The sequence below is a fragment of the Pelodiscus sinensis genome, chromosome 2 (assembly GCF_049634645.1).
Source record: "Pelodiscus sinensis isolate JC-2024 chromosome 2, ASM4963464v1, whole genome shotgun sequence".
NCBI classification, from domain to species: domain Eukaryota; kingdom Metazoa; phylum Chordata; order Testudines; family Trionychidae; genus Pelodiscus; species Pelodiscus sinensis.
This window is the reverse complement of record NC_134712.1, coordinates 186,646,759-186,718,847: the sequence shown is the minus strand read 5'-3', so window position 1 is coordinate 186,718,847 and position 72,089 is coordinate 186,646,759. Positions and strand designations below refer to the sequence as shown.

The following is a 72,089-nucleotide window of genomic DNA, read 5'->3' as shown; positions in this document are numbered from 1 at the left end:
GCCAGGTTTCAGGAAGCAACAAATATATTTGCATTCTGCTCACAATTTTCAGTTTGGTTGTTGTTAGAAATTTAAAAGGTGACTGAGATGTGAATCCAAATAATCTCCTTGGACATAACAGATGTACTGTATAACCAATAGTGTTGGAAATGCTAAATGACAGTGCCACATGGACAATTTTTAGCAGGGTACAACAGATGTACTATCAACTCAAAAGATAAACAAACATAGTATGTTTTGTGATTTTCACAGTGATAAAATACCTGACTGAACACAATGATCCCTTTTCCATACACAGCAATATGTTTATATCACCCTTGACCTGCTCGGTACAATATTCTCAATCTAAAAAAAGAGGTTACATGTTGGTTTTGAAGATTGTTAGATGTTATTTTTTCATAACCTAAAAGTCTGAGAGCATAGTAGTGAACAGTAATTAAGAACTCTGCACTTGAATAAATGTAGGCTGACTAAATATTGGGTTGTTACATATTAGACAGTGGAGGTCCTCAGTCCTTCCCTCTTGCTCTTATTTTTCTGATTAATGAAACAAATTGCTGAGGTTTAAGTCCAAACCTGGGACTTGACCCTGCTGAACCATATCTTATGTACTCATCTCCACCACAACAAAGTGAGTGCTACTGCATGAAAAGCCAACTACCTTATCTCACTATGTAAAGTTTCTATTTAAAAAAAAATTCTTTGTCTATACAGAGAATAAATGTAGAATGTCATTATCAGCCGGTTCAGGATCAGGGAGAAAAAAAATCCCCAACACCCTGGGACTGTTCCAAAATGGAGGTGTCATGACCAAGGCAGAAGTGGGTAAGCCTACAGAGTGGTTGAAGCAGCAATCGTGCACCAGAGTCAAGTATCACAGGCTCACAACCAGGGTCAGGATCCAAACCAAAGATTAGGCCTGAAATCTGGAGCCAAGACTCAAGCTGAGGATTGCAGCAAGAATGAAGCTCAGACTGGGGTGGACTGGAGAAGCATAGAAACAGGTAGGCCAGGAGTTATCATATGCAAGCATAAGCACTGAGCAGTTTGCTCCTGCTGCTGAGCTTAAAAGCAGGATTGCTATGCTAGCCCATTTCAGCCTATCAGGCATATTGAGTAATCAGGTTGTCCTACCACAATCCAACTGATCTCAATAAGATGCCTGGAGGCTAGGGTACTATTCCTAAGGCTCAGCTGAAGGAGTTGACTCTTGCCAGAAGAAGTGTGTTTTTTTTCCCACCAACCATCTCCTTCATACAATAAGTTATTAAACCATGGAACTCACTGCCATAGGAAGTCACTGAGGCCAAGAACTTAACAACATTCAAAGTAAGATTGTGTATTTATGGGTATGTCTACACTACCACACTAGTTCGAACTAGGGTGGTTAATGTAGGCAACCGAAGTTGCAAATGAAGCCCGGGATTTAAATATCCCGGGCTTCATTTGCATCTTGCCGGGTGCTGCCATTTTTAAAGCCCCGGTAGTTCGGACTCCGTGCCCGCGGCTACACGCGGCATGGAGTAGGTAGTTCGGATTAGGCTCTCTAATCCGAACTGCCGGTACTTCTCGTGGAACTCCACGTGGAACTCCTCGTGGAACATTGCTCTGGTTTTTCACAAGAAATATGCAAATGAGACTAAGTGTGGAATATCGCTGCACCTCATTTTTGCATAATTAATGAGTTGTCGCTTTTTGCACAAGAGGCTTTTATGAAAAAAGAAGCCATCTACACTGCTCCTTCTTGCACAAAAACCCCTCTTGTGCAAGAGCCGTTCTCCCGCATTTTTTTCAGGGAGAATGGCTCTTGCGCAAGAGGGGGGTTTTGTGCAAGAAGGAGCAGTGTACATAGCTCTTTTTTGCACAAAAGCCTCTTGCACAAAAAGCAGCCACTTATTAATTATGCAAATGAGGCTCAGCGATATTCCACGCTTAGCCTCATTTGCATATTTCTTGCACAAAACCAGTGGGCTACGTCTACATTGGCATGATTTTCCGGAAATGCTTTTAACGGAAAAGTTTTCCGTTAAAAGCATTTTTGGAAAAGAGCATCTAGATTGGCACAGCTGCTTTTCTGCAAAAGCACTTTTTGCGGAAAAGTGTCCATGCCAATCTAGACGCGCTTTTGCGCAAAAAAGCCCCAATCGCCATTTTAGCCATTGGGCCTTTTTTGCGCAAAACAGTACTGTGCTGTCTACACTGGCCCTCTTGCGCAAATGATTTGCGCAAGAGGGCTTTTGCCCGAACGGGAGCAGCACAGTATTTCCGCAAGAACACTGACGATCTTACATGAGATCATCAGTGTTCTTGCGGAAATTCAAGTGGCCAGTGTAGACAGCTGGCAAGTTTTTCCTCAAAAGCAGATGGTTTTGCGAAAAAACTTGCCAGTCTAGACACAGCCGTGCAGTATAGACATACCCATAGTTAGTTTATATCCATTTGTTCTTTGGCCAACACTATCTGTTAGAATAAATTCTCATCTTCCTCCTCGGTGTTGACTCTCAAGATATATTTATAGAGCAATCATATCCTTTCTCAGTCTTCAATCTTCAAGCCTAACCAAGTCTTTTAGACCCTTCTTGTAAGATAGATGCTCCATTCCCTTAATCAATCTAGTAGTCTTTTTCTGCACCTGTTCCAGTTTCTCTTCGCTTGTTTCAGCGGTGCCTCACATTGATGTGTCAGAATTAAAGCCAGTCTCAGTTGCTATTGGAGACGAGGATAAGACATGTGGGGGACACATCTGCCTTCAAACAGGTTCGTTCTGTAAGCATCTAGTACTGGGACATGGCCATTATCAGACAGAGAATACTGGAGTTGGGGTCTGATCATTATGTCAATTCCTATATTGCTTACTACATTTTTTCTTTATTTCTTTTCTTACTCATAGGACTATTTCATTGATTGTTGGGTTTATCCCTATATTACAAAGTAAACCTGTCCTTTTATAATCTAGACCAAACTAGGTAGACTGAGAATAAGTGGTACCAGTGCACTTGCAAACATCCCTTTGCAAGTGGTGGCATCAAATTCACTACAGAATCACAAATATGTTTTATTGCCATTTGTTTTTTATTTTTTCCCACACGGTTGGAACATTTATGTGAAAGCTGCCAGCTATCAGGACATCGATTGTATTGGTGTTATGTGTGATGTAAAGAACCTTCCTCAGATTTATCTGAGGAATTCCAGTTCTGCATTACCCCAGTTTGGTTCACATACATCAACTGCAGAAGGCATACAGCACTGACATTTGTTTTGCTTAATCACTGACATAGGTTGTTAAGTTTTACAACAAAGTGGTGATTTCCGATCCCCATGGATTATGTTCACCTATACCAATCTTATTGTTTCCAATAAATAGACATTCTTCTTTGCTTCTTTAAAAATAATTTTCTGGCTTTCTGAATCCAGGCCTTGTAAACTCTGAGCTGTCAGGCTCCACACTCCAGGCACTTTTACATACAGACCTAGATGTACTGAGATATGGCTCTGATAAAGGTAGTACAAATGTGCAGATCCAGTGTCAGCACCTCAAAGTTTGGTTTGAGAATGCTGGGTGTCATGAATAGAGAAGGCTGTGAGGTATGCAAATGCTTCAGTAATACGAGCCCTATGAGTACCATAGACAGATCACGGGGACAACTTTTACAAATGAGTTTTAATCATGTTTCCTGACTCTGGTAGAGCTGTATCATTCACAAGGAAAGGCCTTACATTTGTAATATAAGAGTCGCTGCATCATGAATGGCTGGTCCCAGACAAGGGCCATTACTAAGGAGGGCAAGCTAATCACCCTATCTGTATAGGCAGGTTGGAATAAGAAGATAACAGAATTGATCTGTGGACAAATGGTGCTGTTTCAAGTGGTTTCCACTAAACCACAGATAAAATACATGGCTGAAACTGATCCTGTGTTCTCATGTTCTCATGTACTTAATGACACATGCTGTGTCACTGCTTCTAAAGGCATGTTTCCAAGAATGATGCATAATCTGGGGTGAGGGAGAGCCCAAAAAACTAAGGACAACAGTCAAGAATGGCATATTAACACCTAGAACAACAGGTAAATCCAGTGCAATGAACAATCTACCAGTTGGCCACATCTAACACTACTTCCTCTGAAGCCTGGTCTACTCTTGAAAGTAATACTGCCACAACTATTTTGATTAACAGTGTGATTTTTAAATTTTTTTTAGATAGCCACACCATAAAAGACCTAGTGTGGATACAGTTAAACCAGTATAGTTGGTGCCTTATACTAGTAGGCTGTGTCTACACTGCACCCCTTTTCCGGAAAAAGGATGCAGATTAGACCAGTCGGAAATGCAAATCCGTGGGGGATATTTAAATCCCCCGGGGGATATTTAAATCCCCCGCAGATTTGCAATTCCGACTGGTCTAATCTGCACCCCTTTTCCGGAAAAGGGGTGCAGTGTAGACACAGCCGTACAGTTATTCCCCCTCCTATATTGGAATAGCAAAATTTGCATACGTTAACATTTATACTAGTATAATTCCACTCAAACTAGGGGAGGAAGGGTCTACTGCTTTAACTATACTGGTATAACATACTATACTTAAACACTGGCATTTTAAGCATTTTGTCATGTAGAACAGTGGTCTCCAATCTTTTTAACCACAAGATCACTTTGGGTATGTCTACACTAGCCCCCTAGTTCAAACTAGGGAGGCTAATGTAGGCATTCGAAGTTGCAAATGAAGCCCGGGATTTAAATATCGAGGGCTTCATTTGCTTCTTCCCAGGCACTGCCATTTTTAAATCCCCTTTAGTCCGAACTCCGTGCCCGCGGCTACACACGGCACGGAGTAGGTAGTTCGAATTAGAATCTCTAATTTGAACTATCAGTACACCTTGTTCCACGAGGAATAACTTTAGTTCAAATTAGAGATCCTAATTCGAACTACCTACTCCGTGCCACGTGTTGCTGCGGGCACGGAGTTCAGACTAAGGGGGATTTAAAAATGGCGGCACCCAGGAAGATGCAAATGAAGCCCAGGATATTTAAATCCCAGGCTTCATTTGCAACTTTGAATGTCTACATTAGCCTCCCTAGTTCGAACTAGGGGGCCAGTGTAGACATACCCTTTTTCAGTTTAAGTGCAATGTAAGATCTATCTCAAACCGAAATACCTTGCTCCACTTTCTTCCCACCCCTTCTTTGAGGCCCTGCCCTGCTCTGCCCCTTCTCCAAGGCCTTATTCTGCTCACTCCATCCCCTTTCCTTCCTTACTTACTTTCACCAACCTGAGATAAGGGGTTGAGGTGCAGGCTCTGGTCTTGGGCCAAGGAGTTTGGAGTGTGGGAGGGGTTCCAGGCTTAGCCCAGGGTAGGGGGTTGGGGCCCAGGAGGGGTTTCAGGGCACAAGCTCTGGGAAGGAGTTTGGGTGCAGGGGCACTCACGTCTGGGGCAGGAGGTTGGGTGTAGGAAGAGGTTCAGGGTTGGGACAGGGGTTCAGGAAGCAGGCTCTGGTTGGCCACTGTTTAACTGGGATGGCTTCTGGGTGGTGGAGCAGTGAGTTAATGCAGGCTTACTCCTGCCCTGGCCTTGCACTACTCCTAAAAGCAGCTGGCACATACAGCTGGAACAGCAATTACCATGGGGATAATTACTCCAGCCACGACAGGTTAGGCATTTTAGAACTCACTACTCAGAATTAAATGTAAGTGTAAGAGAGAAATGAAAATTATGAAATGCACAGACCAGTCAAAAATGAAACATAACACACTTTGGAGGAAGCAAAAGACGTAAAAAAATGAATGTATTGGTTTGGGAGATGACAGTGAAGGACAGTGTGTGTTTGTGAGAATGACAAAGACTCACACAGTGTGTGAGAGTGACAGAGATTTGTATTGCCAAGCTCCCTCAACCCCCTTCTCTCTGTGTGGAGATAGGGTACAGAAGTTGGGAAAGGAGGGATGCTCTGACCTCAGTGTCCCCCTCTTCTCTCTCCCACACCTTGCACAGCAGGTAGGAGGCTCCCGGGAGGGGCTGCTCCAAAGCAGAGGGAAGGAGCAGCATGACAGTGGGTTGAGGAGCAACTGGTAGATCCCAATCTACTGGTTGGTGACTACTGATATAGAAAATTATCCTTGGCTGGAGAAAGGATTTCCAATAATAGAGACCCTGTAATTTAGCAGAGAAAGTCATAAGATGCAGTGGCTGGAAACAGAAGCTAGCTATGTTCAGACTAGAAGTACTGCACAGATTTTTAACAGTGAGGGTAATTAAAAATGGCTACAACTTAGCTGGGGATGTGGTGGATTCTCCATCTTTTAAATCTATTGGATGTGTTTATAAATATATGCTCTGTCAAGCTTAGACAGAAGCTATGGGCTTGATAACAGGTATTTCAGGATAAAATTCTGTGGCTTGTGTTATTCAGGAGGGCAGATTAGATGATCAAAATGGTCCTTCTGGCATTAAATCTACTCATACTTTAAGTTATGTTCTGGAGATGGGCCAGTCATAGAAATGATGATTTAAAAAAAATTGCGAAGAAGCCTAGAGCAGGTGTCGCCATACTGCTCAAATTCACAGATAATGTGTAAGGAGGTCTAGGTTGCATATAATATGTGGGTGTGAAGTCTAACAAGTCTAAGGTGGTTTAACTTACTGTCTTAATAGGCAGCTGAAAAAGGTGTAAATTTCACCACTTAAAATTCGCTTAAATTCACCTAGACTTTCTTTTGAATTTGACTTTTGATGTAGAACTTGACACAAAGCCAAAATGTAATAGGAAACCAAACCAGATAAAGGTGAGAAACAGAGCTGGGGAGGGAACCTGTGTGGGTTGGTTTGGTAGGAGTTTCAAACAACTGGATTTTTGACATATTATCTTGCTAATGCAGCCAAAAGGTTATGAGTAGGTGAAATACTGAGATCAAAGGTTAAGAAAATTAACCAGGTTGACAATAACTTGAAGAAATATATTGCTGTATATTATATAGAATAAAAAATATCACATTATTGTCTGGAGATAAAAAAACAATGGAGAAAGGCACAAGATGATAGCGGAAGGCAGGATGGAGCAAAGAAGTATGGAAATAATTATGTAGATTTTTATTTGTTTTTCCACTTGAGACAAATTACTTTGGACACTGCCTTGATTTCTGTTTCATATAAATACATTCAGTTAGGTTGGCTGTTTCCAGCCTCTCTCACTTCTCTCCTCTGACTCCTGTTCTCATCTCTATCTCCCATAAAGAACTCAACTTTTCTCTTTGAGTTTGTCAGGGCTGTTCCCCACTCTGGCACTCTGAGTGCAGAAGGTGAGGACCCACAAGAGAGTTTTAAAAAACCTTGCCTCTACAGGCACTGATTATAAAAACCTTCCCCCCAGAATCACAATACACAGATTTTGGGGAATCGCTGCCACCATCAAGTGATTTTTATCTCTAAAAAACCAGGGGTGAACACTTGAATCCACCCCCAGGAGTACCCTTTTGTCCTAAAAGAGCTTGAAAAAAGAAATGAAGAAAACAAGCTGCAGTCTCTAGTAGCTGACCTCTCAGTCTGAGGCATGCAGATACACACAGACAGACAGACCTTCCATGACACGAGAATCAAATCATCACCTTAAAAAAGTGATTTTTATTACAAAAGATATACTTAATCAAGCATACCTGTTTGCAGGATGTTACAGAGCAACTAAGGAAAACAAATTAAAATACAGAGGAAACTCTCTGGGAACAATGCTAGATGGTAAATGGGGAGGAGAGGCATAGATTCACACAGAGCAGTTCAAACCAAACCACCAAATAAAGAAAACCCTGAATGCGACTAGATTCACTTTTTGTCCCTTTACTTATTTCCAAATTTCAATTTGTTCAGTCAACTTCTATTCCCCGAATTCCTTGGAGGCATAGTAGTCCTGTCTGGGTTTTAATCATTTTGTGTCTCTCAACTCCTGGTTTAACTCACCTCCCCCCCCAAAGAAAGCAGGCAACTAGTGCATCTAGACCTAAAAACTAGTTCGAATTAGTGTTTTGCTAATTCAAACTAGCATGTTCACATTGAGTGGACCCTGAACCAAGGTTAAGGATGGCCGGAAGCAGTGCCGGCAGGGCATCAGATTAGGACTTAGAGCATGGAGCTGCTGTCTCAGGCTAGCCGAGCGCTGTGCTTAAAGGGTCTCGACCTCCACCCCAGACAGACAGTTCTCAGGGGTTCCCCGCTCGCTTCTCTAACTCGATGAAGGACAGCAAAGCAGTCCTGTCTTGGAGTGCCCTGAATGCCCGAACTCAGCACATCACAGCACTCGGCCATAAGCCCGGCTGCACTTGCCGCAGGCTACCATCCGGGGAGGTGGGTCAATCGGGGGGCTGCAGGAGAGGAGCCCGCAAAGCCACCCCAGTCCTCCCCATCAGGGGCTCGTACCCCATTCCTCCCTCACCTCCTTCCACTTACCCCTCCCTAGCCCCCCTTCCTGATGTACAAAATAAAGGACACGTGTTCAAAAATAGAAACTCTCTTTATTTAAGAAAACTCGGGGAGACTGGGAAAAGGAGGTGGGAGAGGGGAAGAGAGAGGGTGGAAGAGGGGAGGGCAACTAAAATGATCAGAGGTTTGGAACAGGTCCCATATGAAGAGAGGCTAAAGAGAAGTTAGATAAATTAATGGAGGCTGGGTCCATGGAGTGGTATTAGCTAGGGGGTAGGAGTGGTGTCCCTGCCCAAAGTTTGTGGAAGGCTGGAGAGGGATGGCATGAGACAAATGGCTTGGTCACTGTCTTCGGTCCATCCCCTCCAGGGTCCCTAGGGTTGGCTGCTGTCGGCAGACAGGCTACTGGGCTAGATGGACCTTTGGTCTGACCCAGGATGGCCATTGTAAGCTCAGGGCTCAGGGTCGGGGGTCTCAGTGGACCACCTTGATTTTCATGCACACCTGCTCCTGGGTGGCCAGGCTGGCAGCTCTCCTGCCCTAGACAGCCACTTTCCTGTGCCTAGTGCGGAGATCGTGGACGAGGTCCACGATGTCTGCACTAGCCCAGGCGGGTGCCTGCCTCTTGTGGTCCCGGGGAAGCTCCCGGGAGCCGCCAGCCTGGTCCCGGAAAGAGGGAGAGGGCTGGGGGGCATCGGGTGGCTGGCTCGAGCCATGCCAGGTGTAGGGTCTGCTAGCTGGGTGCTGGCAGGCTTGCACCTGGCATGTGCACTGTAGCCAGCCCGTGCCCCTTTAAGGGCTCCGGGGCCAGGAGGGGGGCAATAGAGTTTCCCTGGTGTTGGCCAGAGTGGCCACCAGGGAAAGCTGGGAAGGGCTAGCCTCCCACTAGTTCGAATTAAGGGGCTACACACCCCTTAATTCAAACTAGTAAGTTCGAACTAGGCTTAGTCGTCGTACAATGAGGTTTACCTAGTTCGAACTAAGCGCTCCGCTAGTTCGAATTAAGCTCGAACTAGCGGAGCGCTAGTGTAGCGCCTATCAAAGTTAATTCGAACTAACGTCCGTTAGTTCAAATTAACTTTGTAGTGTAGACATACCCAGGCAAACATACACAGTAATAGCAAATATTTTGCCACTACGACTGAATGGAAGGGGGCTTTGCTATCTGTTGATTTTGCTTCACTGACAAAAATGCATAAGTTTCTTAGGTAATGGCTAAAGAAAAGGTTAAGGAATTAATACAGTGTTCATAAAAGAAACCATACCTTTAGTGGAAGTTTGCAAACTGTAAAGAAGGGGTGGGGAACCTAAAGTCTGGAGATTGGATGTGCCCCCCGGCTTGTCTGGATCTGGCTTCCCCAGGTTCAAGAGTCTCCCTTGGGGAGCCTGTGCTGGTGCTGGTGCCTCTCCCCTGGAGGCTGGAGCACACAAAATTGACTAGCTTGAGCCTCCCCTAGGCTCTGGTGTGCAAGAGGAATGGGGGGTGTGTCTTTCTCAAGGGTGGGCAATAAGTTTTGATGAGGGACCACTCCAAGAATTTGGAAAGTGGTCAAGGACTGCACCCTTCCATGTTAATGCAGAAGGTGCGGGGTCTGGGTTAGAGACTGGGTGCAGAAGTAAACTTGCAGTAAGGGACTGGGGTGCAGGAGAGTGTGTGAGGTCTGGGAGGGTATGTCTACACTACCCCGCTAGTTCGAACTAGCGGGGTAATGTAGGCATACCGCACTTGCAAATGAAGCCCGGGATTTGAATTTCCCGGGCTTCATTTGCATAAGCGGGGCTCCGCCATTTTTAAATCCCCGCTCGTTCGAACCCTGGAATGAGGAGTAACGGTAGTTCGAACTAGGAAGCCTAGTTCAAACTACCTAGTTCGTGCCGCGTGTAGCCGCACGGCACAGGGTTTGAACGAGCGGGGATTTAAAAATGGCGGAGCCCTGCTTATGCATATGAAGCCCGGGAAATTCAAATCCCGGGCTTCATTTGCAAGTGCGGTATGCCTACATTACCCTCCTAGTTCGAACTAGGAGGGTAGTGTAGACATATCCGGAGGGAGTTTGGGTGAAGGAGGCAGTTGTGACCTGGGTTAGGGGATTAGGGTGCAGGAGTTTGGGTTGTGACCTTGGGCAAGAGGGGCTTATGGCCTGGGGAAGGAGACTAGGGTGTAGGAGTGGAGTGGAGGGGTTTGGGCTGTGACCTAGGACAGGAGGGGGTTGTGACTTAGGGAAGTGGTCTGGGGAGCAGAGGTATAGGCTGTGATCTGGGGCAAGAGAATTGGGGTGCAGGATCTGGGAGGGGATATGGGTGCGGGGGGGAGGGAGGCAAAGGGTTTGAGTTGTGACCTGTGACAGGGGATTGGGATGCAGGATAGGGATGTTAGCTGATTAACCAATTAACCAATAAGCAAAAGCTTACAAGTTAATGCTATAGACTACATGCATTCCCCCCACCCTGCCAATAATTTTTTTAGCAGGCTGGCCAGCAGCCAGGCCTAGTCTTGGCTCATGCTGGGTCCAGGACCTAGTCCTGATACATTTAAAGTGTCTTAGGAGCCAGGTGAGCAGGCAGTCTGGCTCAGTTTTGGCTTGTGCCAGGTCTGGGAGCTCAGCCCTGGATAGGGACTGTTACCACCCTGCACTGCTGCCTCTGACACAGGGTTATATGGAAAGGAGGAGACAAAGGGTTGGGATGTCACAGGCTGGCTTTGGTTGGGAGACTTACCTGTTTGACTCCCAGCTAGCAGCCTTCCCAACACACTCCCTGCCTGCCATGCCTCCGCACTGGCTGCAGGGGTCACATGGTTTTTGAACAGCTATGAGATCAGAAGGGAGGGAGGAGAGTGCTTTGCAAACCACCTATTGACAACAGGCAGCTCCCATTGGTGGAAACAGGCAAATGGGATTGTGGAGGGGGCAGGAGCAGTGCACGGACCCTTTCTTCTCTCTCTTGGGGTGACAACTGTTCAAACATCCCCGCAATAGCTGCATTTCTCAGTATTGTGCGGGAGGCAGGCAGAGAGTCAGTGGACCAAATCTGGTGGCTTGGCTGAATTTTTCCCAAACCTGTTTTTTCTGTTCCTCAATCATGGGCCACGGGTTTGTTTGGTTTGGTTTTTTTTGGCTTCCCACTTGTGTGTAGCCCCTGACTGATTTTTGGATAGGTCCCTGACCCAAAAAAGGTTAAAAAGGATCTGCGGCATCTTTCCACATCACTCCCTCCAACACAGATACATGTAACAAAACAAAGAGATTATTAAAAAGCAGACTTAATCTTCTAAGATTAAACATGGAGAGGGCTAAAGGAGTAGCTGGCTCTGGATCTAGAGTAGGGCCAGGCTAGGACTTGGATTCCAGGGTGAAGAATCAGATTACAATTTAGTTGTTTCCAGAAGATTTGAAGTCCAAAGACCAGAAATCTCATTAGATTAATCTTGAATGAGCATTGTGTGATCAGTTTCTCTCATGAAGTACTAGCTCAAGATGGCAGAGACTTCACAAGAACAGTTTTAAAGATTTTGGACTTTTCTGTTCAGACTCACAATTGAAACAACAGCAGTAAGTTTAGATCTAAAGCCTTGTATATACATAACAATTACATGGAAGCAAATTGGTTTAAAAACTGATTGAATTCAAATGATGCTATTTCAGTTTATTAATTTAAATTATTCTAAATCTAAAGGATTCTAAACCACCCTATGATGCTTAGATCTACATTCTGTATAACACAGGCTGAAGATCAACTTCTCCAAAATAATTTCTGTTAGAACAAGAGCATATCTTTTAGAAAAAAAATTCCTGATTTTAAAATTACCAGTGATGGAGAATCCACCACTGCCTTGATACATCATTCCAGTCAATGGTTTATTTCCCTCACTTTAAAATGTATGCCGGTTTGAATGTGTATAGATTCAACTTCCAGCTGTTGGATTATATTTTTGTCTGTTAGTCTGAAAAGCCTACAATCAAACATGTGTTCCTTGTTTATTTTAGCATGTGTCTTTCCTTCATCTGGAAATTACACCTTCACCTTCCTCTTAGACATACCCCATGTGAATAAAACATATGCTAATGGCTGAGGGACTGAGATCTAGCCTTTTTTTGGTGCACTTTATTATTTCTCCCTTTTACCCATTCATATTTCTTCAAATAATAATCAGCCTGGTAAAATTACAGTCTGTGTAGATTTCTAGAAAATCAGAAGAAGTACAATTGTCCACCACTAGGATTTTTATATTCAGATCCGTGCTTAATATGTGTGTGCATGTATGTAGGAGTGTATGGTTTTAGTAAAGAGAATTTATATATATTACATTATGTACATATATGTAAAGTAATAAGATTTAACTCTCCCCCCCCCCCCCCCCCCCCACTGTCTACATAAAGAGGGCATTATCTTGGGATTAGGAGAAATTTTAGTAAACTCGAGTATTCATTTTATGTTAAATTAGATGGAAATTCAGGGAAGTCCCCAAATTATGTTTAGAAAAGAAGGTTGTTTATTTGTTAAGAAAAATTTGGAAAAACCTTAGAACATTTCCCCTTTTTTTAAACTAAACATTGGACTGTGATCTTCTCATTGTTAAGATAAATAGATTGAGTTTGAGTCTATCATTATATAGCACACTCTATAATCTTTTACTCATTCTCATGACTCTTCTCTGAACTCTATTTTTTCAACTTCCTTCTTGGAATGTGGACACCAGAACCAGACAAAGTATTCCAGCAACAGTACTACCACTACCAAATACAAACATAATACAACTTCTCTACTCCAACACAAAATTCCCCTGTTAATATGCTGTAATTTGGATGGGCTATGGTAACTGTAGGCGAGACAGAGGCAAACCAAGATACAGTAAAAGGAATAATTTATAACTTTTAGAACTTCATAAAAAGAAAACATAAAACTTGTACCCCAAGCATAAGGAGAACCAAGTACTTATTACTCATAATAATAAACTACAGATTACCAAGGCTACGTCTACACTGCACAGCTTTTAGTGACAAGGCTGTGTCGACACAGTTCTGTTGCTAAAAATCAGCCTGTGTGAATACTGTTTGTTGGCACTTCTAGTCCAAATTAGTGGCTTTCACTTTGTCAGCAGGAGGGTGTTCCCTCCAAGCTCCAGCTGTCCTTTCAATGACTCTTGCCCAGGACAGTGTCCTACATTTTTGACCATATGCTAGTGTCAGAGCCAAGTTTATGTACTCATAAAGATCTCCTAAACCCCTTTGGCCACTGAGTTGCACTAGAAACTCATTAAGGGCATGTCTACACTAGGAAATTATTTAAAAATAACTTATTTTGAAATAATAACTCCCCACTTATTTCAAAATAGCATGTCCTAACTCCAGGGAAGCCTCAAAATTAGGCTCCCTTAATGTGGATGTGCTACTTCGACTTAGAGTTCCAGGAAGCACTGGAGAGTAATTACTTTGGATGACTTTGGGGAGTAGTTATTTCAAAATAGCAGCAGTGGAACTACTGTCAGTGACCGCTCACAATTTTAATGCTCTGAAACATCTGGGGAAGGCCAGACTTGATATTCTCAATATTTCAATAACATGAAAAATACAACAAGGAAAGATAATTTATGAAAAACAGCTATCAGATCTTTTTATGTGTCTCAAAACAAGACATAAACATAAGCATTTGTGGGTGACCCAAAGAGTAAGATTAACCAACCAAAGAAAACATGTAAGTGCTAAGGCTAGAAAGCAAGATAAAGAAAACTCAGATACCCAATGGGTGTCAAACTTGTTGCTTCCTGTTTGCCCTAAACTAGATTTGAACCAAATTCAACACCTTTTTTTTTTTAACCAGAGGTGGTTGACCTATGTTTGGAGGTGAATTGGTTTGCAGGTCAGTATCTCTATTAAGTTGTTCACACTAAGAAAAAAAGTGAGAACCCCCTTTTACTATAGTACAGCATGCTTACTTTAAATACAGAATAGATGTAATGGCTTTATTTCTTTAGCGAGCCTATGTTTTAAAAACAATGACACTAACAGGGAGAGAGCATTATACTGTTGATCTTATGTAAAACAGCAAAAAACAAGTGAACAAACATAAATCCTAACCCCAAAAGCCATTTTTTTTAAATCCCTACATAAAAAAGAGCAGAGGGCTGAGAAAAGTCACACCTTTTAAATTGGCAGCTTATCAAAAACATTTTTAAAAATAATTGAAGAGGTGCAAACTGCTGAAGGAATTGTGCTGCTTGCAAACTGGAAAGCGTCTCATAGTTCTTTGGTATGTGACATATTTTGACCTTTGACATGTGTCAGCACTATTTTTGTACAAGTCCAGCCTAGTAGCCACTAGTGACTGATAAATAGGGGCTATCTATTACCATATCTTCTTCACATGATACTCTGCAAAGATGCACATATCTTTTTTTTATGCTGTCTAATTATGTAGCTCTAATCTACATGAAAGCACAGCCAAAGAGATGTCATTGCAGGTTTGCGCAGCAGATGTGCCATGCCAGCTGTCTATACAATTTCCTCTCTGTTAGAGGTGAGAAGATGTTGCAGGCTCAGGTTCTGAGGCATCTCCTATTGAGCTGTGTATTGAAATCTTACCACCCCTAACATTACAGAAAGCATTTAGAGGGCGACTACAGGCAGAGGATGAGAATATTAAACAGCAGAACCTGTAAGAGCTCATTTTTTAAGGTTTTTTGAACATGAAATTTTGTTTTCCTTCAGTGCATTTCATCTTCCTTCAACATTATTCTTCTGACAGTGTTACAATAGGAATTCTGGGTATGTCTACACTACCACCCTAGTTCGAACTGGGGTGGTTAATGTAGTCAATCGAAGTTGCAAATGAAGCCCAGGATTTAAATATCCCGGGCTTCATTTGCATCTTGCTTGGCGCCGCCATTTTTAAATCCCCGGTAGTTCGGACTCCATGCCCGCGGCTACACGCGGCACGGAGTAGGTAGTTTGAATTAGGCTTTCCACGAGGTGTAACGGTAGTTCGAATTAGCCTAATTTGAACTACCTACTCTGTGCCATGTGTAGCCGTGGGCACGGAGTCCGAACTACCGGGGATTTAAAAATGGCGGCGCCCGGCAAGATGCAAATGAAGCCCGGGATATTTAAATCCTGGGCTTCATTTGCAACTTCGATTGACTACATTAACCACCCCAGTTCGAACTAGGGTGGTAGTGTAGACATACCCAGAATTCCTATTGTAACACTATGTCTACACTACCACCCTAGTTCGAACTGGGGTGGTTAATGTAGTCAATCGAAGTTGCAAATGAAGCCCAGGATTTAAATATCCCGGGCTTCATTTGCATCTTGCCGGGCGCCGCCATTTTTAAATCCCCGGTAGTTCGGACTCCGTGCCCACGGCTACACACGGCACGGAGTAGGTAGTTCAAATTAGGCTAATTCGAACTACCGTTACACCTCGTGGAAAGCCTAATTCAAACTACCTACTCCGTGCCGCGTGTAGCCGCGGGCATGGAGTCCGAACTACCGGGGATTTAAAAATGGCGGCGCCAAGCAAGATGCAAATGAAGCCCGGGATATTTAAATCCCGGGCTTCATTTGCAACTTCGATTGACTACATTAACCACCCCAGTTCGAACTAGGGTGGTAGTGTAGACATACCCAGAATTCCTATTGTAACACTATGTCTACACTACCACCCTAGTTCGAACTGGGGTGGTTAATGTAGTCAATCGAAGTTGCAAATGAAGCCCAGGATTTAAATATCCCGGGCTTCATTTGCATCTTGCCGGGCGCCGCCATTTTTAAATCCCCGGTAGTTCGGACTCCGTGCCCACGGCTACACACGGCACGGAGTAGGTAGTTCAAATTAGGCTAATTCGAACTACCGTTACACCTCGTGGAAAGCCTAATTCAAACTACCTACTCCGTGCCGCGTGTAGCCGCGGGCATGGAGTCCGAACTACCGGGGATTTAAAAATGGCGGCGCCAAGCAAGATGCAAATGAAGCCCGGGATATTTAAATCCTGGGCTTCATTTGCAACTTCGATTGACTACATTAACCACCCCAGTTCGAACTAGGGTGGTAGTGTAGACATACCCAGAATTCCTATTGTAACACTATGTCTACACTACCACCCTAGTTCGAACTGGGGTGGTTAATGTAGTCAATCGAAGTTGCAAATGAAGCCCAGGATTTAAATATCCCGGGCTTCATTTGCATCTTGCCGGGCGCCGCCATTTTTAAATCCCCGGTAGTTCGGACTCCGTGCCCACGGCTACACACGGCACGGAGTAGGTAGTTCAAATTAGGCTAATTCGAACTACCGTTACACCTCGTGGAAAGCCTAATTCAAACTACCTACTCCGTGCCGCGTGTAGCCGCGGGCATGGAGTCCGAACTACCGGGGATTTAAAAATGGCGGCGCCAAGCAAGATGCAAATGAAGCCCGGGATATTTAAATCCCGGGCTTCATTTGCAACTTCGATTGACTACATTAACCACCCTAGTTCGAACTAGGGTGGTAGTGTAGACATACCCTCTTTTCTTTTCAGAAGCATGGAGTTGTTGTTATTAGCACTAGTCAGGTAATCTGGTTTCTATTCTCAACCCCGCCACAGATTTCCTGAGTGTCCATGGATAAATCATAAAAGCCAACATTTTCAGAAGTAGTCATTGATTTTGGGAGCACACACTAAAACTGTCCTCACCGCAGGGTATTGTGAGTATGCCAATCTCCTGGATATCTGGCAGTGTGGCAGGTGTACCATGCACTGAGGGCATATCTACAAAACAGCTACAGCACTACTATTGTGGCACTGTAGCATAGATACTTAGTACAGTGACAGGAAGTGGTTCCTCTGTCACTGGAGTAAATCTACCACTATACAAGGCAGCAGATAGGTTGAGGGAAGATTTATTCTGTTGATCTAGCACTGTCAACACTGGGTCTTAGATCGACTTAATTACTTCTCTCGGGGATCTCTCAACTCTGGGAGTAGTTCTGTGTTGAAGAGATTATGGAGCCCTTCTGCTAGCTGGATATTGCACTGCACATAAACAGCTTCCAGTAATAAGTTAGCTAGTTCATGAGAATACCTCAAGCTCAATTTTTGGCAATGCTGAGCACTTTTATCTCCCATGGAGGCGCATAGACACTGTGAGTACTCAGCACTTCTGAAAATTTAGGACAAGCTATCTAAGTTAGGCATAAAAACTGGAAGTAGACAAAATTAGAAAGCTCTTTGGAAAATGTGACCATTAAAGTCTCAGAGTATGTCTACACTACAGGCTTCTTGTGCAAGAAGCTTTTTGCAGAACAGATCTTCTGCAAGATCTTCTTGTGAAAGAGAGTATCCAGACTTCATGGACAATCTCTTGAAAGGAAACTCTGCTTGCTATTTACAGAATGGCCACCAGGGCACCTGGGCTTTTTTCAATTGCCTCTCTTTGCGCAAAATCCCCTGTTACTCCTCCACACACACCTTTTTGCGCAAGAGTTCTTGCACAAAAAGGAGTTATTCCTCATAGAAAGAGGAATACCTAAACTAGAAAACCCCCTCTATTCTTTTATTTTACTTGCACAAAAACGTGCTTGAGGTGTGAATGCTCCGTGAGTTTTTGCGCAAAACCAGGCGTATTTGCACAAAAACTCTGTAGTATAGACCCAGCCTCAGTGCCTAGCTTCTTCATCTCTAAATCAGGGATGAAAATACCTACTGCAAATGGGTATTATGAAGCTACAGTAATTTTCTGTATAATACTGATCTTTGGATGGAAGATGTTTTGTAAGAGCAAGGTAACAAACAAATAAATACATACTAGTTTAATTGTAGTTTGATGCCATAAACAAACAGAAAAAAATACTACACGGAGGCATTTTTTCTGAAGCATCTTCTCCCCTGTCCCTTTTTAAAAGGAAAGGCCAATAATATTTGACTTTGTATTAAAGATGTTTACATGTAGAGGATAAACAACAAAATTCTTCTCCCAAATAACTATGAAGTAGTGATGGCCAGACCTAATACATTTCAGAGCTTAATGTTGGTTTGGATAACTATCCAGCCACTTGGTGCTTAGTTGAGGATTTAGCTAAACTTCTTAAACTCCAAAAGAGGGCAGGAAGTCTAGCTCTCATGTGATTTCTGGTACTTTTCTGCTTCCAGCCAGGCAGGAAATACCTATGAGAACAGCCTTTCCTGTGGTGCATCAGAACTTCCACTTCCAGACCTACTGCTAACCCACAACAGAAGTTTGAAAATTAAAAACAACCACTGAATAATAAAGAAGGTAATCAAATTTTTTATATTTTAAATAAGGTTCAGTTAAAGTGTGGTTAACCTATTCTATAAACTGTTCAGACAGGGATTTGGAGTTTTTATTTGACTATTAAGCACTATGCACAATAATTATAAAAATTAAAATAGGACTTGTGGGTGTCTGTGTTTTCTTGTTTTATCTCAGATAAATTAATCATTCCTGCTTTGAATACATCTCTGCATAACTGTAATATGAAATTTTACTATTCTGCTTCTAAAAACCAAATTCACCAAAGCATTTAAGCCAGGGGAACCTCAGACCAGGGGCCAATTGAGGCCCTTGGCTTGCCTGGATCTCTCTCCCAAGGCTCAGCGTTGGGGAACCCATGATGGCACTCAAGCCCTGCAGCCACCCACCCCCAGAGCTGGAGCACACAAAATCAACTAGCCTGTTCCCTCCCCCCCCCAAACTCTGGTGTGCAAGGAGAATGTGGGGAGTATCTTTCTCCTTCTGAGTCAGGGGCTTATTTTGTTTCTCAGTTGTATGCAGCCCCCAATGGATTTTTCTGTGGGTCAGCAGCCCCTGACCCCAAAAAAGTTCCCTACCCCGATTTAAGCATATACCTGGCATGACTTCAGGAATTTTAAGCACATATTTAAGGGCTTTGCTGAAGAAAGAGGGATGTAATCATTTACATAAGTGCTTTGCTGAATCAGGACGTATATCTCCAATATTATCCCTACCTACTTCCTGTACAAATTAGTTGTCAGCTTGGAATTGTATCAAATGACTTGTGATATTTGGTGTGTTTCTTCATGCTCCAGTTGCTGGACACATGTTATTTCATAAGAATGTCAGCTTTCTTATTTATTTTTAAATAGAAGTTTCTAGCCCTCGTAGATTTGCAGAAAATGATTGATCATCCATCCAAGTGTACCCTAATGTCTCAAAACTTAGAAAACAAATAAAAAGAATCCCAACTGATTAATAAAAAAATCTCATCACTCTTTAAGTCAGTCTGATATTGGGATGCCTGGCTCATGAGTTTTTGGACGCTTAGGCTGTGTCTAGACTACATGCCTCTGTCGGCAGAGGCATGTAGATTAGACAGATCAGCAAAGGCAAATGAAACCGCGATTTAAATGATCGCGGCTTCATTTACATTTACATGGCTGCCGCGCTGAGCCGACAAACAGCTGATCAGCTATTTGTCGGCTCGCCGCTAGTCTGGACGTTCCCCCTGTCGACATCAAAGCCCTTTGTCGGCAGCCCCGTTATTCCTCATGAAATGAGGTTTACCGGGGCTGTCGACAAAGGGCTTTGATGTTGACAGGGGGAACGTCCAGACTAGCGGCGAGCTGACAAACAGCTGATCAGCTGTTTGTCGGCTCAGAGCGGCAGCCATATAAATGTAAATAAAGCCGCGATCATTTAAATCGCGGCTTCATTTACCTTTGCTGAACAAACAAATCTACATGCCTCTGCCGACAGAGGCATGTAGTTTAGACGTACCCTTAGAGTTGGCAATACTGCATGCTGAGCTCTTCACAAACTCTTCTCCCATTTGCTCTATTTGCATTCCTTTCTCAACCCAGAGGTTTGTTTCATACTGCCCCCTATATCTGGAACTGACTTCATTACCTTTGATTAGCTTGCACCTTTTAGGGTTCAAGATGTTCAGAGCATCGACCTCATTTTCAGCATTTTTTTCTACAAAACTTTAACTAGAGTTGGTTGAAATATGAAAGTCTACTTTTGTGAAAATTTCAAAGATTTGAAGCTGGTTTTGTTTTCAGGGACGTGGAATGGCCCAATTTTTGTTTTACAAACCTTTTTATAGCTCTCCCATAATGTAATATTTTAAGTTTTGATTGAAATCAATATCAATGTTTTTTATCAAAATGGTTACTGAAAGAACATCCATTTAGATGACATTTCTGATTCTAAATATAGAGGGGAGAAATATTGTTTCGCAAAAACAAAAAATTTGGACTACACTGCCACAATAATTTTTGGTGAAAATTTAAATTTGAAATATAAAGATCATTTCTGAAAAAAATGCTTTAAAAATTTCAACTCTGTCAACAACTCTGTTCAGCTCTGTCAACAACTACATATATCTGTAGTGACACCACAGTTAAGGTTGCTTTACAATTTCAAATGAAAGCAGGAATAAAATCTGTTTAATAATTTAAGGATTTAATTTATTTTCCAGAATTGGCACAATAAAACTGAAGGATCAACTGAAGTTCCCATGTCACATTTTTGGAGACATTTTTGATATGCCAAAATGTTATTCCCTTTCCCCATGCATCTGTACCTTCATTCTGAAAACCAGCTGGCAATTGGACTAAGATCACAATACACCAATGTGTGCACACCTGCAGATTTTAAAACTTATAGTGACCACCACATTGAGAACTATCACAACTTGGATCATTCATTTACATACTTTACCTAACTATTATGGGTGTAAAATAATATCATAGTCATTATTTGTAACCTGGTACTTCATTAACTTAAAAAACAACAAATAATCTGGTAGCACAAATAATCTGGTAGTTTTGCCCACTAAAACTCATGATACCATCTTCATGTTTTGTTAGTCTTTAAACTGCTATCAGACTATTGGTTGTTTTTTAAATTTATCCTGTACAGACTAACTCGTCTACCCCCTGAAGCTTCTGGTACTTCATGTACCTCATTTACACACCAGTACAAAACTATAGAGAGAACGAAGTACAATATCATCTATCAGATCAACTTAAGAACATGAATGTATAACTAACAAGAGACATGGTTAGAGTAAAGGCTGCCTTTTAGTTGTTCAGGATCAGGGTGGAGATATGTGGGTTATATGTGGCTAAAGGGTGGTTGCTGAGGTTCAGAGAGATGAATCTGTGATGGCAGGTAGATGGGGTGTTAAATTACTTAAGTGTTTATTCCCCTGTTTCTTGTTTTTATTGGTTTGCATAAAGAATGGAATCTACAAATGAAAGTGGTCCTGCACTGAAGCCTTCAATGTGTGACTCTTCCCTTCCCTGCTGGGAGGGAGGGAACACTGTCTCCAAGATCCTGTTTCCTGCTCCTTCCTCTATTTAACCTCCTTTCCCTGTTCTCTGTTCTCCCAATAGAAACAAGGAAGCAACTTGCTGTATTCAGAAAGCATGCAATTAAAAAAAAAGCATCAGTGAGGAGACTGGCTCCATAAACAGTGTTCAAGATACACACTGGTATCAGGCTGCTATTTGAAACTAGATAACTGCATTAATATTTTTGGCAGAATCCAACAGTCACACAGAGCTTACACAAGCTCCATTGATGGAGTTTCTCCCAGAATACCATAGCCTGATTACCAGAAATATTACTTCTATGGCAGACTGGCATTAGTGTTCCCTGTAAGCTGTGCACTTGTGCAGCCACTCAGGAGAGATTCAAATTCAGCCCAACTGATTAGCAGAACACTCAAAGTTAGTTTTTTTGTTTCTCTTGGTGATGTACATTCACACATGCCTCGGGCACATAAAAGCATTATTCTGCACATGGATGGAAAAAGTCTATACACGAATGAAAAAGATTGGAGGGAACATTGACTGGCATTCCATCCAGTTGTTACACACGACTATGCACCATGTGCTATCATGTGTATAAAGTAAACAAGTAGAAAAGACTTTCAAAGTACCTTTCTCTAATTTATTTCAGTTGTAGCAATCTTGTTACTTGTAATATTAGATATATAAAAAACCAGGCAAAAGTGAGATTTTTAAATTGACTGTGTTCATTTAAAATGTGGGTACTCTAATTTAGTACCTCAATACTTGTATACTTCCAGCACTGTTCTGCAAAATTCACATTGTTCTCAGTCACTGTTTGTTTGGGTAAAGGCCATAGCATTAGGCTCTGAATGGTTTTTCTTTTAATTACTGTAAAAGCAGCAGCAAAATAAAAGTGAATATAACCACAATATATCTGTACACCACAAAGCCAAGGGCACAAAGTTAAACTTCAAAGTTAGACCTAAAACTCTGGCTTTGCATACAGTCCTTAACTGTTGTGATATGTCCTCCCCACCCATCCCTCATTTAACAGTCCTGTCAGTCTACAATTTTTTAATTCTGAATTTTCTGGCTTTTGTGGCTTTCTATAGGAAACTCAATGTTACTATTTTAATAAATGTAGAATATTTTTGTGGTTGTATTTATCATAGCTTAGCCAAACATCAGAGAACTGCACATAGAGTACAGTGTACAGATCCAAGATCCTCAATATAAGCTGACTGATGCACTAAAGGGAAACCAATAAAGACCAATAAAGAGGGGAAAATGGGTTTGATAACATAACCTATGACAATGAATTAAATGAATTTGTGGGCATCATTCTAAACACAGGAACTTAAGATACACCAGTAAGATATGAAAGTGCAAATATATACAGGAAATGGTATGAACTAAGGACCAAAATAGTAACAAAACTGGTGTTATTCTGAAGCACAGTGAGGGAACTAGGTACAAAGTGGGTGCCATGCAGAAGATGCACTCTGCTCTGTGCGAGATCTCAGAACAGTAGCATGTAAGAGTTCACAACAAGTGGTATGTGGGTGATCTGTGGAACAGCACACACTGCAGTGGAGCTCCTGCCATCCACTCCAGCAGCCTCTAACAGTCCTTGCACTATATTTAGCTTCAGATTCTCCTTTAAATAACGGAATGTTCCTTCTATAGGCAAGTAGTACTTTTCACCTTTAGCATTTGGCTGCAGACAGAATGCAGCTTTTAAACAACTGGCCACTTGTAGATGGTGAGCTGAAGGGATAAGGTGAGGCTGTGCTATCGTGGGAGCTGTTGCAGGAATTCACACTGAATTAAAAAGTTAGAGTATGCACTTTCTATGTCAACCCAGCTCTGTTGACTCTTACCTTCATTCGGTCTCACCCACTTGTAGGAGGTTGGTAATGCCAACAGCGCTAACCAGGAGGAGGTGTGTGCATGAGTGCGTGTACGCATGCACCTGTGCATGCGTGTGTATAAGGCTTCATTGACACTATTTTCATCTATGAAAGGAAATAACAAACATTTGAGAGGGAGTCACTGGAAACAGGACAAGGAACACTGTACTTAAGATGGTTATAACATGGAGTAATTAATAGCGTCAAGATGGAGCACAGAAGATGTAGAATCAGTATTAAATAAGTAACTGTAACAGCGTGCTCAGTGACAGGACAATGGCACTGGCCCCTTCAAGCAGCACAAACAGGTTAGATTGTGGCTGTAACTGGACATCCAAACATTTCCCCAATGAGGGACAGATCTTAACTGATGTAAAGCTAACTGAGCTGACTCCTATGCCAGCTGCTTCCCTCTAGAATAGGATGTCAGAGGCACAGACAGTTTGTCAGACCTGCAGTGAAGCTTCCTCTACCTATTGTCAGCACATACAAACTAGAGCAGCTGTAAACCTCACAGTGAGATCAAGGCTGTGCTGACTAGTCCACAGAATCATGGAGCTGTAACCAGTTCCTTGATGTGCCTTTCCTCCGCTTCTCTCTGCAGTGGGCTGATCTGCAATACAAGAGATTATCTAGCTCTTTGGTTTACTGCAAAGCATAATCCTATCCTGCTCTATGCAAGGCACCAGGAAGGTTCTTTACAGCCCTTTTGTAATTGTATCTAGGTCAGTAACTATGTATCTGCACACAGGGCTGAGTATCAGAAGCCTGAGTCCCATTGCCAGCTCTGCCACAGACTTCCTGAGTGACCTGTGCCAAAGCCACCCAAAACGGCACTATGAACTAAAAGATCTAACAATTGTCTAATAATTTTTGTATTAATTATCTTCACAGGTACAGCTGATATTAATATAACTGAAGGGGGGATTGAAAGCAATGAGATTTCCATTTGTTTACCTCAATGCATGTGCCAGCACTTTGTGTGCAGTCACATTCACTGTTTCCCCCCGTATAGTCAGTCAGCTTCCCCTACTGTTTGTGTGGGTTTCACAGCGACAGGGGAGAGAAAAATATGTTAAAAATAGGAAAATGTGATTTGAAACCACCAACACTGGCAGGGCAGACTCAGAGGCAGGTGCAACATCCGAGACAAATTTAAATTCATTTTTAAAAAATGTTTTCAAGTTGGTGGTGCCCTTCAAACTTCTCAGTGCCTCAGTTAATCCCTTTGTTAAAATGGGAACATCATCTTTCCCAATAATGTCTTTAACATTCATTCACTAAAGTGATTTAATACCTTTGCATAGAAGTAACAATGGAAATGCCAAAAGTTGATGATTATTAAGGTGACTACAGTGAGCCTAATTCTTCTAGCAGTGACCACGGAACAAATGCACAGTTACTCCATTATCTTCATTAGTACCCATGGTATACATGGATGAGAATTTTAAAATACAAATAAAAGAGAAGGCTACAAATGCATTGAGATGAGTCAGATTGAACTTCTGTCGTTGGTAAGGATTCTTAGTAATCCTGTTTATCTTTTTATAAAATATTTCATCGTGATGGCAGTTATTGCCAAAGAGTCATTAACATTTGTGCTGGTGGTTTTAAGTCTTTGTTGCCATTTTATGTCTGCAGAAAGAATTCTGTGTGCTCTCTTTGATCCTGAGCTTACCTTTGTTTCTCACATTTCCTGTCTTTGTAAATCTGCTTATTAACACTTTCGCTATATTGCCCTATATTCAACACTGTCTCAGTCACACTTCTTCTGAAAGTCTTATTCACACTTTTGTCTTCTTCAGGCTTGATTATTATAATTTTTCATCTTCAAGGCCTTCCTAGGAGTTTGCTTTCTTCAGAAGGCACAGGCACAATCATATAATAACAACTCACATTTTATACAGTACTTTTCATCACAGGGGATCACAAAATGACAGATTACACATACAGATATCATTTTATCCATCACTGAAATGAAACAAACTGAAGGCTAGGGTAATTCTCAGTCAGTGAAAACCCCCAACCCCCATAGCAGAAATGGGGAGGACATGGAGTAGCCATTTTGACCATCAAAGTTGCTGTATTGCTGGAGGATGATGGTTTCAATTCTGAACTTCCCTAGCATGGAGGCAGCATCCAGGGAGCACATGACTACACATAAGGGAGGAAGAAAGAACTGGGTACAGTTACATTATTATTGTCCGGAGTATAATAACAACCCCTTCCTGCCCTATGACACAACCCAAATCCCTGCACACAAGGTCATAACTTCCTCCTTCACCCAAATTCCCTCAAAGAACCCACATGCCATCCTGTACCCCAATCCCTTACCCAAAGCTTCCTTTTACACTCAACCTCTATCCCAGATCCTGAACCTTCTCCATTAATATCATGGAAGAGTGCAGCCCGTGATGACGTTCCAAAATCGTGGAGTGGCCCCCCATCAAAAATTATTGCCCACCCCTGACTGACACAACAGTCAAGTCACCTTTTTATTTTCTTTTTGATAACCTAAACATAGGAAGCTCTTTGCATCTCTTACAGAAATGTATTTTTGGGCTTTTCTGAGTGCTCTCAATTTTTCAACATCCTTTTAAAAATGTTGACATCAGAAATGCATATAGAACTGGTCTCATCAATTTCAAATAGCAATAAAATCCCCTGTTCCTAACAAATGTAAGGTAAAGCAAAATAAACTACTCATCAACAAAACCACAGAATCATAGGGTTGGAAGAGACCTAAGGAGGTCATCTAGCTAAAAGCGGGACCAAGCCCAATTAAAGCATCCCAGCCTAGGCTTTGTCAAGCTGGGATTTAAAAACCTCTAGGGATAGACATTCAACCACCTCTCTAGGTAACCCATTCCAGTGCTTCACCACCCTCCTAGTGAAATAGTTTTTCCTAATATCCAACCTAGATCTCCCCCACTGCAACTTGAGACCATTGCTCCTTGTTCTGCCATCCGTCACTACTGAGAACAGTCTCCCTCCATCCTCTTTGGAACCTCCCATCAGGAAGTTGAAGGCTGCTATCAAATCCCCCCTCACTTTCTCTCCTGCAGACTAAATAAGTCCAAGTGCCTCAGCATCTCCTCGTAAGTCACGTGCTCCAGCCCCCTAATCATTTTGGTTTCCCTCTGCTGGACAATCACCAATGCATCCACATCCTTTCTGTAATGGGGGGCCTAGAACTGGGTGAAATACTCCAGGTGTGTCCTTACCAGTGTTGAATAAAGGGCAATAATCACTTCCCTACATCTACTGGCAATGTTCCTACTAATGCATTCCAATATGCAGTTAGCGTTCTTGGCTACAAGGGCAAATTGTTGACTAATATTCAGCTTCTCATCCACTGTAATCCCTAGGTCCTTTTCTGCATAATTCGTGCTTAGCCAGTTGGTCCCCAGCCTCTAGTTGTGCTTTCAGCCCACTTTAACTATAGGAGTTTAAAGTCACATCTTTAATTCAAACTGTGCAAGTCTTCCTGGAGACAAACTCTAATTACAACAGTACAAGTTTTCTAATAGAAACAAGCCCATTAAGAGGCTCTACAAAGCACAAATCTCAGAAAAATTCCAGGCCCACACTGGTCAGAGAGACCATGACAAAACAGTGATGTTGGTTGTTGCTCAAATAAACTAATTCTAACTATAGTGTGATCCATTGGTAATTGGATTGAACTTTGTCAAAGGCTTTAAAATTCTTAAGATTTTATTTTGGGTCTTTTTGTCTCTTAAATTATGCAAAGTACTAACATGACATTCTGTTTTGAGTAGTATAAGGATAAACAATTCACAGAGCAATTCAGGTTTTCATTTCATGGTTCCCATAACAAGAGCTTCATGTTTAGTGTAACCAATGGAATTTGTTCTTTGGGTATCCCTGAGGGACAGAGAATGATTCTAGGTAGTAATTAAAGGCACTATTCAGGGGCGGATGAATTCAGTGGAAGGACTCCCATTGACTTCAGTGGGCAGGGTACTGTTTCTAGGGGTATGTATTCATCCCAGAGTGTACACAGGGTTGTTGCCCATGACTCAGTTCTCTCATCCACACACAAAGCCCTCTGGCACAAGTTTAGAGCTGCTTTCAACCTGGTCTAGCTATCCAGCCCTAGAGAATAGGTTCAAACCCAGTTGGTACTTTCACTCAGCCTGGAAACATGCTCACTTTGCAATAATGACAGAAGGTAAACCTCTGGAGTGCTGAACATCTTTTGATGTCTCCCCGCAATTCTCCCAGTGAAAAGACAAGTTTTACCATAAGTCACTGGGAAAGAATCAGAAACAGTTTGGCCTACTGCATTTCCCCAGCAGCCTTAGCCACACACACAGGTGAATGCAACACCAGTGAGGATATATTAACTTGAGTGTGGCTTTGCAATTTGGATCCTCACACCAGGGCAAAGGCTAACCTGGAGGGTCATACCGCACCATCCAAGGAGCCATGACAGACCCCAACACTTCCTCTGAGCCCCCCACGGCTGCCAGCACTCCCACAGCACCCTCGGCTAGTCCTGGCCAGGGATGCAAGAGAGCATCAGTCTGGACTGGTGCAGAGATCTTGGATCTCATCAAGGTCTGCGGTGAGCAGATCAGCCTCCAGAATCTCTGCACCAGAAAAAAGAATGCAGATGTCTACAGCCATTTTTTAAAAATAGGCTTTTTTATTTGTTCTGCACGAGAGGGGGCAAGGTGGGAAGGGAGGGAAGAGAAATGGAGGGGCGGGGGAAGAAAGCATACTGAGGAAGTGCAGGTGTCCCTTGTGGAGAGGCATGGGGGAGAGTCTAACAGCTGGCTTTGGCTTAAACTCTCCCTCAGGGCATCCCATATGAGCACAGCCCCTTGATGTACTTGTTAAAGGGCATTGGCGTTCGGCTGCTTGTAAGCTCTAGCCAGCTATGTTTATTTCGATTTTACATAAGAATGGCCATACTAGATCAGACCAAAGGTCCATCTAGCCCAGTATCCTGTCTGTGGACAGTGGCCAATATGAGATGCCCAGAGGGAGTGAACAGAACAGGTAATCCTCATGTGATCCCTCTCATGTCACCCATTTCCAGAAAAACAGTAGCTAGGGACACCATTCCTACCTATCCTGGCTAATAGTTATTGATGGACCTAACCTCCATGAATATATCTAGCTCTTTTTTGAACCCTGTTAAAGTCCTAGCCTTCACCACATCCTCTGGCAAGGAGTTCCAGAGGTTGACTGTGCGCTGAGTGAAGAAAAACTTTCTTTTGTTTGTTTTAATCTTGCTGCCTATTAATTTCATTTGGTGACCCCTAGTTCTTATATGGTGGGAATAAGTAAACAACTTTTCCTTATTCACTTTCTCCACACCAGTCATGATTTTATAGACCTCTATCATATCCCCCTTAGTCTCCTCTTGTCTAAACTGAGAAGTCCAAGTCTTTTAATCTCTCTTCATATGAGACCCGTTCCAAAACCCTCATAATTTTTGTTGCCTTTTTCTGAACCTTTTCCAATGCCAATATATCTTTTTTCAGATGAGGTGACCACATCTATATGCAGTATTCTAGATGTGGGCGTACCATGGTTTTATATAGAGGCAATACAATATTTTCTGTCTTATTCTGTATCCCTTTTTAAATGATTTCTAACATTCTATTTGCTTTTTTGACTGTCACTGCACACTCAGTGGATGTTTTCAGGGGACTATGCACAATGACTCCAAGATCTCTGTCTTGAGTAGTTTTAGCCAAATTAGTCCACATCATATTGTATGTATAGTTGGGATTACTTATCTTGAAATTATTTCCTAGTGTAGACTTGCCCGCAGAGACCTCAGACAACAGAGAGGGTTTTTTTTTTTCATTTAAAAATAGGGTAGTTTAAAGATTATGTAATGCCGGCAAGGTACTTTCAATTAATATTGGTAATAAGTCATTTCCGTTAGGCCTAGTCTTCACTACATCCCTACTCCCCACTGATCTAATCTATTCAACTTCGCTGAAGCCAATGTACTTTCCATGCAGTAAGGCTGGTGGGCAATGGCGGCTTTACCACTGGGCCTATTGCTCCCTGACCCCAAGGCAAAGCTCAAAAGGGCCCCGTTTGATGATGGGGACTGGCCTGTACGCAGGAATTTCTGTGGGAGGGTGCTTTTTTTGTAAATGGTGGACAGCAATTTTTTTAAATATAAAGGAGTTCAAAATAGTCATGCAATGAGTGTTTATAAGAGAGGTCGAAGAAAAATTTGAGTTGAAACAGTGATTGGTAAAATTATTTTGTTATAACACACTAAACATTTATACGGTAATAAAGGTTTTATAGAAATTACCTTTTGGGATCATGGCGGGCAGAGTAGCTGCTGTGACCCCCTGCTCCCTTGTCCGCCTCTGCCTGCTGCTGCTTTACCTACTTGATGATGTCAATGCTGGGTGAGTGTGGGCAGTCTTCCAGCCAGCAGGGCCAGGCCCAGACTGCTCCCTGTGGGTAGGGGCACCATTCCCCTGGCCCTGTGCTCTACCACCAGCTCCACCTGACCATCCCCATGCAACACAGTGCTCTCCTATCCCCTTAACACAGTGGCTGTGTCTAGACTGCATCCCTTTTCTGTAAAAGGGATGCAAATTAGACACATCGCAATTGCAAATGAACATTTGCATAAACATGGCTGCCGCTTTTTCCCGGCTCGGAGCTTTGCCGGAAAAAAGCGCCAGTCTAGACGGGGATCTTTTGGAAAATAAAGCCTTTTCCAAAAGATCTCTTATTCCTATTAAAAAAAGGAGAACGGTTTAATTTAACCAGTAAGAAAGGAAATATTAATTTAAATTATTAAACAGACTAAATGCTTTCACTTTCTCATGTGAGTTTATCAAACTTCATTTTAAATGAAGTAAAATATTAATTTAAGTCCAACACAAAAGGTTCCTATGTTTTCTTTATGGCAAGGGTGGGGAACCGTTTTAGGGTCAGGAGTCACTGACCCACAGAAAAATCAGTTGGGGACCACACAAGTGAGAAGCAAAAACAAAAACAAAAACCTTCCAAAAACCCGCAACCCTCACTGTGGCCCCCAACTGAGACACTTCACTCCTCTGGCACTCCAGCCACACCGGGGAAGGGGGAAGGGACAGGGAAGACTGAGGGTCAGGGCTTCCCATAGGCCAGATTTACTCTTATGATATTCCAGGGTTAGTGGATTTTGTGGACTCCCTAGGCTCTGAGTTTGGGACAAAAATGGAGCGTTCAGTATGAGGGACAGGACTACCAGTGAGGGGAATCGGGGTGCAGGATCTGGGCAGGAGCCTGAGTGCAGGAGGGGGCGAGGGTACAAGGTCTGGATGGGAGGAAGGGTGCAGGAGCAAGAGTAGGTTCAGGAGCAGGCTTGGGATAGGGTGTCTGGCAGATGGAGGGTGCAGGAGTGGGTTGGGGTTAGGGTGCAGGAGCAAAGGAGGATGCAGGCGCAAGCTGGGGTTAGGGTGTCTGGCCAGTGGGGCGGTGCAGGAGCAGGGTGAGGGGAGGGTGTTTGGCCAGAGGGAAGGGTGCAGGAGTAAGGGAGGGCGCAGGACCAGGCTGGGGGTAGGTGTCAACTAGTTGTTCACATCCCTAGTTGGGGGTGGGGTGTCTGTCCAGGGGCAGGAGACAAGAGTGGGCTGGGAGAGCGGGATTTGATGGGGAGTGTGAATGAGGGGGCTTGTGGTACGAGGGTCTGGGCACGAGGGGGTGGAGGGCGCTTGCCTTTGTGCCCTGCACCGGTCCCTGGCTCTGCCTCCTACTGCTTCCATTAGCTGGATTCTGGCCTATGGGAGCAGCAGGGAAAGTCTCCAGGCAGTATGCCCATTTGCTGCTGTTCCTCAGCCGGGGTAGTGTGAGCATTTCTTCCCCATGAGCTGGATCACACAGCGAGGCCTGGGGCTTTCTCTCCTTCCCTTTCAGTGGAAAGCTGACACTGGAGCTTAAGCCTCATGGGGGAGGAGAGACGGCGAGGCTGGAGCACCAATAGTAGCTCCCCGCTGTGAGGGGAAGGAGAGGAGCTGAGTTTGAGCTGCAGACCACCAGGAAGGCAGCCACAGAGCTCCCTCATTCTGACTTGGGGGACTGAGAGGAGTGCATTCTCATCCTTCGTACCCCCTGCAGTCGCATAGAGGCCTGGGGAGCCCAAGATACATTGGGAAGATGAGTTCCTTGGCCAGAAAGTCCTGGAGAATGGAAGGGACTACATTTCCCAGCATTCTCTTGACCACTAGCAATAGGAAAGAGCAGATAAGGAGTGGGGGAAGCTGTGAGCCATGCTGTTGAATAGAAAGTAGACTACTAGAAGGCGCTGGAGGTGTGAATGGGGAACATGTGTGCACAGGGGAGTAGGCAGCTTTGGCCCAGATCTCACCCTGAGAAGCTTTTTCCAGACTGAATTAGGAGTGCTAATGGCCTTGGTTCACTGCTATCAAAGAAGTGGACTGAGTGGACAATGCACCTCTCTCTGAAGTCTAGCAAGGGAGGTATGTGGATCACACCAGGAAAGGTTAATATGATAAGTAAGGGAGCGAAGGCTCTACTAGAGGAAATGAGCACCCTTAGGTACAATACCAGGTACATAGGAATATTGGACACAGAAATGGGCTTTTCCTTTCTAGATTTACCTAATACTCAGAAAGAAAATCTATCATTATGTGGGACAGTCTTGCAATATAGATCCAGATGTCCTCCAATCACAAGACTGAAAATTGTTCCACTTTACTGGGTGCTAGGGAAGGGATTTGTCAGAATTGATCAGATAGCTGCAGGCTGTGGAACTTTATTGAGTTGAGACCAGGATCACATACAAAGACTAGTCAAGTAGGGTGTTCCTTGAGACATGGCTGTAGATTGCCTCGATAAGGAAGGAGATAAATCTGTAGGGAGTTTCCCCTGATCATTACGAAAATTCTGCTCACTGTGGACACTGGTAAACCCACCTGGGTGTACAGTTCAATGAGAAAAACTGGGGGATGAGGAAGCTGTGTATATCAGTAACATATAATCTTGTGGAAGTGTGTGATCAAAATGAAAAATGCCTCTGGGACTCAATGCCACATACTATAACACTGCCACACCTGGCTCACACTTGGAAATGGCCAAAAATGACTACATGAGGGCCCATAACTATAATTGGCACTGGGCTCACAAAATGTTAATCCAGTCCTGTCGGCGGTAGCTGCTCTCCTACGGTGTGTCTAGACTATATGGCTCCGTCGATGGAGTCTGTAAAATAGTTTACCCAACAAAGTCAATGAAGTGGCGATTTAAATAATCCCCGTTTTGTTAAAATAAAAATGGCCGCCGTGCTGTGCCGACAATCAGCTGATCCGGCACAGTGCAGCAGTCTAGACGCGGCGCGGTCGACAAGGGAAGCCTTTGTTGACCGTTCCCTTATGCCTCGTGAAATGAGGTTTACGGGAGCGGTCGACAAAGGCTTCCTTTGTTGACGGTCCCCGTCTAGACTGCCGTGCTGTGCCAGGGTATGTCTACACTACAGAGTTAGTTCGAACTAACTTAGTTCGAATTACTTAATTCGAACTAAGCTAATTCGAACTAACACATCTAGAACTAAAAACTAGTTCGAATTAGCGTTTTGCTAATTTGAACTAGCATGTCCACATTGAGTGGACCCTGAACAGGGCTTAAGGATGGCCGGAAGCAGTGACGGCAGGGCATCAGAGGAGGACTTAGAGCGTGGAGATGCTGCCTCAGGCTAGCCAAGTTCTCAAGGGTGCCCCGCTTGAAAACCAGTCCTGGCTTGGAGTGCCCGGAATGCCCACACTGGGCACATCACAGCACTCGGCCATCAGACCGGCTGCACTTGCCGCAGGCTGCCATCTTGGGAGAGGGGGCAATTGGGGGGCTGCAGGAGAGCTTCCACCCCCAGAAGCCCGCAGAGGGAGAGGGGAGGGCAACTAAAATGATCAGAGGTTTGGAACAGGTCCCATATGAAGAGAGGCTACAGAGACTGGGACTGTTCAGCTTAGAAAAGAGGAGATGGAGCGGGGACAGGATAGAGGTCTCTAAAAGCAGGGGTTGGGTGGAGAGAGTGCATTCAGAAAAGTTCTTCATGAGTTCCCATAAAGAAGGACTAGAGGACACCAAAGGAAAGGAATGGGTAGCAGGCTTGAAACTAGTAATCGAAAGTTGTTCTTCTTCTTCACAAAGCAAAGAGTTAACCTGTGGAACTCCTTGCTGCAGGAGGCTGTGAAGGCTACAACTAGAACAGAGTTGAAAGGGAAGTGAGATCAAGTCATGGAGGTTGGGTCCATGGAGTAGTCTTAGCCAGAGGGTAGGAGTGGTGTCCCTGCCCAAAGTTTGTGGAAGGCTGGAAAGGGATGGCACGAGACAAATGGCTTGGTCACTGTCTTTGGTCCATCCCCTCCAGGGTCCCTAGTGTTGGCCACTGTCGGCAGACAGGCTACTGGGCTAGATGGACCTTTGGTCTGACCCAGTACGGCCATTCTAAGCTCAGGGCTCAGGGTCGGGGGTCTCAGTGGACCCCCTTGATTTTCATGCACACCTGCTCCTGGGTGGCCAGGCTGGCAGCTCTCCTGCCCTAGACGGCCACTTTCCTGTGCCTAGTGCGGAGATCGTGGACGAGGTCCACGATGTCTGCATTAGCCCAGGAAGGTTCCTGCCTCTTGCGGTCCCAGGCAAGCTCCTGGGAGCCGCCAGCCTGGTCCCGGGAAGAGGGGGTGGGCTGGGGGACATCGGGTGGGTGGCTCTGTGCCGTGTCAGGTGCAGGGTCTGCTGGCTGGGTGTTGGCAGGCTTGCACCTGGCACGGGCACCGTAGCCAGCCCGTGCCCCTTTAAGGGGTCCAGGGCCGGAAGGGGGGCAATAGAGTTTCCCTGGTGTTGGCCAGAGTGGCCACCAGGGAAACCTGGGGAGGGCTAGCCTCCCACTAGTTCGAATTAAGGGGCTACACAGCCCTTAATTCGAACTAGTAAATTCGAACTAGGCTTAATCCTCGTAAATTTAGGTTTTCCTAGTTCGAACTAAGCGCTCCGCGAGTTCGATTTAAATTCGAACTAGCGGAGCGCTAGTGTAGCGCCTATGAATGTTAGTTCGAACTAACATTGTAGTGTAGACATACCCCCAGATCAGCTGATCATCGGCACAGCACGGTGGCCATTTTAATTTTAACGAAGCAGGGATTATTTAAATCCCCACTTCATTGCCTATGTCAGGTAAACTATTTTACATGGCTCCAGGGGCAGATATAGGGCAGGGCGAATGGGGCGGCCGCCCCAGGTCCCGCGCTTAAAAAAGCCCCGCGCATGTGCCGTGGCAAAGGGGGGGGCCTCGCGGAGTTACACTGCCAGGGGCCCCGCAAAACAGTCATCTGCCCCTGCATGGCTCTGTTGACGGAGTTATGTAGTCTAGACACATCCCTATTGACTCTGGCTACTCTTCTCATCTTGGTGGAGTACTGGAGTCAATGGGAGAGCATGCAGAGGTCAATTTATTGCATCTTAGACACGATAAAGTGACCGTTAGTGGATTGATTGCTCCAGCGTTGGTTCACCACGTAGCGAAGACAAGCTCTTATAGATGTGCTTTGTCGGTTAATGATCTGTGTATGCTAATCCAAGAATTAAAGATTTAATCATTTCACTCTGGGTACGTCTAGACTACATGCCTCTGGCGACAGAGGCATGTAGATTAGGCTACCCGACAGAGTAAAATGAAGCGGCGATTTAAATAATCGCCGCTTCATTTAAATTTACATGGCTGCCGCGTTGAGCCGACAAACAGCTGATCAGCTGTTTGTCGGCTCAGCGCGATAGTCTGGACGCTCCCCTGCCGACATCAAAGGGAGTTGTCGACAACCTAGGTATGCCTCCTGGGATGAGGCATACCTGGGTTGTCGACAACTCCCTTTGATGTCGGCAGGGGAGCGTCCAGACTATCGCGCTGAGCCGACAAACAGCTGATCAGCTGTTTGTCGGCTCAACGCGGCAGCCATGTAAATTTAAATGAAGCGGCGATTATTTAAATCGCCGCTTCATTTTACTCTGTCGGGTAGCCTAATCTACATGCCTCTGTCGCCAGAGGCATGTAGTCTAGACGTACCCTCAGAGTACAAAAGAGCAAAAATGTAGTCCACATGAACTACTGTATTTCAACTGGGTACAAGAGTCTTGGAACTGTGATAAGTGGCATTGTCGGGGGCCCCCCCCCTTGCCGGGGGTTGCCACCCTCCTCCGGGGCATCACTCCCACAGCTTGGGCCTCGGCCCGAAGCATGGTGCCCCTTTTTAGGGGGAATACGACCTCCTGGCCTAACCCCCAAAGTTCACTGCACCTGGGATAGGGGAAATACGGCCTCCCGGCCTAGTCCAAAGTTCACTGCCCCTGCACTAGGGGAAATACAGCCGCCCGGCCTAGTCCACAGCTCGCAGGCCCAGAGGCCTAGTCCAAAGTTCTTTATCCCAGCCCCCACTCGCCGGGGGTCAGGGAAGGAGGGGTAAGGGGGGCCCGGGCCCTCCCTCTCCACCGGCCCCCGACCCAGGGTCCTAGTAGTGGCGGGTGGTTCCCACCACTGGCTCGGCGGGGGCTCCTCCCCGCAACGCCCTGAGCCCTCAGGGGCTTTTACAGCTCCCTGCCCTGGGTCACTTCCTACCCCCTGCCCCCGGCCCGCCGCGGTCCCACCTGTCGGCGTTGGTCGGGTGGCTGTACTGGTACTTCCCCGGTCAGCATCGGAGTTGGCAGGGTCCGGTCCGGTCCGGCACTCGGGTCACGGGGGGTCGGTTGGCGGCTGCGGCGTTGGGGCCCAGCCCGGCTCAGGCTCGGCAGTGTCACGTTCAGCCCTCCTGGCGACTCCCTCTCTGGCAGTTGGATGCTAGCTCCAGTTTGGGCTGCAGTCTGCCACTTCTGAGCAGGCCTGCAGCCTTTTGTACCTGCGCTCCCCTTGGAGCATGCCCAGTAGGGCTGTGTGGGTGGGGCTCTCTCCGCCCCCGGCACCAGGTGGTTTCCCTGGTTTCCCTGGTTTCGGCATGCCCCGTCACAGGCATGTTTCAGTTAATGTTCTGCCTGTACTTTGAGCTTAATTAATTAGCATAAAGGATGGGTAAGAGTGACAGGCAGAACTGAACCTGGGACCGCTGGAGGTTCTACACACACACCATGAGCTAAGATCATAGACCACACTCATTCTTTCTCTGTAAGTGGTCTAAGTGCTACTACATGGGACGGTGAACCACAACCAGAAGGTGTGCGGGTTACAGATGCACTGTTCAAAACAGCACTTCCAGAGCTGCTAGTGAAGTGTGCTGGCTTTCAAAAAGATAAGCTCTTGGTTTAAATTTTATCATTCATAGAAAAGTCTCTATTTACTAAAAGTTAAAAGGGCTACAAACTCAATAAATTAAAAGAAAAATATCTTTCTCCTTTGTTTTATTTTACCAGCTATTGTCACAAATAACATCTAGGTTTCCTGTAACAATGTATATTACATATTTAATTATACTAAGTAAATCAAATTGTTTCCTCATTTTCAATTTATTTACTTTTTGCATTTGAAATCACTTTATTTATAGTGTCAATTTCACCTCTTCCTCCTGTATAGTAAGTTTCCCCTTTACATTATTTATGGATCTCTTCCATAGAAATGGAGGGCAATACATATGTAGGAAAATGTGTTTTTAATCTACATGACAAAAAGGTACAATGCTGGAACCTTTCAATTCATTTAAAAAATGTGACTACATTTAAAATCAATAGTGCCCTTTTCTGAATTTGCTAAAGGAAATCCAAGTGTATACACTGATTCTCAGCCATTTTTGCAATGCTAAATTTAGTATTATATAAAAGTGAAACCTAATTTAAACACACGTGACAGAAGATGAACTATATTTTACCAATGTAACTACTGAAAAAATAAAAAAGATAAAAGTATTATGTATTCTAGGCCACTGCAACCAAGAGGAGTATGTGGCATACATCTGCTGAAAACACCAAAAGGTGTGAGACAGTGCATAGGCATAGCATACAGCTTTTTTTACCTCTCTCTTTCACTTTTATGTTTTGCCCACCAATCTAATTTGTTAAAGATTAAGTGAATTTTAAAACAGCTTCACAAAATCAATGACATGTTTACAATTCCCAATCAATAAGAGTATTTAAGTATCAATAAAATACTAAATTATTTCAAGATAATTTCCTCCATTTACTTAGGGAATCCTGAGTTCAGGGTTTCTTATTCATGGGGGAGAGGTCAAGTAAATACTGTTTTAGGTGTTAGTCATGGTGATTTAAACTTTTATGGGGGAATCAATATATTCAAGCCTTTGGGCTAGACTATGGCATTTAGCCACAGCTCTGAGTAAAAGTATTTTCTGGATAAAGGGATTGCTGAGCAAATCTGGGAGGAGGTGAAAGATAGTTTACTTAGGCCATGTCTCCCCTTGCTGTGGCAGAGACCGATGTTCTGGTGTTCAATTTAGCAGGTCTAGTTGAGACCTGCTAAATCGAATGCTGAGGGTGGCTCTTGTTAGCGCCGATACTCCTTGAAGTGACAAGGAGTAAGGGAAGCTGTCAAGAGTATTTTCTCCCATTGGACTCCCACGGTGAAGACGGCACCAAGCTCAGTTTAAGGTAAGCTGACTCCAGCTATGTATGTTATGTAGCTAGAGTTGCATACCTTAACCCAACCTTCCAGGTCCAGTATAGACCTGGCTTTAGTGAACAGGGGATAGACAGAATCAGAAGACATGGATTCTGATTCCAGCCTGGTCACAGATTTTCTACGCGATCTTAGTTTTAATCGATCCTGTCCTTCAGTTTCCAATCTATAAAATGGGGGTAACACAAACCACACACACACTTCACAGAGATGTTGTGAGGATAACCCCAAACTGGCAAGTTTTATCGATAAAAACCCCTTTTTGGCAACAAAACCTGGAGAACGTTCACATTGCAACACGACAAAAGTTGCGAAAAACGCCCAGTTTCAGTATCAAAAAATTTCCACGTCCATGAGCGACTTTTGTCCTTTACTATTGACAGTCACGAAGTATGTGCTACTGAAGGCTTTTTATCAACTTTGTTCAACTCCAGGATGTTTCCAACAATGCCTGATTAGCCACTCTGGCCAGCACTTTGAACACTGCTGTGCTACAGCCAGGCAAACAGGTAAACAGAAATGTGCCCCTTCCCCCTGCAAGCCTTAGGAAGTTTAAAATCCATTTCCTGCTGGCTAGCTCCTTGTAGAATATTCCTTTTTTAGATTAATTGCACCCTCAATGGATACAGCAGCAGCAGCTCCTACCCTTCACCTGATGTGGAGATATATATTTTGCCTTTGCCCCTGGCCCTTGTATGGAGGGCCCAAGAGAAAAGATCCTTTATATCATCCTATCCATGGGCGGTCGGTGATGGTAGGGCTGGGAGAGCAGGCCCTTCTGCTGAGGTCCCATCCCCACATGGGAGCCAAGCTGCCTGCCCCCCACCCCCACCATGGGAAGATGGGGGGGAGAGTGGAGTGGAAGGCATGCAGCCCCAGCTTTCCTGGCCCTGGAGCACCAGAGAGGGAGGAGGGTGCACGGCCCCAACCTCCCCAGCCCCAGAGCACGGGGAGGGTAGGCATTCGGGAACAGCAACATTTCGCCCCAGTACGCCTATAGCAATGCCTTCTCCCACCTAGGATACCAGCCGCCCACGATCCTATTCCCTAACATAGGCATACACAAAGAACTCACAATTGTCATGTCTCTGTGTAGATTACTATGATCTATTATTTGTACTGCATTAACTCTTACAGGCCCCAACTTGAACTGAGGTGCTTAAAGCACTAGGTACTGTACAAATCCATAATCAGAGGCAATGTCATGCTGGCAAAGATCTAATCTCAGTTTTGGTCTAGGAACATCTGAGTCAAAATGGCCAAATTTGCCCATACCTCTATCACCGGTCAATTAGTTACAGAGGAATGCTTTTTTTGTAAAAAAAAAAAAAAGGTGCCGGTACTCCAGGGGAAAAGTTGTTGAGCTCTGACTGGAGGTGTCGGTACTGCATACCAGGCAGTACCATCACAAAAAAAGCACTGGGGAGGATAATAAATAGCTTTATTTATATATAGTAACCGGTACTAATTAATAGGGACCCCTCAACTTGATATCTAAACAAAAGTAATATGGTTATCAAAACACAAGTGGTAGTGGCATAAAGCCAGAACCCCAAAATACCAGTAACATTAGGGCAGGATAGGAAAGGAATTACTCTACCATACTCTCAATGACGGGAGATGAGGTAAGAGGATGCCACACAAAATGGAGATAGACATGAAGGGAAGGCTCAGGATGACTGGACACCAATGCCAGGCCCGTATGCAGGAATTTCTGTGGGGGGGGAGGTGGTTTTTTTGTAAATATAGACCGCAATGGTATGAATGCACTTCCTATGGTCCCCCAAGTAAGCGGGCAAATCAGCCCCAGCCTTCCCCTGGCCGGCCAGAACATGGGGGAGGGAGGCTTGAACAGCATGCTGCTCCTGCCTTCCCCTGGCCAGCAGGAGCATATTTACTTTGGGGGACCATGGGAGTGCTTTTGCACCCTTCGCACACCCCCTGCGTATGGGCCCGAACGTGGACCTTCAGTATAGACACCCAAGTAAGAAAATGATGTTTTTTCTTTCTTTTGGTCTTCTTTCTTGACTTGACATTGTGAATGAAGAATGATGGAATAAGATAAGTGACAGGTGAGTACAAATCTGCCTTGAAGGAATCAGTGGCTGCAGTCCATCCTATAACCCTGACCTAGACAGGATTCACACTACACCAGCAGCTGTCACAAGGGGCTGTGTCTACACTGGGCCACTTATTCCGGAAAATCAGCCGCTTTTCCGGAATAAGCTGCGAGCTGTCTACACTGGCCCTTGAATTTCCGGAAAAGCAACGATGCTCTACTGTACAAAATCAGCCGCTATTCCGGAAAAACTATTCTGCTCCCGCTCGGGTATAAGTCCTTATTCCGGAACTCTGTTCTGGAAAAGGGCCAGTGTAGACAGCCCAGTAGTCTTTTCCGGAAAAAAGCCCCGATCGTGAAAATGGCGATCGAGGCTCTTTTCCGGAAAAGCACGTCTACATTGGCCACAGACGCTTTCCCGGAAAAAGGGCTTTTCGGGAAAAGCAGCCTGCCAATGTAGACACTCCTTTTCTGGAAAAACTGAAAACAGAATATTATTCCGTTTTAAGCATTTCCGGAAATTCATGCCAGTGTAGACAGAGCCTAGGTGTGGTTACCTGGGTTGCTCCACCATGGAGAGATCACACTAGACACACTCTCTGGCTAAAGGTCTTTGATCTCACTATGTCTGAGATCACAGCCAGGCTCCTGCCTCTGATAGCCTAGCAAGCCAGCAGCCTTGACAGTTCCCAGCAGCCCAAATGGGTTGCAACCATGCTGCCACTTAAGCACCTCAGAGTGGCAAAATGCTCTGAGGGATGGGTGAATGCTACTTATATACCCTAGTTATCACTGGGCAGATTAAGGTCAGGTGATCCTCCCTTTTCCCACTCTTCTCAGGACTGTGTGCCAAAGAGACTAACATCATCTGAAAATTCAGTGGCGAACACAAAAGCAGTCATGTCTTCAACACATCCCTGAAGTGTTTTCAGTCTAAACTGATAGGAAAAAGGAGATGTCCTCATTATGTGGGGAAACTGAGGCACAGAAGGGCTCAACGACTTTCGCAAGATCACAGATGAAGTCTGTGTTGGACTAGGGAATTCAACCCAAATCTCCTGAATTCTGGGAGTTAGCCATAATACCATCTTTCCTTTTTCTATTATGTCACTAATGTTTCATTTTTCATTTTCAGCCCTTCCATCTACCTTTTACAAAAAGTCATCATGAAAGACCCTGGAGAAAGAGTGTAAGGTCAGTTTTGAAAACTCTGTTATGGTGGTTTGTGAGCCAACCACACACCATTATTGACTTCCTAATTATTTAATACACAAGGATAAGACACACGCTCCAGTTTAAACTTCAGGTCTCTGCCCTATACCTACTTTCCCTCTCTATATACTTTATATTTGAGAGCATTTGTTTATCTGTCTGAGTATGTCTACACTACCCCGCTAGTTCGAACTAGGAGGGTAATGTAGGCATACCGCACTTGCAAATGAAGCCTGGGATTTGAATTTCCCGGGCTTCATTTGCATAAGCGGGGAGCCGCCATTTTTAAAACCCCGCTGGTTCGAACCCCGTGCAGCGCAGCTACACGGGGCACGAACTAGGTAGTTCGAACTAGGCTTCCTAGTTCGAACTGCCGTTACTCCTCGTGGAACTAGTGGGGTAGTGTAGACATACCCTTAAAGACTAATGAAACATGTAGATGGTACCCCTCTGAAGCTCTTTGACCAATGTGATATGCACCTGGAATGGGACTGCTGCTCATAAAACCACACAGAAAAGAGACAGAATCACCAGGCAGGTGAAAAGGGCTAGCAGGGGTACTTCCTCCCCAGACTGAAAACTCCTCAGCCTCAAGTCTCCCACGCTCTGGCACCTTTTAGGGGAAGATTCCCCTCTCCAGTATCCCTGATTCCTATGGAACATTGATGGTCAGGGAGTGAGGGGAAAGTGCACAGTTTGCTGCATTCCTCACTCTGGCTGGGCTGCGCAAAAGGCAGACGAACCTGGACCAGCCCCAGCTGGGGGACATAAACACTGTCCCTGGCTGTGCCTGCTGGAGCCCCAGTCCTGGAGAGGTGCTTCTCACTCACTTGACCCCCAAGCTGCTGCAGGGAGAGAGGGCTATAGTAGTGCTCTCTGCCCAGGCAGCCTGCATACTGAATCCCTCATTTCCAGCCCTGCTGCAGAGCAATAATTCAAATGAAGCATGTACATTTTCATTTTATTTTCCAAAACAAAAAATGAATAGAGCTAAGGACCCAAGCAACACTGGATAAATCTTCTAGTAGCTTATATTTTCATGTAAAAAAAAAGTGGTCATCTCTACCTGTCATAGAAACCACAGTAAATGAGGGCAGCATATTCCCTTCTCTAACTCATACGTGCATCTAAGATGTCTACAAGGTTAATGCATGGAGATGATATGGGCAGAGCCATCCTTAGGTACATGCAGCTGCGTAGGGTACCACTAAATTTGGGTCACCATGCTGATGCTTCAAATATCCTGATCACCATGCTGATGCCTCAAACTCTATGTATGTTTAGGGACTGGACATTAAGCAGCCATGGGCAGCACCAGCAGCCCCATTCCTCGGCCCCCCCAGAATTGTGCCCAACCGCTGTCACTGCTTACCGGCTGATTCCCCTTCTGGCCAGCTATGCGACCAACCCTTGCTGGACCACAATCCGACAGGACCATCTTTATGGTGTTGCAACAACTCCCCTATTTGCCCAAGGACCCTGCCCCTGCTCTGCTCCTTTCCTTTCCCCCCATTCCATCCCTCCCCCAAGCTCCACCTCCTCCTTCCTCTAAGTAGGATGCTGCTGTGGGAGTCAGCGAAGCAGAATGGGTGGGGCCATGTCACTGTTTCCCGCTGGTGAGTGTCCCCTGCTAATGCTCCAGGCTGCCCGGGGCCCCACAATTTCTCATCCCTCTGATGCATGGGGCCAACCAAAGTGCAGAGCCCAGCCAGAGGTGGCTGCCTAGACAGCTCCACTTGTGTCACAAGCACCCCTGCCTATTCCTTTGCTAGCCTCTCTGACCTGCTCTTGACCGCACCACAGCCCCCCTCTGCCCCACAGCCCTGAGATTAGTCACCCTTGCAAGCAGGGGGGAATCTTTACAGGTGTTCATGCTGTGTAGGGCACCACAGATGGTAAGGATGGCCCTGGAGATGAAGAAAAAAAATCCCTGGAATTTTACATGACCATTCCAAATAGGTTGTTTTATTCACTGATGGACCCCAAATGTTCCTAGATGTGTTTTCAATTGTTAATTTCCTGTTTTATCTATTGACTTAGATGATGATTTATAGTGTATAGTGCCATGAAGTGCCTTCCCCACATACATACAAGATGGGAAGCGACTGTCTAGGAAGGAGCATGGCGGAAAGGGATCTAGGGGTCATAGTGGACCACAAGTTGAATATGAGCCAACAGTGTGATGCTGTTGCAAAAAAAGCAAATATGATTCTAGGTTGTATCAACAGGTGTGTTGTAAGCAAAACTCGTGAAGTCATTCTGCCGCTCTACTCTGCACTAGTTAGGCCTCAGCTGGAGTACTGTGTCCAGTTCTGGGCGCCACATTTCAAGAAAGATGTGGAGAAATTGGAAAGGGTACAGAGAAGAGCGACAAGAATGATTAAAGGTTTAGAGAACATGACCTATGAAGCCAGGCTTCATGAACTGGGCTTGTTTAGTTTGGAAAAAAGAAGATTAAGGGGGGACATGATAGCGGTTTTCAAATATCTAAAAGGGTGTCACAAGGAGGAAGGAGAAAATTTGTTCCTCTTGGTTTCTGAGGACAGGACAAGGAGTAATGGGCTTAAAGTGCAGCAGGGGAGGTTTAGATTGGACATTAGGAAAAAATTCCTAACTGTCAGGGTGGTCAAATATTGGAATAAATTGCCAAGGGAGGTGGTGGAATCTCCCTCTCTGGAGATATTTAAGAACAGGTTAGATAGACATCTGTCAGGGATGGTGTAGACGGAGCTTGATCCTGCCTTGAGGGCGGGGGGCTGGACTCGATGACCTCTCGAGGTCCCTTCCAGTCCTATTATTCTATGATTCTATGATTCTATGATTCTATAACTTACAATCTAAGGACCTCGTTGTATAACCATCCTCATGCTGTTAAGTACTGACTTACACAAATAATCTCATTGCTGCTTAGGAGGCTGCTATAAATCAAAGTGCTGGGCAATCTGAGCAAGGCCTGGAAAACATACCCTGAATAAGATATATTCATCAATATGGGGGTGTTCACACCTGGAGTTATTCAGGAACAGCTGTTCTTTCAGATTCAATGTGTGAACATTTATTTCAAAGTAAGAATACCTTGATCCTGTTCAGCTTGAACTGTTTTCAAAGCCCCAATACTCCTGCCAGAAGTAAACGAAACACTAAGGAGTAGAATGTGGTTTTTTTTTAACATTTCCTTTAAGGTTTCAGTGAGATACTATGACTGAACTACTGTATTTCATAAATGTTATACACATAGTATATTTACAATGCTCAGCTGTGACAGTGCCAGTAGAGAATACCAGAGTGGAGATCAGCTGTGGCTTGCTATCTCAGAGAAGTGAATCCAAAGGAGCATAAAACAGCAAAGGGAGAGCCTATTTCAGATGTGTACTTTTCACATAATCGAATTCAGAGGGCAGTAATCTTAACCATAGAGGATTGTTTTGTACTATGGTGGTACCAAGCAGCCCCAGTTATAAGTGAGGATTTCATTGTGCTATGTGCTGTACAAACACAGAACAGTAAGATGGCCCCATCCCAAAGGCTGTGTCTACACTGGCATGAATTTCCGGAACTGCTTAAAACGGAATACTATTCCGTTTTCAGTTTTTCCGGAAAAGGACCGTCTACATTGGCAGGCTGCTTTTCCGGAAAAGCTCTTTTTTCAGAAAAGCGTCTGTGCCCAATGTAGACGCGCTCTTCCAGAAAAGGGCCCCGATCGCCATTTTTGCGATCGGGGCTTTTTTCCAGAAAAGACTACTGGGCTGTCTACACTGGCCCTTTTCTGGAACAGTGTTCCGGAATAAGGATTTATGCCCAAGCGGGAGCAGAATAGTTTTTCCGGAATAGCGGCTGATTTTGTACAGTAGAGCGTCGTTGCTTTTCTGGAAATTCAAGGGCCAGTGTAGACAGCTCGCAGGTTATTCCGGAAAAGCGGCTGATTTTCCAGAATAAGTGGCCCAGTGTAGACACAGCCAAAGAGTTTAAGATCCAAACATGTTTTTAAAGCCTTTCTAAATATAAAGAAGCTTGTTCTAGACAACAAAGTATTTAGAGTGGTTATCAAACTGTGGGGTTGGAGACCCAAAGTGAGTCATGACCCCATGGGGCTGCCAGGGCAGGCATTAGACTTGATGGGGCTGAGGCTGCAGTTTGAAGGTTTTAGCCCTGAGCAGTAGGATTCAAGTTACAGGCTCCATGTCTGGGGCTGACGTCCTTGGGCTTCAGCTTTGGCTGGCCTGCTGGGGGTAGCAGGACTTGGGCTTTGGCCACCTTGCCCGGGGTGGTGGAGTTTTGACATCAGGCTTTTGATCCTATCCTGGGGTCATGTAGCAGTTTTTGTAAATCAGAAGGGGATTGTGGTGCAGTAGCTGCTGAGCTGGCAGCAGTATGGCCAGTGGTAATCAGGGAGCCCTGCCCTGGGGATCCCCAGCTGGGTCAGCAGCAGCAGGGCCGGAGGTGGCTGGGAAGCCCCAGAGTCAGGGAATCCCAGTGTTGGCTGGGTAGCTCCAGGGCTCCCCAGCTGAGCTGGCAGCAATGGGGTCGGAAGTGACCGTGGATCACCTGGAGTTGGGGCTCCCTGACTGGGCCAGCAGCAAGGAGAGGTAGCAGACTGGGATGCTGGTGGCAGGGGACCTCTCTGGTCTAGCAAAATCCCCCATTCAGGACTAGTCAGGTCCCGAGGGTGTGAGACCAATAATTTCTCTGATTTTGGTGTATCTCTGCAGCTACATTCTGTTTTTTATACAAAATTACCCTTCTCTTTAGTATCTGATTCACTACAAAAACGTTACTTTGGTTGAATGACTAATTTCTGAGGTGCTGATTCTACAAAGATATATGCATGTGAATCTTTACTTTGATATGGCTATGCCCATGGGTGTACATTACTCACATACATAAGTCTGCAGGATCAAAGCCCTAGTGCTGGTGTTGATTCCGCTAATACCTGTCTGGCTGTATTCACAAAAAGTAGATGGCAGAGACTGTTTATTACAAGACTTGCATTCTGAGGGGATAATTAAAGGGACATAAACAATTTAAAAATTACCTTCTAGCTGATTATTTTACCAGTTAATACTACTGTAACCAGTAACTGTTAAGAGAAAATAGATATTTTCCATAATCTTTCTGTGTATATTTTGCATATAGTCACTTAGGTCCAGATCCTGCAAACACTTTCATAGGTAAAATTTAGAGCTATCAATTAATTGTAGTTAATGCATGCGATTAAAAATAATTAATAAAATATTTTGTCCTGATTAAAAAATTAATCATGATTAATCATAGTTTTAATAAAAAACAACAGATAGTCTGGTAGCACTTTATAGACTAACAAAACATGTAGATGGTATCATGAGCTTTCGTGGCCACAGCCCACTTCTTCAGATGACTGGAGTTATGAGTAGGGGAATAAATAGAAGGGAAAGGGGGAAGAGAATGATGCTCTGTCTAGCACTGTTAAACAATAGAATACTAATTTACATGTATTAAATATTTTGGATGCTTTCTACAGTTTCAAATATATTGTGTACAGTGCTTACTTTGTATTTTTATTACAAATATTTGTAAAAAGGATAAATAAAAGAAATAGTGTTTTTTCAATTCACCTCATACAAGCACGATAGTGCAATCTCTTCATCGTGAAGGCTCAATTTAAAATGTAGATTTTTTTGTTACCTAACTGCACCCAAGAAGAAAACAGTGCAAAACTTTAGTCTACTCAGTCATACTTCTTGTTCAGCCAGTTGCTAAGACAAACAAGTTTGCTTACATTTACAGGATATAATGCTGCTCATGTCTTATTTAGAATGTCACCAGAAAGTGAGAACAAGAGTTTGCATGGCTTTTTGTAGCCAGCATTGCAAGGTATTTATGAGCCAGATGTGCTAAACATTCATATACCACTTCATGCCTTGGCTGTCACCGCATAGGACATGCGTCCTTGCTCATGACTATCGTTAAAAAAATAATTTGCTAATTAAATTTGTGACCAAATTCCTTGGAGGGCTTGTAAGAGCACCACAGGTAGGTAAGCACACTGGGGCAATTGTCCTACCTGAAACTACTGATAGCTTATCTTGTAGTTGACTGGGTCCCTAAATACAAAGACTGGAAAACTCAGGAGACTGGCAAAGGGAAACTTTTCACTTCTAGATTGATAGATTAAAGTCACCAGCAACTGGTGTCCCCAGCAGTCAAATCAGTTAATGGTCTGAGGCCAGACTTTGGTGGATGGGCATCCACTTCATACAACCTCCTCTCCCCGCCACCAATCCATAGAAACCAGCATTCTTTGGCAACTTTGTAAACACAATCCAGCAAAAATATCAATGATGGGACCCTAACCATAAAGAAACTAGCTATGTGCTGCCAATAGGTGTCAACAAGGCAGTTGTATAAAGGGCCAGACCGAGCCATTCCGGTGCCCCAGGCAGACAGTTTAATTGCGCTCTGGGTTGGGGGAGGGCGCATGCGCAGCCCCCCCCCATGCTAGCACGTGGGGGAGAATGCATGCGCGGCCCTGTGCCCCGCCTGGCGTGTGTGGGAGGGCGCGCGGAGCTGGCAGCGTCAGGATGCACGTGCCCGGCCCAGCCCAGCCTGGCTACTGCCAGTGACGCACAGCCTGGGGCGGGCCAAGCCTGGCTGTGCAGGGCCCCGTGGGGAAGGTCACTGCTGGCTGGCACTGCAGTGTTAATGTGGCCCCCGCCCCGGGCAGCCGCTGTAGGGTGGCCGCTGGGAGCTGCTGCAGCCTGCGATCTGCACGCCCCTTACAGCTGCCATCAGGCACCCCCCATAGGTTGGCGCCCCGGGCAGCTGTCCGGCTATTCCATGCCTTAATCTGGCCCTGGTTGTATACTTGAGGAGTGAGGATAACCAACACTCTGGCTGTGTCTACATTGGCACCCCTTTCCGGAAAAGGGATGCTAATGTAGACTTTGGAATAGGCAAATCCGCGGGGGATTTAAGTATCCCCCGCGGCATTTGCATTAACATGGCTGCCGCTTTTTTCTGGCTTGGGGAAAAGCCGGAGAAAAGCGCCAGTCTAGACGTTATTCTCCGGAAAATAAAGCCTTTTCCGGAAAATAAAGCCTTTTCCGGAGGATTTCTTATTCCTACTTGAAAGGAATAAGAAATCCTCCGGAAAAGGCTTTATTTTCCGGAGAATAACGTCTAGACTGGCGCTTTTCTCCGGCTTTTCCCCAAGCCGGAAAAAAGCGGCAGCCATGTGAATGCAAATACCGCGGGGGATATTTAAATCCCCCGCGGATTTGCCTATTCCAAAGTGCTACATTAGCATCCCTTTTCTGAAAGGGGTGCCAATGTAGACACAGCCTCAGTGTTTAACATTCAACAGATTGTCATGTTTAATGTCAGCTGTATGTGTCTAACCTTAGAGTAACATGGTGGTACGCATCATGATTCCTTTCTACACATCAGGTGACTCTTTAGGTGGTGAGCTAATTGGACGTAATTTCCTGGTGCAGAAAAACCCATCATGTACATTTGAACTGGTAATGAAAACTATTCAAATGCAAGTGTTGACAAGGCCAAAAAGCCATTGTAAACTCTGACCAAATTTTGTCATGTAAATCTGCTTTAAAATGCTGCCTAGATACTACAATGGTGGACACATTAGAAATGTACAACCAGACAGGCAGGCAAGATGAACAGGGCATATAAAACAGGCAAGGCTGATAACATCTGTCTTTCTACCTATCTGTCTACCTTATTTAAAGCCATCTGATCAAATCAATGCACTTAATCCAGGTATTTATAACACACTCAGCACTGTGGCATCTGAGTGCAATTCAAGGAGTTCAAAAACTACATGAATGTAAGCTAAGTATAGCATTTTCCTTAGTGAAGAAAGGTGTCATCCACATCTTAAAAATAAGCATCACTGGGTTTGGCCAAACTCTCAGAGAGACACAATGTGCTGCCATGCAGCAGCCTAAATGAAGGCCCAGAGCGCCTCATATCTGTAATACACTGGCATTGCTGCAAAAACATGCTTGGCCCCTGAGGGGGAAGGGTGCTCTCTGGAATACTTACTGGTTCATGCTTAAATCATCATGTAGAGCGAAGGAGTCTGTCTGTCAGTCTCTCTCTTTTTAAACACTTTGGCAATGCTTGCATAGCTTGTCATGATAATAAAGTCTCACTGAACTGAACTGAAATTGCACTAATCAGATATGGAGGAAGAAGTTAACCTTGTCTGTAATGTATCAGAGGGGTAGCCGTGTTAGTCTGAATCTGTAAAAGCGGCGAGGAGTCCTGTGGCACCTTATAGATTAACCGAAGTGTTGGAGCATAAGCTTTTGTGGGCAAAGACCCACTTCGTCAGGAGATGTCATCAGACCCATGCATGTCAGATGCATGTCATCAGACACTTTGGTTAGTCTATAAGGTGCCACAGGACTCCTCGCCGCTCTTGTCTGTAAAAATGAGTCTTCGAAGGGAGAGGAAGACAAGGAAAAACGAGTGATGCTTTCCACCAAAAAGAACATCTCACAAAGATCAGTGTGAAAATGTAAACTAAAGCATCTCACAGAGTTATAGTTCTGCTTCTAATTAATGGACCACTGGAAATCAAAACCTGAAGAAAACAAACAGATCTAGTGAAAGAGAGAAAAGAAAGGTGAAAAGAGAAAGGACAACCCACATATTAGATCAGCGAAGGACCAACATTAAAGACCATTTGCTTGGTGATTTCAGTATTTGACTAGTTGAAAACATGAACCCTCATTCCTTTGTGATGTCCTTTCAAATGACTAGGGACATGTCAGGATTTGCAGCTGCACTAGTTAAACATGTGAGGTGGATGCTTCTGCCATGGCAATCAACAATGAAATGGCAGCTTTTGCATTTAAACCATCTTAATTAAGTGATAGAACTTACTCCCTTTGAGGTGAATGGGGAAAGCTTATACATCTTGTAATGCTATTGTTTCAGCCTGTCTGGCTCCAGACTCAAAACAACAGTTCATGGATTTGCATGAGGAAGGTTATCTTCAAAGCCAGATGGACTAGAGATGGAACTCTTGGGTTTGCATGGAGTGTGAAATTTAAATTCTGGAAATGTACTAAAATCTGGAGAAAAAAAATCTGGGGTTTGGAGGAGTAAAAGACCCTACCTAAACCATCAACATACATAAATCAGCATTTATTCTATTAATAAATTACTTGAAGCCTGAATCTTTTTAGATTCAGAGTGAGTGAACAGCTCAACTTAATGACTCTCTCAATTGTTTGTTTTCTACAGAACCAAAAGCTTTTTTTCCTCTGAACAATGGCATTTCTAGCCATTATCACTGTGATTAATTAGTTAACAGCTGTATAGCACTTTGAAGATGGAGAGGCTATGGAAGAGCTATGCATTATTATTGTGAATTTAACATTCCCAAAATTCTGCTTCCTTGTTAAGCCAATCTTTCAAAGATGTGCCCCAAACAAACAACTGAAGACATGAAGTAGATCACTTAATTCCATCAAAGAAATATTAACTTCAAAGCAAAGTTAGGACCATTTAAATGCAAGTAAGGTTCTCCATGAAATAAGACAATTAGCAGGAGACAGTGGTGTATTCACACCCCAGGGGTCAGTGGCATATATACAGATCAGTCAATGCATTACATTAGTATGTGCTACATCTGGAAAATTGGAATCCATGAGTCTCCACCTGTACATTCCCCACACAATGAAAGCTGCAGTGTAATGAAGGTATCTCTTTTCACCACTGTATCATCCTCTAACTCGACTCTGAAAAGGATTATACAACTGTGTTATAAATGCCTGGCCCTGTTCACACTAAAGGTTTGGGCACTGCTATCCTTAGTGGAACTGCAACAGAGTTGGATTATGGTGGATCCTACTTTCTTGTGGTCAAAACCAAGGTCTCAGCTCAAAGGTGATCCTTTTTAAACATTTGAGCAAACCTATCGGCCACTTCAATGCCCCCTGAAATCAATGGGAAATTTGGGACCTATATTTAGCCATTTTTGAGTTGTGGGAGGAAGACAACAACACTTATTTATGTGTTATTTATGTATAATTTGTACTACAATAACTCAAATATAAAATATTGTGGGGGAAGAAGGGTTGAGTCCTTAATGAGCAATAGTTGCTGCTGTGCTAAGTTTGATAAATATTGGTTTTACAATTTTAAAGTCAGAAATATTTCAAGTTACGTTCCTGGGCAGTGCATAAGTGTTAGGATGCCTGAAACTGCACAAAATAATAAAATAGCCCTAGTACAGTTATGCATTTTATGTATACCACTGCGTTTACAAAACAAAAAACACTTGTTTAAATTAATGGCTTATATAGCCAAAGAAAACTTCTGATTGCCAGCTACTGCTCAAGCATTGTCCTCAACTGTGCTGTTTTATTGGGAGGGCTAAAGGAGCTACTGTAGAAGACTCTGCTTGCTTTGTTTAAGGAAGGGAACAGTTCATTTACTGGATGACATTTTCCTTCACAAGTTGCTCCAGATTAAAGCTACCATGTTCACTTTCACTAACCCCGCCTAATGCACAGTCTCACAGACATTAACTGGGTTGTGCGCAAGCATAAGATTACGTTTTTGACATTAAGTAAACAGAGAAAAGGAGCCTCTCTGTCACTCCATCATTTTAATTTGCTTTCCGTTATCATTCTTTTTGCAAAAACCAGTATGTTTGAGTTGCTTCATTCTGACACATAAAAAAATAAATAATTATACCTACTTCTTCTCGCATGTATACATAGATCCCTGCAAATCTGTGGCTATCCAATTTATATCTGCAAACATTCATAGACCATGTTTGTGGATCATGGACTGATGCAGATACAAATTTTATATCCATGAAGGGCTCTACTTACACAGGTTTTATGCTGATGTATCTGAATTATGCCTGATTTACAACAGTGCAAGTGAGAGAAGAATTAGGCTCATTGTTTCTATGAGTCCTGTTTATATTTGTCCTGTTTATTTAACAGGACAAATAAAGAGAAAGAAGAATAAAAAGGCAGTTTTGTACGCTTAATATTGCTTTACACTAGCTGCTGACAAATATTTAACAGAAGTGATGTTTTCAAAGATTTCCTTCATGCACTGCTTCACCATGACATAGTTAATGAGCAGAGATGAGGCTAACTCAAGGCTGATAGAAGAGGATCTTAGTAAGAAAAAGCCTGATTGCCTACTCATGGGAAAACCTGCAGGAGGTAGCTAAAGGAGGAAATCTAAGCAAGGTGCTCCTTGAGGAATTTTCTTTGATCATTCAGCAAGGGGGGCTGATTTGTCTGCTGTGGAGCAGGCTGGGGGCCTGCACACCAATCTGTGCATCTTGGGGAAGGGGCATGTTTGCTAGAGATGATTGTGCCTCTGGGCACCCACAGTTCTCCTCTGCTGCCTGACAGTGCCATTCTACTGGAATGTTCTTATACCTGAAGAAGTGGGTTGTACCCGCAAAAGCTCATGATACCATCTACGTGTTTTGTTAGTCTTTAAGGTGCTGCTAGAGTATTTGTTGTTTTTTACGTTTTTCCAGCTTTTGCAATAGCAGCTGTCCCAGGAGTCCCTTCTTCAAGAGGGGTAACCACAAGAAAAGGAAAGGCAGCCCAGCCCAGAGGTGTATTACATCTCAGCTACAAGCAGGGCTGGATTAAGGATTCAGCTAGCCGGGGAGCTGCCCAGGGCGCCAACCTATGGGGGGCGCCTGATGGCAGCTGTAAGGGGCGTGCAGCTCCCCTTATAGTTGCCATCAGGCGTCGCGTGGCCCGCTCCCGAATTGCAGGCTGCAGCAGCTCCCAGCAGCCACTTTGCAGTGGCCGCCTGAGGCAGGGGCCGTGTTAACCCCCGCAGCACTGGCTAGCAGCACCCTTCCCCCCGCGGCCACAGGGCCCTGCACAGCCAGACTTGGCCTGCCCCGGGCAGCCCTGGGCTGCGCACCAGTGGTGGTAACCAGGCCGGGCCGGGCCAGGAATGTGCGTCCTGCTGCCGCCAGCTCCATACGCCCCCCCTACACGCCATGCGGGGGCGGGGCCGCACACGCGCCCTCTCCCAACCCAGGGCGCAATTAAACTGTCTGCCCAGGGTGCCAGAATGGCTCAGTCTGGCCCTGGTCTGATGGTAGCTGTAAGGTGCACACGGCATCCCTTACAGCTGCCATCAGGCGCCGCGTGCCCGGCTCCCGCAGTGCCGGCCCCGCAGCGCTGGCCAGCAGCACCCTTCTCCCCAGGGCCATGGGGCCCTGCATGGCCCAGCACGCGTGCCAGCAGCACTGGCCGGGCCGGGCTGAGCAGCGCATGCACCGTCGGCCCCGGGGTGGGCCTCAGACTGCGCGCCAGCAACTGTGGCCAGCACACGCCTACGCCGTGCATCCAGGGGCAGTGCCGCGTGCCCGGGCCCAGGGTGCCAAAAGGGCTCGGGCCAGCCCTGGGTGGGACCGACTCGTCATGGAGTGGTGGGACGACCAGGCTTGGCTCTGAAACTTCTGTATGCGGAAGTCCACCTCCCAGGAGCTATGTACCTAGCTCGCCCCCACCCTGCAATGACATGACACCCACCTGCGCCCTGCCATCCCCCTGGAGAAGTGGGTGGCTATTGCCCTCTGGAAGCTGGCCACCCCTGACAGCTACAGTTTGCTGGGCCACCAGTTTGGCACGGGGAGATCTACTGTTGGCACTGTATTGATGGAGATAAGTCCCTCTGGGTATGTCTACACTACCACCCTAGTTCGAACTAGGGTGGAAATGTAGGCAACCGGAGTTGCAAATGAAGCCCGGGATTTGAATTTCCCGGGCTTCATTTGCATAAAGCCGGGCGCCGCCATTTTTAAATGTCCACTAGTGCGGACTCCGTGCCGCGCGGCTACACTAAGTAATTTCATGAGGAGTAACGGTAGTTCGGAATAGGAAGCCTAGTCCAAACTACCTAGTCCGTGTCGCGTGTAGCCGTGCGGCACGGAGTCCACACTAGCGGACATTTAAAAATGGCGGCGCCCGGCTTTATGCAAATGAAGCCCGGGAAATTCAAATCCCGGGCTTCATTTGCAACTCCGGTTGCCTACATTAACCATCCTAGTTCGAACTAGGGTGGTAATGTAGACATACCCTCTGAGGGGACAGTCCACGTGGGATAGGGGGACTATAACAGGAAAGGGTGGAGGGGGGCAATGGAGTGGGAGTGGGGGGAGGGCTCCTAGCCTCACCTTGCCCTACTGCTGGGAGCAGCCGCCGGGGGAGAAGGGTCCTGGGGTCTTTGGGGAGGAAGGTAGAGGGGGCACCTCCAAAGGACTTGGGCAACCCCTCTAACTTCCTATTCTGTGTGTTTGTATGTGTCTATTTCTGCAGGTGGTGAGGGCCATCAACTTGGAGCTGCTGAACAGGATTGTCTGCCTCGGAGATCTAGACACCATCATTGCTGGCTTTGCTGGTCTGGGATTCCCGAACTGTGGAGGAGCACTTGATGGAACTCACATCCCAATCCATGCACCGCTCCATCAAGCAGCCCGGTATATCAACAGAAAAGGGTACTTCTCCATGGTGCTGCAGGCCCTGGTTGACCACTGTGGACTATTCACTGACATTTGTGTGGGGTGGTCAGGCCGGGCACATGATGCTTGGATCTTCCGAAATTCCTACCTTTACCGCAGGCTGGAACATTCTTCCCACAGCGAAATTTTGCTATTGGGGACGTGGAGATACCAATCTACATTGTGGCCGATGTTGCGTACCCCCTCATGCCCTGGCTCATGAAGCCATACACTGGGCATCTGAACACGAGCTGGGAACAATTTAACGTGCACCTGACACAGGCGCGCTTGCAGGTGGAATGTGCCTTTGGTCGGCTGAAGGAAAGGTTTAGATGTCTGCTCAGTCGCCTCGACATGGGGGAATGCAATATCCCCGAGGTGGTGGCTGCGTGTTGCATGCTCCACAACCTGGTGGAGAGCAAAGGGGAGGCCTTACTCTCAGGGTGGGGGATCCGGGCTGATGTGGAGAGGAGGCGGTTTGAGTAGCCCGGACAGCTACCATCTGCCAAGCCCATCAGATGAGGGTCCGCATCCGGGAGGCTCTGTGTGAGAGATTCTCAGCAGGAGCCCAATGACTTTCCCCAGGGTCTCCCCAATGGGGCCTGTTGGCCTGGGCTCCCCACCCCAAAACCTTTCCTCCCACAACCCATCCCTGCACCAGTCTCCAGACAGTGAACACACACATACTAGGTTTAATATAAAAAACGTTATGTTTATTAACAAACTATGTGAAAATAAATAACTTTTTGTAACAAAATAAAACTGTGTGCAAAATGTTTTCAAAAATAAACTTTCTTGTGCAACTAGCAAAGTCTTTTTAAAACTGGGGAGGAATGGCAGGGGGTGAAGGGTGGCAGGGGCTGAGGGGAAAGAAGGAGAGGCAGAGGGGACTGGAGCAGGTTGAGTGGGAGGAGCGGCAATGGGGACAGGACCTGGGATAGCCAGGGCCTCTCAGATACTCCCACACATTGCCATCCACTGCGGGAGGAAATCTTCCAGCAATTGGTTATGCCACTGAGCCTCTTCCCGTGCCCTTTCTGCCATGGTCTCCTCCATGCTTTCAAGGGCTCTACATGCTTCCACATGAGGTCACTGTAGACCCGTCATTGCCTGCGGCTTCCATGGGACTGGATGGGTGGTGGCACGGGTGTCATACTGCACTCTGATCCAGCAGGTCCGGCTGTGGAGAAGAGGGAGAAGTGATCAGTTTTATGAATGCACACACTGTCCCTGCTTGTGATCAGTGAGTAAGTCCTTAGAGCAAGGGATGGGAATGTTCTCACTGCAAGCCCACGTCTGGCCTGTCCAACAGCCCTGGTCTCACAGGGGCCCCAAGGTGGCTAGGCCAACGTCCCCCCTCCCCACCATAGCCATACAGCCCAGGGAAGTGTGAAGCCACAGTGGGTCACAAGACATAGGACAGGAGCCTGGAGCAGCTTGGGTCTCCCAGGGCCCCCACCCACACACCCACCGCCTGCCCGTGGCAGCACTGTCTGTGGGACTAATTGTTGTGTTGCTTGTGCATACATGCCCAAGTGCTAGATATGACACTTGCAGTGGTCTGGGTGGTGTCGTGCATGGGTCCTTGTGACCAGTCTGCTTCCCGCAGTTCCTGGCAGGAGGGAGGACAGCCCTCCCTGGAGTCAGACATGTGTGGGGCCCTTCCTGAGCTGTGAGCAGCTGCCCATCTGCCCAAGGAATGAACATGCTTGCACATGCACAGAGGGATGCAAGCTGTCCAGGAAGAGCATGACATGTGCAGATTGCCCCGCATCCCCTGTGCTCCCACCTCCCCTCTTCTGTGTGTGTGACCCTGACTGCACTCACCTGATGTTCCTTAACCAGTGTGAGAGGATGCCTGTGAGGCCTCCTGGGTCTCAGGGACCGGTTCCAGGGTCAGGGTAACTAAACTGTGGTTGGGGTCCTCCTCCTCCTCTTCATCCTGCAGCAGCTCCTCTGGGTTGTCCTCAGCCCCCTCCTGGCAATGCTGCACTAGTGTCTGCAACCTGGTCTTGACCAGAACCGGGGGTTCTTTAACCTTGGCCCGCACCTGCTCCAAGGTTCTGGGGTGGTGTCCTTTTTTGGCCAGCCCCTCGGCCATGTGGCTGTGAATGTCTGCATTCCAGTGACAGGAATGCAGAGCCAGGAGGAATTCCTCCTCTCCCCATAGTTCTAAAAGGGTCAGGACCTCTGGCCCTGACCAGGCTGGAGCTCGCCTCGTGCCCCTGGAAGGCTGCTGGGATGGCTCCCTGGAAGGTCCTTGGGGGCCTCGGGGGTCTTGGGCTTGTGCCATGATGAATTCTCAGAGAGGCAGGGACAGCCATGTGGTCAGAGGCTTCCTCTAGCTACCTTCCTGCCACAATGGCTGCCCAGGGTGTCCGTGCCTATAAAACATTGCTACACACAGGAACAATAGAGATTTTTCCTGCAGATGGACTGTCCACCAGGGCTTTTCCCTGGAGTTCTGTTTTTTCGAAACTCCTCCACCTCACCCCCCCGTGTCCACACACGCCTTTTTTTCGACAGGTCACTGTCGAAAAAGGCATTATTCCTCATAAAATGAGGTTTACTGCTGTCGACAAAATTGCCGTAGTCTTTTGATTTACTTTCGAAAGAATGTCAAGGTAGTGTAGACGCGGGTGAAGTTTTTTTGAAAAAAGGCAACTTTTTTGAAAAAACTGTGTAGTCTAGACACACCCAGTCTGTCTCCTTTATTTAGTTTAAGGTTGGTATCAAATACTCCCTCATTCTTCCCTTCTGCAGACTACATAAGGCTACATAAGCCCGGTTCCCTCAGCCTCTCCTCATAAATCATGTGCCCCAGACCCCTAATAATTTTTGTTGCCCTTTGTTGGACTCTCTCAGGTTTGCTCACATCCTTTCTGTAGTGGGGACCCAAAATTGGACACAGTATTCCAGATGTGGCCTCACCAGTGCCAAACAGAGGTGAATAATCACTTCTCTCAATCTGCTAGTAATGTTCCCACTAATCCAGCCCAGTATTCCATTAGTGAGCACACTATTGACTCAGATCCAGCTTCTCATCCACTCAAGGTAGGGTTGAGGAACCTTTTTTGGGTCAGGGGCCACTGACCCACAGAATAATCAGTTGAGGCAACACAAAAGTGAGAAGCAAAAACACCACAAACCATCACTGATGTGGCCCCAAACTGGGGAGAAAGACACCTCCCACATTCCCCTGGCATATCAAAGCTTAGTGGGGCTCAGGCTAGTAGATTTTGTGTGCTCCAGCCCCACCAGAAGTAGGGCTGAAGGGGGCAACTGTAGTGCCAGTGCAGGCTCTCCAACACTGGGGGTGGGGGAGCCCTAAGTCTCCGGGGCTGGATCCAGGCAAACTAGGGGCCAGATCTGGCCTCCCAGCCTTAGGATCCCCACCATTGCTTAAGGTCTGATATAGTTTATGCTCCCAATTGACAAGGCTAAGACATGAAATTGCTGTCTTCCTGCCCCGGAGCAACTCCCCATCTATCTTTTTTCTTTCATACCTCTGGAAAGAGAGAAGGACTAACAAGATGGGCTATGTTATATTTAGATAACATGCAAAGCATTTTTGCCTGTTTGGAAGCTGATGCTGATTGTATCAGAAGAGGCAGAAACAGTTAGTAGCTTTCAGGTTGACAACACATCTAAAATCATTCAGAAGGCTCAAACCACATAGTTATCGTTGAAGGGGGCTGCAGATATCTTTTGGGTTGGGTGGGTAGGGAAAAATGTAGGAGTTTTTTCAGTTTTTACAAAGGTGGGCTAGAATCACCCTGGAACTCATGACTCAGATGTTATTGTGGGCACAAGGCACAGTTTGCTTTACTCCTAGGAAACTCTCTGATGCTAAAGCCACAGCTTGCTTACATCGGTGACTCAGAAGTGTGAAGATTAATATGTTAGCACTTGGGAATCAGAGGTAGCATTGAACTATTTAAAAAAATGCTGATGAAAATGAAGAACTTTACAAATACTGTACTCCATTGGTGTGCATTAGAACCCTAATTAAATATGTCAGCTTTGTAGTTTAGATATACAGTGAAACCTGTACAAAGGACCTAGATTTTTTTATGCCAGCATCTATCCTGAGACAACCTCAAAGTAGTCATAAAAATATTGAATATAAATTTTGCTTTGTCTTTAATTAGGAAACTTTTTTGGGGGCAGGGACTGTCATTTTCTATGTGTTTGTACAGTAGTGCTCTGATTTGGTTGGCCTCTAGAGGCTATTAAAATAAAAATGATAATTATTGGTGTTGCCAAATCTTACAATTTTATCACAAGACTTGCAATATAAACCATTTTTCTTGGAGTTGCTGCTACTGGATAATGAAACAAATTATTTAATTCCAATTACTTAAGCGATCCCTTTACATAGGTTTCATTGTAACACCAATCATTTATGCAGTAGGGCCACACAATTACATGAGGGTTTTTTTGCAGTAGATTTAGCAGATCAACAAAACTAACACTCCTGGCCTGTAGAGTTTCAAAAATTTTATTAATTGGGAGATTGTAGCACGAAGTGCCTTAAAATCTTAGGGTATGTCTACACTACAAAGTTAGTTCGAACTAACGGACGTTAGTTCGAACTAACTTTAATAGGTGCTACACTAGCGCTCCGCTAGTTCGAATTTGAATCGAACTAGCGGAGCGCTTAGTTCGAACTAGGTAAACCTCATTTTACGAGGACTAACGCCTAGTTCGAACTAGCTAGTTCGAACTAAGGGCTGTGTAGCCCTTTAGTTCGAACTAGTGGGAGGCTAGCCCTCCCCAGGTTTCCCTGGTGGCCACTCTGGCCAACACCAGGGAAACTCTATGCCCCCCTCCCGGCCCCGGACCCCTTAAAGGGGCACGGGCTGGCTACGGTGCCTGTGCCAGGTGCAAGCCTGCCAGCACCCAGCTAGCAGACCCTGCACCTGGCACGGCACAGAGCCACCCACCCGATGCCCCCCAGCCCACCCCCTCTTGCCGGGACCAGGCTGGCGGCTCCCGGGAGTTTGCCCTGGACCGCAAGAGGCGGGCACCTTCCTGGGCTAGTGCGGACATCGTGGACCTCGTCCACGATCTCCGCACTAGGCACAGGAAAGTGGCCGTTTAGGGCAGGAGAGCTGCCAGCCTGGCCACCCAGGACCAGGTGTGCATGAAAATCAAGGGGGTCCACTGAGACCCCCGACACTGAGCCCTGAGCTTACAATGGCCGTCCTGGGTCAGACCAAAGGTCCATCTAGCCCAGTAGCCTGTCTGCCAACAGCGGCCAACCCTAGGGACCCTGGAGGGGATGGACCGAAGACAATGACCAAGCCATTTGTCTCGTGCCATCCCTCTCCAGCCTTCCACAAACTTTGGGCAGGGACACCACTCCTACCCTCTGGCTAATAGGACTCCATGGACCCAACCTCCATCACTTTATCTCACTTCCCTTTAAACTCTGTTCTAGTTCTAGCCTTCACAGCCTCCTGCAGCAAGGAGTTCCACAGGTTAACTATTTGCTTTGTCAAGAACAACAACTTTCTCTTACTAGTTTCAAGCCTGCTACCCAGTCCTTTCCTTTGGTGTCCTCTAGTCCTTCTTTATGGGAACTCAGGAAGAACTTTTCTGAATGCACCCTCTCCACCCAACCCCTGCTTTTAGAGACCTCTATCCTGTCCCCCCTCCGTCTCCTCTTTTCTAAGCTGAACAGTCCCAGTCTCTGTAGCCTCTCTTCATCTGGGACCTGTTCCCAACCCCTGATCATGTTAGTTGCCCTCCCCTCTCCCAGCCTTTCTCTTCCCCTCTCCCACCTCCTTTTCCCAGTCTCCCCCAGTTTTTTTTCAATAAAGACAGAGTCAATGTTGGAAGAAACGTTATCTTTATTTTGTACATCAATAAGAAGGGGGGCTAAGGAAGGGTAAGTGGAAGGAGGTGAGGGAGGAATGGGGTACGAGCCCCCGATGGGGAGGACTGGGCTGGCTCTGCGGGCTTCTGGGGGTGGAAGTTCTCCTGCAGCCCCCCAATTACTCCCTCTCCCCAGATGGCAGCCTGCGGCAAGTGCAGCCGGTCTGATGGCCGAGTGGTGTGATGTGCTCAGTGTGGGCACTCAGGGCACTCCAAGCCAGAACTTCTTTGCAAGCGGGGCACCCCTTAGAACTGTGTGTCCGGGATGGGGGTCGGGACCCTTTAAGCGCAGCCCTCGGCTAGCCTGAGACAGCATCTCCATGCTCTAAGTCCTCCTTTTATGCCCTGCTGGCACTGCTTCCGGCCATCCTTAAGCCCTGTTCAGAGTCCACTCAATGTGGACTTGCTAGTTCGAACTAGCAAAACGCTAGTTCGAACTAGTTTTTAGTTCTAGACGCGTTAGTTCGAACTAGCTTAGTTCGAATTAACTAATTCGAACTAAGTTAGTTCGAACTAGCGCTGTAGTGTAGACGTACCCTTAATAGCTGGGATTATTTATCACGAGACACTAGAAAGGAACACAACAAAATTTCAGGTTTCTGTGTGCTTATGGTAGCTTTTTGGAATGGGTCATAGATAGTTGAAGAGAATAAACATTTCTGTAGTATTCTTTAATAAGAATAGGCACACTGATGAGATGAATTCCCAGTAAAGAATGTGACATCAAATGCACGAAACAAGACCCAACTGTTCTATCCAATAATAGCCATGATGTAGCAGGAGATGAAAAATAAAACAGAAAAATGCCTCTCTTTTTAAAAAAGGGAGGCAGGCAGATGGGATTTCTTTCTATTATGGCAGAATTGGGGAACCTAAGGCCTGAGGCCTGGATGTGACTCCCAGCTTGCTTGGATCCAGTCCCTGAGGCTTGGTGCCCTTCTCCATCATTGGAGAGTCCACGCTGGGGCTCCAGCCTTCCTGTCATCCCCCGGCAGGGCTGAAGCACATAAAATCTATTAGCCTGGGCCACCCTAGGCTCTGGTGTGCAAGGGGAAAGTGGGGAGTGTCTTTCTCCTTCTCAGTCAGTCACATTAGTGAATGTTTTTTGCGCTTCTCACTTGTGTGTCGCCTCTGACTGATTTTTCTATGGGACAGCGACCCAAAAAAGGTTCCCCACCTCTACATTATGGCTTCCATACCCTTCCCAATTGATTTGTGTCATGACTGACAGCAGGGTAACTTAAAATTGATGTGCAAGTAGAACACCTAGGCGGCTGTGTCTAGACTGGCAAGTTTTTCCACAAAAACATCTGCTTTTGTGGAAAAACTTGCCAGCTGTCTACACTGGCCGCTTGAATTTCCAGAAAAGCACTGACAATCTCATGTAAGATAGTCACTGCTTTTCCGGAAATACTATGCTGCTTCCGTTCGGGCAAAAGCCTTTTTCTGAAAGACTTTTGCGCAAAAGGGCCAGTGTAGACAGCAGAGATTTGTTTTCCGCAAAAAAGCCCCAATCGCGAAAATGGCGATTGGGGCTTTTTTGCGGAAAAGCGCATCTAGATTGGCCACGGACACTTTTCCGCAAAAAGTGCTTTTGCGGAAAAGCATCCTGCCAATCTAGATGTGCTTTTCCGAAAATGCTTTTAACGGAAAACTTTTCCATTAAAAGCATTTTCGGAAAATCATGCCAGTGTAGACGTAGCCCTATTGTTTAAAAGAGGCTTGTGTGCATTAGCTTGATTCAGTGTTTGCAGAGCAAGAGGATTTTGGGGTCCTCTTCTGAACTAAAGGGAATGGGAACTCTTGCAGTTCCCTCTTTTTTTATCCATATGTGCAGCTTTATCTCCTATATTTAATTATGTTTCAGTGCCTTTTACTTTGCTGTCAGGCACCAAGAATATTGACAAACCAGCAGTTTAAAATAAGTTGCATTTTGGATTAATAGATTTATATTGTCACACAACCTTTTCATCCAGGACGGCCCTCAGAATGCATGGGGAGGTTTGGCTGTCCCCTGCTTTGTAGAGCTCTGAGAAGCCCAGAACAGTAAGGCTCATTATCAAGTACTTAACTTTAAAAATGTTTGGGAAGCTGACTGGTCAAGTGTTGGGAATGTATGTAAACAAAGCTCTCACCTAATCAAACGGGGATGATTAGCTAGTTGAATTACAACAGAGTGTGTCAGAGGCAGAGAAAAGAATACAAACTGCTTAATTACAGAAGTGTCTGTCACTTACACCTGTATTCCTGATTCAAGTGAAAAGCAAACAGTGACTGTTTTCCATATTGTGCCTTTCAATATGCTAATGAGATTACAGAGATTCCATTTAGGATCCCCAGCTTTGAGTAGTGTCAGGTTACTGCCTCAGTTTGGCACCAAAGGGTATTCATGCAGGATGTGCTCTGCAGGACTGAATTTCAATTCAAGTTAGCATAGTGATGCACTGTCTACATAGGGTTTTAAGCAAAGATGCAACTCCCCCCCCCCCCACTGTAGATGTAATAAACCATCTTGTTAGTCTTTAAAGTGCTACATAGTCCTGTATTTTGTTTCACCCACTGTAGATGTCATTGGTTTGCACTGGTACACTTTATTTTAATAATTTACCATACAATAAAACAAGCCTTGTTTTGCACCTGTGTGGCATGTTTACATCAGGGAATTGCACAACTACAAATTTCCCTAATCTAGTCAAGCCCTTACTGTCAGTTATTTTATTGGTGATAATGAGAGCTCTGTACCAAGTATTCATGTGCCACTTTGAAATGCATCCCTAAAAATGAAAGTTCTTAATTTGATTATTCAAGCAGGCTTGAAACTGGTTTGCAGTCTCTTACATCAAAGTCCCAAACATCTCCTGTCACAAATTATATCCTCAGTTATGCCCCACAGCTACTGCCAACAGGATCAGAAATGCTACTTTTAATTAAAATGTTACTTCCAAATGCAGTTTGCAGTTCATGTTCTTGGTGAGAAATGCTTCTCACCTTGTGAACTTTCAGATTGTTGTGCTGCTGATCAAAACACTGCAGCCTGCTCTGATGGCCTGTCTACACTGCCAAATACAACAGAGTTAAACAACTATTGTCTTCAACTTAGTTTTGACTGAAACAAGTTATAATGGGCCAGATTCTCCCCTGCCTTACACCTTGTGTAGTCAAGTCACACCTGTTCCAAGTCGGTGTGAAATACTACCACATGAGAACAAGTCACATTTTACACTCACTTTGCACTCTTTCCATAGGTGTAAAATGACTATACAAATTACAAGACATTGGAGGATCAGGTCCAAGTCATGTTGGGTCAACACAAGTATATAGAACTACACCATGACATAACCATATTTAAAACATTCTTGAGCTCAAATAGGCTTGTTTACAGTACATCTTTTCTCCTCAAAACTCCCCCTTACCCCTGCATTCAGCTCCACTGACGGTAACAACAGTGAAAGAACTAGCATAAATAAAGTACAAGTGGCCACTGGCATGTTTCCCATGGGATTACATGGTATGCTTCATTGCATAGTTAACTCAGGTATTGCCTCTAATTTGGTTCCTATAGACACACAAAACCCACTGATTCAAGTTTAGCAGTGCTTTCAATCCAGGCTAGTTAGCATGGCTCTTATCAACTATTTATCTATTTACTATTTAACAATTTACCATAGTTAGTGATTTTCTTAAAAGCCCAGTTCATAGAGCCATGTCAATAGGAGAGAATTTCTGCTTTCATTAAAATTCAAAAGTCATCTTCCAGCCTTTGTGATTTCAAAGACAATCTGGATAATGCAACCAGAATGAACCTGAAAGCTTCAGAAACAAGATGGCAAGTAACAAGAACCCAACAATTGTTAAAAATCTCAGAGGGGTAGCCATGTTAGTCTGTAACTTTAAAAACAATGAGTAGACCTGGGGTACCTTAGATCAGTGGTGGGGAACCTAAGGCCCTGGGACTGGGATGTGGCCCTTGGCTTTCCTGGATCTGGCTCCAAAGCTTAGGGTCCCCACCAGCATTGGGGAGCCAGCACTGGTGCTCCAGTCCCTTTCCTCCTGCCATCCCACCTTGGAGCCTGAGCAAACAAGATCTACTTAGCTGGCCCCCACTAGGCTCTGGTGTGTGGAATGTAGGGAGTGTCTTTCCTTTCTCAGTCGGGGGCCAAGTCAGTAGGGGAGATTGGTTGTTGTTTTTTTCCCTCACTTGTATGCATCCCCTGACTAATTTTTCTCCCCACCCTTGCCTTAGAGACTAACAAAAATATTTACAGTATCATGAGCTTTCATGGGTAAAACCAGTTCATCAGATGAGCTTGAGTGGAGAAACAATGATTGTTGTTAGGCTTAAAAACCATGAGATTTTATAAACTCTCATGATTTTGAGAAGTTTGACTTTTGAATTTGAACACTTGGGGCATTGTTGTTAGTCATATTTAACAACTAGTGTTAGACTGCATAGAGACATTATTAAACCTGGCTCCTAAGTGCCACGTACCACCAGCAACACACAACCCCTATAATTACCACACCCAAAATGTAGCTGAAACCTGCACTTTCCCCATTTTCCATGAATGTAACTTTCATTATCTTTTCAAGTCAGATCGTATTTTAAAACGAATGATAAAATGTTCACAAGCACTGCAGACCTTTCTCAGCAGCAGCTGGCAGAAAGAAAGAAAGAGATTGATTGATTGATTGAAATTGTCTCATATCTGTACAGAGCTTTTTAAAAATCCTGCTTCCCCCCTCCCTTTCTCCTCCTTTTATTTTTCATGATGGTTTTCCCTGAAGTCTCAGCTCCTGCTCACTCTTCAGCTGTTGCTATGTTTCTTACAGAGACTCTGTGGAGTACAGGAGCATTCTGGCTAAGACTAACTGACATTGATAAAAAGAGAGAAAGCTTCCAAATGTGATTGCATGCTGCATTATTTCTCTTTTTTCTCATGTCTCATGTGGTGTTTTTTAACAGATTTTTTAAAAGCTTTTAACTTCTCAAGCTATCAATCAAGCACAATAGCACAGAGCAAATTTTGCACTCTGAGGGTACGTCTACACTACAGCGCTAGTTCGAACTAACTTAGTTCGAATTAGTTAATTCGAACTAAGCTAGTTCGAACTAACGCATCTAGAACTAAAAACTAGTTCGAACTAGCGTTTTGCTAGTTCGAACTAGTAAGTCCACATTGAGTGGACTCTGAACAGGGCTTAAGGATGGCCGGAAGCAGTGCCGGCAGGGCATAAAAGGAGGACTTAGAGCATGGAGATACTGTCTCAGGCTAGCCGAGGGCTGCGCTTAAAGGGTCCCGACCCCCACCCCGGACACACAGTTCTAAGGGGTGCCCCGCTTGCAAAGAAGTTCTGGCTTGGAGTGCCCTGAGTGCCCACACTGGGCACATCACACCACTCGGCCATCAGCCCGGCTGCACTTGCCGCAGGCTGCCATCTGGGGAGAGGGAGTAATTGGGGGGCTGCAGGAGAGCTTCCACCCCCAGAAGCCCGCAGAGCCAGCCCAGTCCTCCCCATCGGGGGCTCGTACCCCATTCCTCCCTCACCTCCTTCCACTTGCCCTTCCCTAGCCCCCCTTCTTCTTGATGTACAAAATAAAGATAACGTTTCTTCCAACATTGACTCTGTCTTTATTGAAAAAAACTGGGGGAGACTGGGAAAAGGAGGTGGGAGAGGGGAAGAGAAAGGCTGGGAGAGGGGAGGGCAACTAACATGATCAGGGGTTGGGAACAGGTCCCAGATGAAGAGAGGCTACAGAGACTGGGACTGTTCAGCTTAGAAAAGAGGAGACGGAGGGGGGACAGGATAGAAGTCTGTAAAAGCAGGGGTTGGGTGGAGAGGGTGCATTCAGAAAAGTTCTTCCTGAGATCCCATAAAGAAGGACTAGAGGACACCAAAGGAAAGGAATGGGTAGCAGGCTTGAAACTAGTAAGAGAAAGTTGTTCTTCACAAAGCAAAGAGTCAACCTGTGGAACTCCTTGCTGCAGGAGGCTGTGAAGGCTACAACTAGAACAGAGTTTAAAGGGAAGTGAGATCAAGTCATGGAGGTTGGGTCCATGGAGTCCTATTAGCCAGAGGGTAGGAGTGGTGTCCCTGCCCAAAGTTTGTGGAAGGCTGGAGAGGGATGGCACGAGACAAATGGCTTGGTCATTGTCTTCGGTCCATCCCCTCCAGGGTCCCTAGGGTTGGCCGCTGTGGGCAGACAGGCTACTGGGCTAGATGGACCTTTGGTCTGACCCAGGACGGCCATTGTAAGCTCAGGGCTCAGTGTCGGGGGTCTCAGTGGACCCCCTTGATTTTCATGCACACCTGGTCCTGGGTGGCCAGGCTGGCAGCTCTCCTGCCCTAGACGGCCACTTTCCTGTGCCTAGTGCGGAGATCGTGGACAAGGTCCACGATGTCCGCACTAGCCCAGGAAGGTGCCCGCCTCTTGCGGTCCAGGGCAAGCTCCCGGGAGCCGCCAGCCTGGTCCCGGCAAGAGGGGGTGGGCTGGGGGGCATCGGGTGGGTGGCTCTGTGCCGTGCCAGGTGCAGGGTCTGCTAGCTGGGTGCTGGCAGGCTTGCACCTGGCACGGGCACCGTAGCCAGCCCGTGCCCCTTTAAGGGGTCCGGGGCCGGGAGGGGGGCATAGAGTTTCCCTGGTGTTGGCCAGAGTGGCCACCAGGGAAACCTGGGGAGGGCTAGCCTCCCACTAGTTCGAACTAAAGGGCTACACAGCCCTTAGTTCGAACTAGCTAGTTCGAACTAGGCGTTAGTCCTCGTAAAATGAGGTTTACCTAGTTCGAACTAAGCGCTCCGCTAGTTCGATTCAAATTCGAACTAGCGGAGCGCTAGTGTAGCGCATAGGAAAGTTAGTTCGAACTAACGTCCGTTAGTTCGAACTAACTTTCTAGTGTAGACATACCCCGACAGATCCTGAAGTAAAGGATAGAGGAAATATTAACAAATCAGGGACACACACACACACACTCACACAAAGAGCTCTGCTCAAGTAAAAACTGTAGGCGAGGGCCATACAAGTAAAAAAATTTTGCCCTTATACAGTGCCTCTCCTGCAATTTTGCTTCACAAGTCATCATTTCTGATCTTAGTAAATTGCCAGTGGCAAGCAAAATGGCATCACAGTGATCTGTTAGAAGAGAGGAGAAATTTGGATATACAAATATATAAAGAGGAACCAATATTTACAAACTTCAACACACCTCTATGAAAGTGGGTATTGCTACCTGTCAAGCTCATTGTAGCCTGGGTTTGATATAGTTGCTTAGTACTTTTCTTTCTTTCACCATTCTATCATTTTTGTTTCCTTCCTAATTTGTGGCTGACTATTCCACAGACTTGAGTACAAACACTAAAACATTAAAATTAATTGTCTTCCCATAAGACAAAAATGAGTAACTGAACAAGAGAGATTTGATTAACAAATTATTTAGATTTTAAAAAGAAATATAGGCTGCAATACATGGAACAGGTACTAGGAAACTATTTTTAATAACAAATTAAAAAATAAATAAAAGAAACCAAAACCTTAAAAAAGCTTTACTCACAAAATCTGGAAAGAACCTGTCTCTTGTTTATTCCATTGGTGACTCCTGTGTGCCATGTCTTCTCCTATTTCCAATCAGGGATTCCATTTGATCAGGTCGCACTGTCTCAAAAGCTCACGCTCTTTTAAGTTATGGAGACAATGTAACAGCAATATGTGCTTCTCAAAATTATTCTGAAATAATTAAATTAAAGAAATTAAAACATTTTCTACAGTGTACATTCTAAAGTAGTAAATATTGATTTTACTGATTTTTGTCCATCAAAATTAGTCACAATTCCTTTATGTGGCTCTCAGACTACAGAAATAAAGTATGCAGAAAAAAAAAATCTCTCCTAAGGCCCTTACACTGCAATTCAATGCACACAGATTGATGCACAATCCCAGACTTGGGACCTTAGCTAGCAGTGTACATTGAAAAAAGACTGATGTGAAACAAATGATTAGGAGAGAGTGCCCAGACTCTAGTATAAGAACTATAGAAAGAAAAGTAGTTATTAATTATTCTGCTCAAATTGGTTTTGAAAACCCGGTAAGTAAAATGTTTTTGAAAATGTTACAAGTGGTGCTACAAGTATGGCAAGATAGACAAACCTGAATTGTCCTGATTTGATCAATTCTTTCATTAAGAGCGTTACTGCCAGTGGGAATGCTCCACCCTAGCCTGCCCTGAAAGAAATGATTGTCAAAATACAGGTAAGGACTGATCTACACCTAAAAGTTACATCTGCAGAGCTACATCTCAGAAGCGTGAAAAATCCATCCCTGGGAGACAGAGCTAAATTGACCTAACCCCTAATATAGACAGTGCTAGATTGATGGAAGAATTCTTCAGTCAATCTAGCTACAGCCTCTCAGGGAGATGCCTTGCCTATGTTAATGTAACAACCCCTCCCATCACTGTAGTGTCTACACAGAAGAAAGTGGTACGGCAATGCCTGCAGCAGCATTGTGTCACTGTAGCTTTTTATGTGTATGAAGACCAGGGCTGGCCCGAGCCATTCCAGTAACTCGGGCAGACAGGTTAATTGAGCCCCCAGGTTGGGGAAGGGCGCATGCGTGGCCCCGCCCCCGTGCCGGCACGTGGGAGAGGGCATGTGGAGCTGGCGGCAGCAGGACACATGTGCCTAGCCCGGCTACCGCTGCTGGCGCGCAGCCCGGGGCCATCTGGGACAGGGCATTGCTGGTCGGCGCTGCGGCGGTTAACGCAGCCCCTGTCCTGGGCAGCCACTGTAGGGTGGCCACTGGGAGCTGCTGCAGTTCGCAATCTGGGAGCTGGGCGCGTGATGCCTGATGGCAGCTATAAGGGGTGGTGCGCGCCCCTTACAGCTGCCATCAGGTGCCCCCCACAGGTTGGCGCCCCAGGCAGCTGCCCAGCTAGCCCATGCCTTAATCCGGCCCTAATGAAGACATATTCTTTTGACTATGACCACACTACAGATGCACATCTGCAGCACGATAATTAGGATTTCCAGATGATTTAACCAAAAATACTGAACGCCCTCCCCCTCAAAAAAAAACACTGGGGAAAAATTCTGTTAGGGGGTGGGGGGAAGAGGGAGACCAAAGTTGTTGAGCAAAAAAACCCCTCAGAATTATTAAGCAAAATAAAATAAAACAAAACAGCATTAAAACAGCATGGCCCTTTCAGGGCGTGCAGAGTCAGAACAGGGATAGGAACAGGGTCTAAGTTGAGCACTAAGATCCAAGGAAGGCCTTGCTTCCCCTTGGTCTTTAGATTTTTTTGCTGGCAGACATTTTGTTTTCTTGATCAAGCCAGAACGCAGCTTCCCTGTGGAACCAGCTAAGCAGGGGATCTGGGGGCGGGAGGTGTCGGAGGCCCAGGGCTTGGCCCAGTTGCCGAGTGTGTCGTAGGCTTGCCAGGTGTCCAGTATTTTCACCTCCTGGCAGGGAAAATAAACAGAAAATATCAAACATTTTAGGTGTCCAGTATTTTCTGAATCTTTTTTACCGGACAGGAGGCAAAAATACCGGACTGTCCGGGTCAATACCAGACACCTGGCAACCCTAAAATGTAAACCCTTATTACAGCGATGGAAGTGGCTTATCTGTCACTATAATTAATTCATCTGTCCATGAAGAGGCAGTTAAATTGAGGGAACAATATTCCTGTTGACCTAGTTGAGTCTACGGTTGGGGTTAGGCAAATTTAACTACATCAGTTTTCACAACCCTGAGCAATGTAATAGGTCAACCTAAGTTTTAGGTGCACAGTAGGCCTAAGGGAGATACCAATTACATTGTTTTCTTAATAAGCAAGACTTAGTGAAATTCAGTCCCAGTCTTTGGGTGGTAACGTATGCTTTGGACCCTTATCTGAGACAAGCATTCTTTCCACTCTACACAGCAGCTTTTCAGGTTCCTATTTGCTCATTAATTAAAAGTGCCAACTACAGGACCAGCCTGTTCAATTAATTTGTTGGTGCAGTTGCCTTTCAACCCTCTCCTACTGCAGAGGTGAGGCCAAAATAGCCTGACCCTGTCTGACAATGAACCCCAGGAGCACTCAATACCATGATAAATAATGCAGGACAAGTACAGAGAAGGGATGAGACGTGGGAAATGTGATATCTCAGTTTTGAGGCCCAGGTGGACCAAGCTGGCAGTCTTGGATAGAAACAGAATAAGTGTGAGAAATCACTCATCCTTAATAAATACTAGTTTCATAGTCCTTGCTGGTTGTGAGAAGCATTCAGCTTCAGCAAGTCATTGAAAACAAAATGCACATTTTTTCACTTCAGAGGATTTAGTAGTTGATTAAATACAGAAAGAGGGAGCTTGGTGGGTAAAAGAACTAGCCTTTCACTTTAGGGAATTCAGGTCGAGCCCTCAGTGAAAGGAGTTCATGTCTCAGTTCAGTGTCTCTAGTGGATAATAGCTCACATCAAAAAAACCACTGTAACGGATTTGGCACACTATGGCATGCTGGATGATCCCTGATCACACAGGAGAGTGGGAGGGGGCCAGCCTGGGACTGTATCATCTCTCAGCTGCAGAAAGGGAGACTCTCGAGGTCAAGGGAATAAGAGAAGTAAATGCTAGAGCTCTGGCATCCTTTGCTTGGAATTACACCAGTTTGAAGTCAAAATAGGCATTTCCAGGTTTCCTTCACATATTTAAAGCCAAATCCCACCCCCTCCTCCACAGCTGATGTGATTCCATTAAAGTATGGGGGAGCAGATTTTAGAGATCCTACATAGGATGGAGGGCTATGTAGCTCCGCTCCACAGGCTCTTAACACACAAGAGGAATGGAGGGTGGACAGAAGTTAAGAAGTTTAGAGGGGTAGCCAAGTTAGTCTGTAACAGGAAAAACTTAAAAAACAACAAATAGTCTAGTAGCACCTTAAAGACTAACAAAACATGTAGATGGTATCATGAGTTTTTGTGGGCAAAGTTAAGAGGGTCAGTCTGTGGCTATGCAGATCCACTGGTCATTTCAACCTGCAAGTTCTGTTGCCAACTAACTTCAGTTCCAATTGCTATTAAATGACCAGTCTTTGAACTCATTACTGCACTTCTGTTCAACAATCACATATAGTCACTGCAGTTCTTAAAGCTCCATGGACAATGCACCAAACAAAGCATCTACAGGATAGTCTAGCGGGCCCATTCAATTTCTCTCCTCCAAAAGCCCTCTACTCAGCTTCCTTGGGCAGCAGCATGCCAGTCTGCTGCTCCCAGT

The 72,089-nt window shown here is 45.3% G+C and overlaps 1 long non-coding RNA gene across 1 annotated transcript; it reads left to right on the top strand.

Annotated features, from left to right (window-relative positions):
* The first annotated feature begins 18,574 nt into the window (after positions 1-18,574).
* LOC142826821 (uncharacterized) lies at positions 18,575-56,400 on the top strand. Its single transcript, XR_012901080.1, has 3 exons — positions 18,575-18,655; positions 41,382-41,440; positions 54,778-56,400. It is a non-coding gene; the product is annotated as an uncharacterized LOC142826821 (long non-coding RNA).
* The last annotated feature ends 15,689 nt before the right edge of the window (positions 56,401-72,089 follow it).